Below are 72,089 nucleotides of genomic sequence, written 5' to 3'. Positions count from 1 at the left end.
CTGCAATCTACACAAGCCCTTGGCATTGCTGTGGTGGGAAGGGGGCGGGGAGAGGCAAGAAGGGAAGAATAGGGGCCGGGAGCAGCAGCCTTTGATGTGCCGGACGGCCGGCCATGCAGTGAATAATTAGGGGAGGAGAAATGCCGGCTGGGGGAAGCTTGAGAAGCCTGAGGAGGCTGGTGGCGATGTGCACGCGCTTCGGCGGGCACTTCAACAAATCGCCGAGTTAGGTAAACTCTGTTTAAGCTGCAGTATAGCTCGCCAGCTATGCGCAAGCGCATCAGCAGGCGAGCCCTAAAAATGATTGACTGAATTGATTTTCTATTTTTATAGTATCAACGTGTTACATAGAAAATACAGAATTCCTGAGGAAGGCATACTGCCGAAACGCGTTGAAGGGGAATTCGTTATGTATTCAATTAAATGACTTATTAATTTTATGTAATCTGTTTGTATCTACAACTCATAAATGTGTACATAATCATGTTTAAATGAAAAATGATGCACTGTTTAAAGACAAAAAAGTAATTTATAAAAAAAAAGATATAAAAATGAGAATATTTTTTGACACAATGACTAAAAATAAAACAAAATAGAGAAATATATCATGAAAATATATAGTAGTATTTGATTGATTTGTTCAACGTCTAATTGTGTGGTTTAAATACATGCACGTAACCCGGTGTACATTTCAGGTTTTCTAAAAAGTAAAGTTTCCTTGCCAGGGTTTATTCTTTGAGGCAGGGGCCCCCTTCTTCCACATACATTATACTCACGGCAGGTCTGTGAGGAGTTAGATATAGATAAATCCATTGGATCATTGACTATAGAAATTATTGAATCATAAAGGGACCCTCTGTGTTCACCGGGTGGTTTAGTCTGTTGGACTTGTAGACTTTAGTTGCAAAAACAAAAATTTGTGTTTACATTTTTTAACGATCTCACTTTTTAAATATAAAGTATTTATTTAAGCTCTAGAATTATGACCAAATGACCAACTTTTGGCTTTTCGGATTAATAATATGCCGACATGGTAGGAAGCACTGTGTCCTTTGGTGAATCTGCCACTACGGGACAGGACAAAAATGATGATGTGGTCACTTTATTGGGGTTAAGAAAAAAACTCAAAAGTATCGAACAACATGGACACTTCATGCTTCAATATTTAAAAGTGAGAGTAATTCCACAGGGTCTTAGGGTTCGTAATATCCCAGGCCTTTTTATACACATCAGGGAGTTTCTGGAGCGCTGGGCCTTAATATCCAACCAGTGCTCCAGAGACTACATGATGTTAATTGTGGAAACATCTAAAGGCATATTACAGCAATTAGCCAAAGAAATAGCAGATCTAGAAGAAAAAATCAAGAGTTCAGGGATAGTGGAAGATGTAAAGAAGAAGCTAGATGATATAGAAAAAGACTTAAATTCTTACTATGACTATTTAATAAAAAGAAAAACTGAGAAGTTACAAAAAGATATTAAGTTTTAAAAAAAAGAAACAGTATACCCTTACTTATCGGACAATTTCTTTACCAATACTGAGGGCCCAACTGAAAATTGGGGTAATAGATCAAACCAATATGGAAAAAGAATAAATACTTTTTCCGAATCATCTGGCTCAGACGGTGATGGAGCATATTACGAAGGTAGTTATCAGAATGCTAGACCTAATGCCAGATATCAAAATAGGCCACCTTTTTTAGATCAGCGCCAGATGAGACGGGGCAACTGGAGGCCGCAATATCAACCATGCTTCCAGAATGCCCCACAACAGGATTTCAACCAATTCCCAGCACATCAGCCAATGATGTACAATCAGTATTTGGAAACAAGAAACAACCGATATTGGAGAAATTAGAACTACTACCAATATTTAATCTTAGCAAGAAAAACTTAACATCAGATACAATCTCAGTTTTAACCAAAGTTCTTACATTTGCTCCCCATTCGGGTTTGAATAAGTTTGACTTATTCAGAGACCAACAAACCTTCCTTCGGAAGGTCAGATTAAAGTTCTTCTATCAAGGACAGGAATACCTTACAGAGGAGGTGAATCGATCTGGGTTAAGACCCAAATCACTGTTCATACCTACAGTAGATCAATTGCTCCCCAGGTCGCTATATTCGAACAAGCCATTAGTGAGAAATTCACTAATATAACCAATTTCACTCCCAAAACACCATTCAACCTGACATCCGTTCAATATAAGGCTTTGAATGACATCAAACAAGATAAGAACATCACAGTGAAGGCATGTGATAAGGGAGGTGGTATTGTAGTGTATTATACATTGGGCTACATTGCCAAAATGGAAGAAATGTTGAGCGATACCAGATTTTATGCCCCAATAACAAGAGACTCCACCGCACATAGGTGTTTACAGTTCACCAACGGCCCATTGTTAGTATCATTGTATGCAGACGACACGATTTTGTATGTATGCAACCCCCAGACTAATTTGGATCCCCTTATCCCGGAAATTCTCCGCTTTGGCATACATTCCGGACTGGGAATTGTTAGACCTGGCACCATTAGTGTGGGTCTCCCTTCCATTTTTGCTGATGCCTCATGTGTTTTCCTGGTGTTAGATGCTTTGGGCACTGTGCCACTGCTGTCCAGTGCCACAGTGCGAGTGCTCCCTACTGTAAATTGATGTATTGATTAGTGGTTCCATGATTGGATATTTGGTTTACTTGTCAGACCCTAGTACAGTGCACGGAGTGTGCCCAGGGCGTGTAAATCCAAATGCTGCTAGTTGGCTTGTAGCACTGGTTGTGCCACCCACAGAGGCGGCCTTGGAAAATGTGTCTAAGGTCTGCCATTGCAGAGCCTGCGTGAAGTCTGGTACTGTCATGCTGACTGGGCAAGTGCACCCATCTGCCAGTCCCTAAACCTTCCCTATTCTTCATATTAGTCACCCCTATGGTAGGCCCAAGGGCAGGGTGCATTGTAAGTATAAGGTAGGACAAGCCCTGATGTGCGTGGCATGTCCTAATAGTGAATTACAGCCATTTTCGTTTTTCACTATTGCAAGGCTACCTGCTCTCCATAGGCTAGAATGGGCTGCTAGATTGTTACATGTTTATGATCCCAGCAGACCCAGAGAACATGGTAGAAATTCGAGTTTAGTATGTCTGGACTCAGAATAATAAAATACATCTTTTAGTAAAGTTTATTTTAATATTCTCTGTTTGCAAATACCACTTTTAGAAAGTAGGTATTTGCTTGCCTAACCATTTAAGCCCGCCTCTGCTAGGTTGTGTATTCCTTGTCTGGGTTTGTGTGTGACAGGACTGGGGAATTCCAGGAGACAGGCTGCGGCTGCCCGGTGGAGAATAGGGAGATCTCATCCAAGATTCGAGGGAGGAGTTGCACCTGGGACCTGAATAGGGCTAGGCCTTCCCTCTACAATGCCGGCTCCACCCTATGTGGTGTGTCTGATGTCTCTGCTCTGGACACTGAAAGAAGAGAAGGAAGACTGTCAACAAAGTGCTCCTGGACTGTACTTGCCTTCCACAATGCTGGCTCCACCTCCTGTGGGGCGTCTGATGTGCCTGCCCTGTGCTGTGAAAGGAAAGGAGAAGTCTGGTAAACAGAGTGCTTCAGAACTGGCTCGAACTGGGCACAGGCTCCTCTGTGCGTGGCATGTCCTAATAGTGAATTACAGCCATTTTCGTTTTTCCCTATTGCAAGGCTACCTGTTCTCCAGAGGCTAGAATGAGCTGCTGGATTGTTACATGTTTATGATCACAGCAGACCCAGAGAACATGGTAGAAATTCGAGTTTAGTATGTCTGGGCTCAGAATAATAAAATACATCTTTTAGTAAAGTTCATTTTAATATTCTGAGTTTGCAAATACCACTTTTAGAAAGTAGGTATTTGCTTGCCTGACCATTTGAGCCCGCCTCTGCTAGGTTGTGTATTCCTTGTCTGGGTTTGTTTGTGACAGGACTGGGGAATTCCAGGAGACAGGCTGGGGCTGCCTAGGGGTGAATAGGGAGATCTGCATCTAAGATGGGAGGGAGGAGTTGCACCTGAGACCTGAATAGGGCTGGGCATTCCCTCTACAATGCCGGCTCCACCCTATGTGGTGTGTCTGATATCTCTGCCCTGCACACTGAAAGAAGAGAAGGAAGACTGTCAACAAAGTGCTCATGGACTGTACTTGCCTTCCACAATGCTGGCTCCACCTCCTGTGGGGCGTCTGATGTGCCTGCCCTGTGCTGTGAAAGGAAAGGAGACGTCTGGTAAACAGAGCGCTTCAGAACAGGCTCGAACTGGGCACAGGCTCCTCTCCCTTCAGAGAACAAAGGATTTTGGGGTATAAGTATTGGGTGAGCCCATGAAATTAGATTACTCCTGGAATTGACAAGATGAAACCTCTGCTGAGGAGAAGGAACCTGAAGAAACTGAGGAGAGACTATTCCCAAGCTGAAGTGCTGCTTGGGGGATTGGCCTGCAGTGGTTGCCTGAACTGCCTAGAGAGGAGGAAAGACTTTGTGGACTTTACCTTTATTTTCAAATTGTGCAAAAAGATCTCCAAGTGCTTGGAAGAGAGCTTGCCCCCTGACCGAAGTCCCAGGACCAGTGGACTTCACCAGCCTTTGTGAATTGCTGCTGGAAACAAGTGGCTACATAGGTAGGGAGCTGTGACCGGCTCTCCCGACCGGCCCGGTGTCCTGTTGGCACCACACTGAGCAATGTCCGCCTCGAACAACGCAAGGTCTGCGCTCACCGACGCCGTCAACGAGCCGTAGCCTGCACCACGACTGGAAGGACACCGCAACGTGCAACGCCTCGCTACACCGAATCAAACTGGTCTGACCGACACGGTCACTGCTACTGACTTCGAGTCCTGGGACCGCACCGGAGTTGGGCACCGCCTGCACACTTTGCGACGCACCGCCTGACTTGCACCGCTGCCCGGATTGATCGACGCCAGCTTCCGAACTCCGGCTCCAACGCCGCACCGTAAAGCTGGAATCACCGCAACGAGCAACGTTCGCCCCGAACAATGCAAGCTCTGAGCTCACCGACGCCGCCAACGAGCCGTAGCCTGCACCGTGACGGAAGGGACACCATGACCTGCAACGCTTTCTTTTTGTACACTGAAACGATCCCCGGAACCGGCTCGCAAATCCGTGCCGGCCGCCCCAAGGAAAAGGTACTGTGTTTGAGTCTGTCGACATTTGAGTAGGCCCGGACTTCCGTGGTCCGCTGGATTTGTTAGACTCTGTTCTTTCAGCACGCTGTAGCCGGACGAGGCTACCAACTCGCACAGAACGTTGATTTACACTTTCTTAACCAGAACTCTTGAAATTGAATAGAACTGTGGATTCTTTTCTTCGTTTATTGGTCTTGTGGTAACTCTATATAAAGTATACGTATTTTTGATATAAAACCTTGTGTGGTGTCCATTTGTAGTGTTGTCACTGGGTTACTGTATGTGGTCACAACTGCTTAACTTACATCGCCTTGACAGCTCGCGCCACGCAACCTAGAGGGTGAGCAGGGGTTATTTTGACAGAGTAACTCCCTTTCCCTGACTAGAGGAGACGGTCCCTGCTTGTCACAAGTACCTACCTGTACCAACCAGAGACCCCTGATTCTAACATCGGTAGGCAGCGGAAAGGATCCAAATTTGCATTTGTGACTCATGTACAGTGATTGGTGAACACTACTTAGTGAGTGCAGACCATAACGCAACCACGTACTTTTGATACTTGCTTTTGCCATTTTTTAATCATGGGTGGTTCAGTCAGAGTGGAGGAGACAGCCTCCGTTGCATCTGATGACTGTGATTGGGAGGAAGAGAAATTAGAAAGCTACACCAACAAGCAGCTCAAGAGCTTTTGAAAAAAGTCTAAAATTTCGACATCAGGAATCACCAAAAAGGAGCAATACCACAAGGCGCTGAGGGCCTGGATTGAGGCAAGAAATGCCACTGGTGATTTAGGGGAGTTTGAGGAGGCAGAGCAGCGGCTTGATGGGCCACTGGTTCTTGAGAGGAGGGGCGCGCCCTCCCCAGTGGGTAGCAGTGTTTCTGCCCGAGACCTGTCCCCAGAAGAGTTGGCAGACAGGAAAGAAAACAGGATGCATGAAATGAAGATGGCCAAGCTCAAATTGAATGGGCAACTGGAGCTAGAAAGCAAGACAATGGCTCTAGAGGAAAAGAGATTACAGATGGAGCACGACAAAGTTTTGAGGGAGTTGGATCTGAAAGCCAGGAGCCTAGAGATTACTCCCTCTGGGGGCAGCACGCCATCAGTGCCTGTGGAAGGTAGAGTGTACATCCCCAAAGATGTGGTGAAGGAGTTTTTTAAGAATGATGATATTGGACAGTGGTTCAGAGCCTATGAGGTAGCCATGTCTTCCCACCGGGTCCCTGAGAGAGAATGGGGAGCGGGGTTGTGGGGGAGGTTCCTTAGTGAGGGGCGGAATACACTGTTGGACTTGCCTTCTGAAGTCCATAATTCCTATAGCCACATGGGATGTATGATGTTACTACGCGATCAAAATGATCGCGGTACATCACAACGCAGCTTTTACAACGCAAGTCGTTACCACGACTTGCGCTGTAGGGTGCTGGACTTAGGAATAGTATGATTTATTATTCCAACTCCAGCCTACGTACAGTAGGGAAGGTGTTGGAAAAGTAAATCACACTATTCCTTAGTCTAGAGCGCCCTCCAGTGCAAGTCGTGGTAACGACTTGCGTTGTAAAATCTGCGTTGTGAGGGTATTGCAGTGTTTTGACCGCGTAGTAAAGGTTGTTTCCCAGCCACATGAAAGAGGCACTAATTACTAGGTATGCTTTGACTTCTGAGCTCTATAGGCAGAGGTTCAGGAAGTGCAAGAAAATAGAAGGTAGTACTTGGGTAGAGTATGTCACTTTTTTTTGCAGAGCATTTGATGGTTGGGTAAAGGGCAGCAAAGTTAATGATTTTCAAGGTCTCTTGGATTTAATTGCATGGGAGCACTTGTCTGATAATTGTTTTCGAGAGCTGCACCAGCACCTGATTGATAGCAAGCTGACTAACCCTAGGAAGCTTGCTGAGGAGGCGGACCGCTGGGTCAGTACCAGGGTCCACAAGAGTCATATGGGAGACTCAGCCAAAGGTGGGCAGGGTCCCCAGCAGAAGAGTGGGGGGGGACAAGGGTAAACAGAGGGAGTTCCACAGAGGGCCCCAAAGTAATTCCAAAGGAACCCAGGGAAAGGTTCCCAGCCTCCCCCTGAGAGAAAGCCAGTGGTCCCGACAGGTAATCCTGTTCCACAGGGACCCCTGAAATGTTACCGATGTGGGGACCTGGGTCATAAGGCGAATGATACCAGGTGCCGCCTGTTTGGTAAACCAGCACCCACTGGTGCTCCGCCCCGGCAGGTGGCTAGTGTAGCCTTTGGGGAGGAGGTAGAAGTCCAAGGTGGGTGAGGGCCCGCAGAGATGTCCCAGAGAACCAACTGCCCAACAACATTAAGAAATATGGGCAGTGGGTGAGCGTCAATAGCCAAAAGGTGGAGGCTCTTAGAGACACATGAGTCAGTGTGACAGCTGTCAGGTGTCACCTGGTGTCTTAAGAGCAGGTTATCCCACATGCATTCTGCTGAGTTGTTAAAGCCGACAACACAGAGAGTCATTGTCCAATGGCTCAGGTTCCCTTTGAGTGGGAGGGGGTCTCTGTTACTCTTCAGGTAGCTGTGAGGCCCGCCATGCCTGTTGACTGTTTTTTGGGGAACTCACCTTGGGAGAAGGTGGAGAAGAGTGTAGGAGAGTAGGGTCTGCAATCCTATGATCACCCAGATTTTTTGCTTTTGTTTCACTGGTTTACGACTTTCTCTGGCTGTGGGCCTACCAATCAGACCCACAGCCTGGCTGTTCTCTTTCTAAATTACGATATGTACCCTAGGTGCATTTACCAATTGGTACTGGGCCACCTTATTAGACCCTGTAACCCGGGGCATAGGTGTACCCAGGGCCGCCAGGGGCTGCAGCATGTATTATGCCACCCCTGGCTGGCCTCCTAAATTTGACACAACTGGCTGCATGACAGCTGGGGCGAAGTCGTGTAATCACCCTTTGCTTTAGGTATAGTAGCTCTATATCTAACCCTACAATGGACACCCGAGTTCCTATCAGTCACTCCTATGGCAGGCCTTGACAATCCTGAAGGCAGAGTGCATGGGCTCGCGTGAACTGTGTTCTGGCCCGAGCCGAGCCGGTTGCAGCTTGCGGAGAAAAGACCCAATGGCTGTTCCATGATAACGCGTACCACATCGTTAACTTCGGTGTCGCGTTATCAAGACATGTCGAGTAAGGTGTCATACGAATCGGGGTGCTGCCCTCTCACCAACCCTGGCGACGAGGTTAGCATCCCGCCCTTCTAGAGGGACACGACATGTACGTAACTGTGAACCCCGGTTAAAGTTAACGAAAGCCTCAGCTCCACAAAATGGATGCTGCCACCACAGACACGAGTCTGACCTCCTGCTGCTGGGAGTCCTTCCAGCGAGGAGCGCTTGGACAAAGGGTTTCCTGTCGAGGGCGGTGTTCGCACCGTCCCAGACAGGGTTTGTGTATTCTGGGTAGGTAGGGCTTTTGCGAGAAGGTGACTGCGGAGTGGCACCCCGGTGCTCACTACGCATCTGCCGGTTAGAACCAGTTCCAGGGGCGACAGCCCTGGCCTGGGGAAAGTCCGGCAGGGGAGAGGGGTGTAACTACCCCCCTTCCGGGTCCCACCCTTAGGGCAGGACCTAGTCATGTACCCACCCCTTTCTTTAGGATAAAGGCCGGAGCGGGGACCCTTCCAAATTAGATCATCTTTGAATCAAGAATACTTTCTACGAAAGGACTTCAAGACTCTTCTCAAGATTTCTCCCTTGTGGCTAAGGAGTAGTCACCCTGCATCAGCGGGCACCATCTAAGAACTCTGCGGTTTGCTGTAAGTCCTTCCTCAAGGAATCCGACGGCCCAGCTCGACGAGAACCGGCTTCCCTGGCACCTCTGACCTCTACCCACGTCATCAGCTCAGCTGTGATCGGTGGGTGCGACGAGACCTCGAGGGACCGGCCATCATCAGAACCTGCACGCTCTTAAAAACCAGCACGACCATCGAGGTAACTCTCTGGTGAGTGCTCTGGGGTCCGAGAAGCCCCGACCCTGAGCCGCTCCAGCACCGAAGTGCAGTCTCCCAGCATCTCCACGATCTGCGTGGGGCCCTTCTGCTCGCTGCTCAGCACGTTGTCTGGTCACTAGCCGCTGGCTTGTGTCCTTCTGTGACGACATCCGAGAATCAACACTGCCGGTCTGGTTGCTCCAGACTGGCCCTTGCTTCCATCTTCCCGAGAAGCACCCCGGACCCTCCTGGTCCACTCAAGACGCCGACAGCGACATCCGTCGTGGGACAGCTCGCACCTCCACCGTGGTCGCCGACAACGCCTCCTGGTCCGTGAGACTGCAGAGCCTAGCGTCGCCCACTCACCTGGTCGAGGTGACGGCCAACCGGTGCCTTCCTGGTACCCTCTGACTACTGGCTAGTAGTACGAACTTGGTCCCCTCTGCTTTCAGGTTTCATCAATCTCCGATCCAGGCTTGGATCTCTACGAACTATTCATCACTGGTCGCCGGCCAGCAACTCCTTTTCTTCCGGCTCCTGGCTCGTCAGCGAAGACCCCGACGCCTGTAAGACTTGTGCAGCCGCAGCCCTCGTGGCTAGGTAACTCGGCATTTCGGTGCCTGCATAGCCTCCTTACTCTAGGGTCCCGAGTCCCTCGCTTCCGACTGGCCTTAACCTTTCCGTGTCCTAGGACACTTGTCTTTAAACTGTGCACTTGAAGTATTTGCTAAAGAGATTTGGTTTGTGCTTAGTACCCTGTCCTCATAAAGAGTACAGGGCTGTTGTGATTCTTAATAAATATATTGTTTATTTTCATAACACTTGTGTGGTGTCCTTTCACTGGGTGTTCAAGGGGTACAGGTGTGGTAAACAGCTGGCTTAACACGCCCTCTCGAGTCTTTAGCCTTAGACTGCTCGTATCCACGCTACTAGGATAGCTGGTCTATAGGTTGACTTACAACCAAACACCATAAGGGTCGTTGGAACGATACATAGCGGTCGCTAGAATAGCGAACGTTGCATATCGGGCCAACTTCTCACATTGGTGAGCAGCGGTTGGGATTTGAGCTTGCTGTTGTTTTACCACACGTATCCTAAGAATATCTTGTTGAAAGATCGCACAAGTACTGTTAGTACATATAACTAAAAGCTTAGAATACTCTGAGTTCTACTGAACCAGCTGTTGTAGCTCCTCAAGGCTTAGCACACCTTGGCTACAACTCTTAGCAAGGGAACAGTAGGAAAACACATAGTGTAGGTAGGTGCATCACTTACACCACACTAGAAACAGTATGTCGGGCCAAGGAGGAAACTCTGAGTCTCCCCTTGTGTCAGCTGACCCTCCACAGGTCATCCCTTCAGGATATACTGTGCTGAGCTTCAAGGAGTTAAGACGACTGTGTCACTCCAGGAAGATTCAGCAGGGGTCTAACCCCACAACGTCCTTTCTGATTGGTCTCTTGGAGACTTATGATGCCAGGAGAGCTGAGAAACTTCGTAGCTCTTCTAATCCAGAAGGAGACATGCCTCCCCTCGAGGGAACCCGAGACGATCCTGACCTCATTCACCTCGCAACCGAGAACGAGGATGTGGAGGAGGATGAGGATGAAGATCTCTCTGGGGACGAGGCAGATAAGGGACAGGTAGAAGTCGTCAGACTAACACGGTCCAACTTAAGCAAACACGATAGTGGTACTGGGGGAACCCCGGCGCTACTATCGGGTCCGCTTAACATGGGGAATGGACGAGCCAGATCTCTGTCAAGAGGCTCTGGCAGATCCCTTCATACCAACGGCTCTCACAACTCTTCTCAAAGAGGGATGACGTCCCCTCAGAGGAGAGTGTACGAAGCGAAGGAAAGGGCAGCTAATCTGCGGATCGAAAGGGAAGAACTTGCCCTGGCCAAGGAAAAGCTTGCTTTTGCTAGAGAGCAACAGTTAAGTGGGGCAATCCTCACTGGTGGCAGCAATGTACCTAGTAATAGGGAAAAGAGTTTTGATACGAAACACCTTGGGAAGATAGTGCCCCCCTTTAAACAAGGGGACGACATCCACAAATGGATTACTGCTTTGGAGAGGGCCTGCACTGTGCAAGGTGTTCCCCAGAGTCAGTGGGCGGCTATCTTGTGGCTCTCCTTTGAAGGTAAAGGAAGAGACAAGCTCCTCACCACAAGGGTGGAGGACGCTAACAATTACCAAGTCTTGAAGAATACACTCGTTGAAGGGTTCGGCCTAACCACTGAGCAGTACAGGGTGCTGTTCAGGGATACCCAGAAAACGCAGTCTCAAGATTGGTCTGATTTTGTCGATTGTGCCACTAAGGCTTTTGAGGGCTGGTTGCTGGGCAGTAAGGTTACTGATTACAAAGGATTGTATAATTTGATGATGAGAGAACAAATTTTAAACAATTGTCAGAACCAGTTGTTGCATCAGCATCTTGTCGACTCGGATCTGACCTCTCCCCAAGAATTGGGACAGAAGGCAGACAAATGGGTTCGTACGAGAGTTAAACAGAACCAGGGCCAGAATCAAGGTGGTCAGAAGAAAGCAGACCAGAAGGGTAAAGATTCTAAGGGGGAACAAAATGACCAGAAGTCTTCGACAGGTCCCCAACAACCCAAAGAGGGTGGGGGTCAGGCTCCCCAAAAGAAGAAAGAAGGCCAATCCAAACGATGGTGCCAGTACTGTAAAAGTAAATCTCACTGGTTTAGTGAGTGCACCAAGAAAGGAGGAGGGCAGACTCCTGCCACTGCAGCCCCTAAGGCACCTGTGCCCCCTAGTACAGTCAGCAGTGGTAGTGCGCCTCCCAAGGGTTTAGTAGGGTTAACCCTGGGTTCTGAGGGGCGTGACAACTTAGTTGGCACACTCACTCAGGCTGTCCTTGTCAGTACAGGGGACGCGGACGTGTCCCCTGACGTAAGCCCCAATACGCTGGGCAAATACCGACAGACGCCTTTCATAAATGGAAAGATGGCTCAGGCCTATAGGGACACTTGTGCCAGCGTCACCATGGTGACGCCTAACTTCGTGGACCCTGGACAGATCATGCCAGGTACAGAATTCCTGGTGACCAATGCAAGCAATGTCACTACCAATCACAGTATGGCAATTGTAGCTTTCTCCTGGGGAGGGGTAACTGGCCAAAAGAAGGTTGTAGTTAGTCCAGACCTCCCAGTGGATTGTTTGTTGGGCAATGATTTGGAGTCGTCACAATGGTCAGAAGTGGAGCACCGGACTCACATGGAAATGTTAGGTTTGCCAGCACATGTGTTCGCTGTGACTAGGTCACAGGTCAGGAAATGCCCCACTGAACAGGTGCTGGATCCTGGAACAACGGACCAGACACCTCCCAAGAAAAAGAGCAGTAGGGTTAAGGCTGCGCCTTCCCCCTTGCCCCAGGTCGAGGATCAAGTCTCAGAGGAGGCTGACCTACAGGAATTGAGGGAAACTGAGCCGAGGGAGTTCGAACTTGATCAAGTTGAATTCTTGGGCTCAGGGGGACCCTCAAGGGAAGACCTGGGGAAGGACCAGTTAGACTGCCCTTCTCTTGAACCCCTCAGACAGCAGGCTGCTGCTGAGGCTGCTGGGAACGCCACAGGTACCCACAAGGTATACTGGGAAGATGGGCTCCTGTACACTGAGTCAAGAGACCCCAAGCCTGGCATGACCAGGAGGCTGGTCGTACCCTTGTCTCAGCGTGGTTTCCTACTTACCTTGGCCCACGAGATTCCCTTAGCAGGTCACCTAGGCCAGACGAAAACGTGGGACAGGCTTGTCTCGCACTTTCACTGGCCGCACATGAACGAAGATACCAAAGAGTTTTGCCGCTCCTGTGTCACTTGCCAAGCCAGTGGTAAGTCAGGTGGCACGACAAAGGCCCCCCTTATACCAATGCCTGTGGTGGGGGTGCCCTTTGAACGGGTGGGGATCGACATCGTCGGTCCCATGGAACCACCGACAGCATCAGGGCACAAGTTTATACTGGTGGTAGTGGATCATGCCACCAGGTATCCTGAAGCTATTCCCCTTAGGACCACTACAGCACCTGTTGTGGCAAGAGCCCTAGTTGGAGTATTCTCCAGAGTGGGCTTCCCTAAGGAGGTCGTCTCCGACAGAGGTGCAAACTTTATGTCGAGCTACTTAACTGCTATGTGGAAGGAATGTGGTGTCAACTACAAGTTCACTACACCCTATCATCCACAATGCAATGGGCTTGTTGAGAGATTCAACAGGACCCTAAAAGGGATGATTCATGGACTACCGGAAAAGCTTCGGCGTAGATGGGACGTCCTGATCCCCTGCCTCTTGTTCGCTTACAGAGAAGTCCCACAGAAAGGGGTTGGCTACAGCCCTTTTGAACTTTTGTACGGGCATCCTGTAAGAGGACCCCTGTGTTTGGTGAAGGAAGGATGGGAGAGACCTCTCAAAAAGCCTGCAGCCAACATAGTGGACTATGTGCTTGGCCTCCGCTCGCGGATGGCTGAGTATATGGAAAAGGCATCTGAAAACCTTAAGGCCAGCCAAGAACTCCAAAAAGCTTGGCATGACCAAAAGGCTGTCTTGACTGTTTACCAGCCCGGACAGAAGGTGTGGGTGTTGGAGCCAGTGGCCCCAGCAGCACTCAAGGACAAATGGTCCGGGCCCCACACCATCCTGGAGAAAAAGGGAGAGGTCACTTACCTGGTCGACCTGGGAACTCCCCGGAGCCCCCACAGGGTGCTTCATGTCAACAGGCTAAAAGCATATGTCGACAGGAAGGACATGAGTTTGCTCATGGCCCTAGATGAGGGACAGGAAGAGGAGAGTGACCCTCTCCCCGACCTGCTCTCTCAGAATCCTGACGATGGCTCGGTAGATGGTGTTGTCTTTTGAGGCAGCCTCTCCGAACATCAACAGAGCGACTGTAAACAGGTTCTTCAGTCGTTCCGACATCTGTTTTCTCTGACACCCAGTCAGACCGATTGGTGCACCCATGAGGTCGACACTGGTGACAGCTTGCCCGTAAAGAGTAAAATCTACAGGCAGCCTGATCACGTTAGAGACTGCATCAAAAGTGAAGTGCAGAAAATGTTGGAGCTGGGAGTCATTGAACCCTCGGATAGCCCTTGGGCTAGTCCCGTAGTTCTAGTGCCGAAACCTCACACCCAGGGTGGTAAGAGAGAGATGAGGTTTTGCGTAGACTACAGGGGTCTCAATGCAGTCACTAAGACTGACGCCCACCCAATACCAAGGGCAGACGAGCTTATCGATAGATTGGCTTCGGCCAACTACTTAAGTACGTTTGACCTGACAGCTGGGTATTGGCAAATCAGGTTAGCTGAGGACGCCAAGCCTAAAACCGCATTTTCAACCCCTGGTGGGCATTATCAGTTCGTGGTGATGCCCTTTGGTCTGAAGAATGCACCTGCCACCTTCCAACGGTTGGTGAATCACGTCCTTACTGGGCTGGATGACTTCTGTGCGGCGTATCTTGACGATATTGCTGTCTTTAGCTCCACCTGGGAGGATCACCTGGTCCACCTGCGGAAGACGTTAGAGGCACTGCAAGCAGCAGGTCTCACTATCAAGGCCACCAAGTGCCAGATAGGGCAGACACAGGTTGTATACCTGGGCCACCTTGTCGGTGGAGGCCAGGTTCAGCCACTGGAGAGCAAGATACAGTCAATCAGGGACTGGGCTCCTCCAACCACCCAGACTCAGGTTCGAGCTTTCTTGGGCCTGACTGGTTACTACCGGAAGTTTGTCAGGAACTATGGTTCCATCGTGACACCATTAGATGAACTGACAAGTAAGAAAATGCCAAAAAAGGTTCAGTGGACAGCGAGCTGTCAAAAAGCATTCGATGACCTAAAGCAGGCCATGTGCACGGCGCCTATCCTCAAGAGTCCGGACTACTCCAAACCATTCATTGTCCAAACAGATGCTTCTGAGTTGGGTGTGGGAGCTGTTCTTTCTCAACTGAATTTTGATGGTCAAGACCAGCCCATTGCTTTTATAAGCAGACGGCTGACCCCTAGAGAGAAGAATTGGTCAGCTATTGAGAGGGAGGCCTTTGCTGTGGTTTGGGCCCTGAAGAAGCTGAGGCCATACTTGTTTGGCACTCACTTCAAGATTCAGACCGACCATAAGCCCCTCTTGTGGCTAAATCAGATGAAGGGTGAAAACCCCAAACTGCTTAGGTGGTCCATTTCCCTACAGCGGATGGACTTCGCAGTGGAACATAGACCTGGTACTGATCATGGCAATGCCGATGGGCTCTCCAGATATTTCCACTTAGAACAAGAAGACTCACCTGGTCAAGGTTAGCTAGTTGTTCCGACGTTTGGGGGGGGGTCATGTAGGAGAGTAGGGTCTGCAATCCTATGATCACCCAGATTTTTTGCTTTTGTTTCACTGGTTTACGACTTTCTCTGGCTGTGGGCCTACCAATCAGACCCACAGCCTGGCTGTTCTCTTTCTAAATTACGATATGTACCCTAGGTGCATTTACCAATTGGTACTGGGCCACCTTATTAGACCCTGTAACCCGGGGCATAGGTGTACCCAGGGCCGCCAGGGGCTGCAGCATGTATTATGCCACCCCTGGCTGGCCTCCTAAATTTGACACAACTGGCTGCATGACAGCTGGGGCGAAGTCGTGTAATCACCCTTTGCTTTAGGTATAGTAGCTCTATATCTAACCCTACAATGGACACCCGAGTTCCTATCAGTCACTCCTATGGCAGGCCTTGACAATCCTGAAGGCAGAGTGCATGGGCTCGCGTGAACTGTGTTCTGGCCCGAGCCGAGCCGGTTGCAGCTTGAGGAGAAAAGACCCAATGGCTGTTCCATGATAACGCGTACCACATCGGTAACTTCGGTGTCGCGTTATCAAGACATGTCGAGTAAGGTGTCATACGAATCGGGGTGCTGCCCTCTCACCAACCCTGGCGACGAGGTTAGCATCCCGCCCTTCTAGAGGGACACGACATGTACGTAACTGTGAACCCCGGTTAAAGTTAACGAAAGCCTCAGCTCCACAAAATGGATGCTGCCACCACAGACACGAGTCTGACCTCCTGCTGCTGGGAGTCCTTCCAGCGAGGAGCGCTTGGACAAAGGGTTTCCTGTCGAGGGCGGTGTTCGCACCGTCCCAGACAGGGTTTGTGTATTCTGGGTAGGTAGGGCTTTTGCGAGAAGGTGACTGCGGAGTGGCACCCCGGTGCTCACTACGCATCTGCCGGTTAGAACCAGTTCCAGGGACGACAGCCCTGGCCTGGGGAAAGTCCGGCAGGGGAGAGGGGTGTAACTACCCCCCTTCCGGGTCCCACCCTTAGGGCAGGACCTAGTCATGTACCCACCCCTTTCTTTAGGATAAAGGCCGGAGCGGGGACCCTTCCAAATTAGATCATCTTTGAATCAAGAATACTTTCTACGAAAGGACTTCAAGACTCTTCTCAAGATTTCTCCCTTGTGGCTAAGGAGTAGTCACCCTGCATCAGCGGGCACCATCTAAGAACTCTGCGGTTTGCTGTAAGTCCTTCCTCAAGGAATCCGACGGCCCAGCTCGACGAGAACCGGCTTCCCTGGCACCTCTGACCTCTACCCACGTCATCAGCTCAGCTGTGATCGGTGGGTGCGACGAGACCTCGAGGGACCGGCCATCATCAGAACCTGCACGCTCTTAAAAACCAGCACGACCATCGAGGTAACTCTCTGGTGAGTGCTCTGGGGTCCGAGAAGCCCCGACCCTGAGCCGCTCCAGCACCGAAGTGCAGTCTCCCAGCATCTCCACGATCTGCGTGGGGCCCTTCTGCTCGCTGCTCAGCACGTTGTCTGGTCACTAGCCGCTGGCTTGTGTCCTTCTGTGACGACATCCGAGAATCAACACTGCCGGTCTGGTTGCTCCAGACTGGCCCTTGCTTCCATCTTCCCGAGAAGCACCCCGGACCCTCCTGGTCCACTCAAGACGCCGACAGCGACATCCGTCGTGGGACAGCTCGCACCTCCACCGTGGTCGCCGACAACGCCTCCTGGTCCGTGAGACTGCAGAGCCTAGCGTCGCCAACTCACCTGGTCGAGGTGACGGCCAACCGGTGCCTTCCTGGTACCCTCTGACTACTGGCTAGTAGTACGAACTTGGTCCCCTCTGCTTTCAGGTTTAATCAATCTCCGATCCAGGCTTGGATCTCTACGAACTATTCATCACTGGTCGCCGGCCAGCAACTCCTTTTCTTCCGGCTCCTGGCTCGTCAGCGAAGACCCCGACGCCTGTAAGACTTGTGCAGCCGCAGCCCTCGTGGCTAGGTAACTCGGCATTTCGGTGCCTGCATAGCCTCCTTACTCTAGGGTCCCGAGTCCCTCGCTTCCGACTGGCCTTAACCTTTCCGTGTCCTAGGACACTTGTCTTTAAACTGTGCACTTGAAGTATTTGCTAAAGAGATTTGGTTTGTGCTTAGTACCCTGTCCTCATAAAGAGTACAGGGCTGTTGTGATTCTTAATAAATATATTGTTTATTTTCATAACACTTGTGTGGTGTCCTTTCACTGGGTGTTCAAGGGGTACAGGTGTGGTAAACAGCTGGCTTAACACGCCCTCTCGAGTCTTTAGCCTTAGACTGCTCGTATCCACGCTACTAGGATAGCTGGTCTATAGGTTGACTTACAACCAAACACCATAAGGGTCGTTGGAACGATACATAGCGGTCGCTAGAATAGCGAACGTTGCATATCGGGCCAACTTCTCACAAAGAGTACTTACCTGAGGATGGTGGGTCTGCCTGACTGGGCATGCGTGACCACCCGGTCAATGGCAGCCAGTAGGAGTGCTCAAGAGGACCTGGAGCCTGAGAGGGAGGCCCAGCAACCTGCCTTGGAAAGAAATGGCAGGGGGCGCAGGAAACAGGCCCCTGAAGTTCCCACGGCAAGGGAGGAGGTAGACCCTGAGGGGGATCCCCATGAGCCTACCGGGGAACAGGTACCTGAACTGGGGGACCTGCCTGAGCTGACCCATTGGCAGCAAGAAGGAGACCCCTCCAGGGAGGAATTCTGCAAGGAGAAGAGAGAATGCCCTTCTCTTGAGGGCTTGCGGTAGCAGGCTGCAAGCCAGGCAGCAGGTAAGCAGTCCGGATCACATTGGATATTTTGGGAGAATGGTCGCCTGTATAGCGAGCCTAAGGTTGCTAAACCTGGGTCAGCCCGTGTGCTGGTGGTACCCCAGCGCTTCAGAGCCTTCCTACTGGGGCTGGCTCATGATGTGCCATTTGGGGCAGGACAAGACCTTTGAGAGGCTTGTCACCCACTTTCATTGGCACCAAATGCGCAAGAGTTCAGACACTCATTGCAGGGACCTGTCAGACTTGCCAGGCAAGTGGAAAGAGTGGAAGGAAGCAGAAGGCTCCTCTCCAGCCATTCCCTGGGGTCAGTACCCCCTTTGAGCGGGTGGGGATTGACATTGTGGGGCCACTGGACCCCAAGACAGCCATAGGCAACATGTACATCCTGGTCTTGGTGGACCATGCCACCCGGTACCTGGAAGCCATACCTCTGAGGACAGTGACGGCCCCCGTGGTGAGACAAGCACTGATGGGAATTTTCTCATGAGTAGGATTCCCTCAAGAGGTTGTGTCTGACCGGGGAACCAACTTCATTTCTAAGTACATGAAGTCCCTGTGGCAGGAATGTGGGGTAACCTACAAGTTCACCACTCCTTACCACCCCCAAGGAAACGGGTTGGTTGAAAGGTTCAACCGAACCCTGAAGGGCATGATAATGGGTCTTGAGGAACCCATGAGGCGTAAGTGGGATGTCCTCGTACCATGCCTGTTGTTTGCGTACCGGGAGGTGCCACAGAAATCTCTAGGGTTCAGTCCTTTTGAGACAGAAGTACTGTAACGGGGTTCCTGGGTGCACCTTCCCCAATTAGCAGTTTAGAACCACCGTCCTCCGTATCAGTCTGAGCAACACTCTGGCTATCTGGGATCTGTGGAAAATGTAACTTTGACATTTTTCGTTTAGCAAATCGTCTTATCCTTTTTTGTTTCTTCTTCCTATTTTCCACTTTGCAGTTTGTTGCAAGCCCTCCCCTCTTCCCTGCTTTCGTTCCCAAGTTCGCCAAAGAGTTTGAAGGTTGGGCCTGTGGGGCAGGTGGAGTTGGGGCCTCCCCCTTTGTCCCTCCCCCACCTTTTTGCCCAACGTAACCCTCGATTTTCTCTCCTTTCTCAGTGGCTCCACTGGCCCCCCTTTTCCCCTTCATGAACAAAGGATAAAGTTTTAGTGGGACATGTCCCAAAGGAAGGCCCACTGCAGCTTCCTCAAAGAGTGGGCTTAAACAAAGCTCTTCATTCTCAAGATTACAGGAAGATTCAATTTGGGACATTGAGAAGAGAGGTGTACCTGCTTGAACAGACACATCTCTCTGCTCTACACGGGGAACAAGTAAAAGGGGACTAACATCAGTTCGTTCGTCCAATCGCACGGGTATAATAGAGGGGGGAATAATGGTGCCCAATTTATTTACTTTTTGTACTTCAAACAACATTACGGAAATCATTTCAAGCATATGATCTGAACTAAAAACAGATTTCTCCAATAAAGACAAAATAGAACTTAAAAGTCTTTCAATGCAGACAAAGTATTCCGAAAACATACCATCCCTCTCATTACCCAGCTTTGGTTGTGAGCAAGGCAAAAATACATCATGAACATCATGAGCATCATTGACGGGCTCCACAGAATTACCATTCAGGGGACTTGTACTACAATATAATAGGGGCAAAAATAGGGGGGAGGGGGGAGTTTACAATGCAAGTGTTCTTCTCCTTTGGACTGCTCATTGAATACCCGTTCTTCACAGGGCTCTCCACAGGGTGTACGTTGATGGCTCCCCACTCCCTTGTTTGAGCTTCAATGTCAATGTCTGGGAGTGTAAAGTCTTCCCTTAAATTGGGTTTTTCACAAAATGAAGCCTTTTCCACCATTACAACAATAGCCTTCCCGGCATCCTCCCGAATTCCTCCAACACACCCATGTGCACCCTCTTCACTGAGCACCTTGCCGATGTTACCCTCCATAGGGGCAACATATGCACCCGCGTTCTTACTGGACGATTTTTTCCTGCTCAATGAAGTGGATTGCTGATTCTGCTGGTTAAGAGGATGATCCGAGCTCATGACTACGAGCAAAGCAACGTCCAATGCAACAAGTATACTAACAGCAGGAAACTCCATTTCTGATGGATTCGAAGGGATATAAAGGCTATGTTGTGACTGTTGGGACCGTTGGATTGAATGATTACCACATGGGCCAGGACCCAAATTTGTCCTTGAAGATATGTCCGGTAAGGCAGGCCTAACAGCCACCCCAGCATGTACACGTTGTGGGTTGGGACGTGTCCGCATCGTACCCCACACTGGGAAGCATTGGAATCTGAGCTTACGGGCATCCTGGGTTGGGAGGTGCCACACAAGCCCCTAAATCTACTCCTGGGGGTTATGGACGGCCTAGACGGATCAAGGGCAGACATGCTCCTCCTGGGTACTGCCATCATAGTAGCCAAACGGGATATCGCTACACCTTGACCAACTCATAAGATCTGAACATACATTGTGCAGATGTGACGGTTTGTTATTCGTCCCTGAGGCGAAGCAGCTATCAATAGATCATGAACAAGGGCGGCCTGACTAAGGTCTCGGCTTGGGAACAAGAATGCTTTTTGCTATAAATAAACAAGCATTTCTGGTTTGGGGCAGAGGAGCACTTGTGTCATTGCAAGGTCACTCCATACCAAAACCTTAACCCAGCTGCTTGCCAATCACTCTGCGAGGAGGGATGTCCAACCTGTGAGCAAGACGGGTGTCAGCTAACCCCTGTAGCAAACAATGGGATAGAGGATAAGGAGTACCATGCCATCCCTTCATATATTTCTCCCCTCCTGTATTCACAGTCCCCTTTTACCAGTTGGCCGCTTTGCTGTCAGCAAGAAGTGGAGAGAGGGGAGAGGGGAATCGGATGGCGGCCACTTTAAGCCAGAGCTGAGGACGGATGTCAGAGGATATATGCTTCAAGAAGGTTGGAAGCGCGTCGGGTTAGTCAGTAGTTGGTCCAGCTACACGCAGCACGGGAACGCGAGGCGGAGAAACCACGAGTGTGGGGAGTGAGGCCATATAGCCAGGACCTGTCCCCAAAAGAAGTCGACGGAAGAACCAATGGATGTCGGTTGTATACCCAAAACCATCCTATATACAGAAGAAATGGGTTCTGGCTTCTACGCAAGTCTCACACTCAATGGAAAAAACGTGAAGCCTTATTGGATTCGGGTTGTAGGCAGGCCGTCGTACAGAGCACACTGGTGAAAGACTTTCAGATCTACCCGGAGAAAAAGACACCCATCTGCTGCGTTCATGGAGACATCAGAACATATCCAATAGCCAAAATCCCCATCAAGTTACCCAATGTCAGTACTCTACTGGTTAGAGTGGGATTATTGGACAACCTACACAAACAACTCATTTTGGGCACAGACAATCCAGAATACATCTTGTTGCTCAAAAGCACACCGAGGGAGACTTCTACACCCCCTTGTATGCTGCTCACACAAGCCCCCTGGCTTTCGGACCGGTCATTTCAGTATGCTCAATTCCAAGACCCCACCCTCCAGAATGCCTGACAACAAGAGAATAACCCAGTGATACCGTCCTCATTTCCCTTATTCATCATCAAAAACAATTTACTACCGGATAGGAAAACAAGACGTTCCCCCACAGTTAGTGGTTCCCCAGAGATTTCCCGATCAAATATAATTTTTTGCCCATTCATACCTGCTAGTAGGTCACAGTGGGCCTGCAAAAACAAACCAGACTGTGTTGAGATATTTTTATTGGCCAGGGATATTTGCCAATGTAGATAAATACTGCAGGGAGTGTGAAATATGTCAGAAGAAGAACCCCTATAAACTCCCTCTACCAAGAATCCCTTACAACCTCTACCAATCGTCAATAACGCTTTTGAGAGGATAAGTATGGATTTAGTGGGTCCTCTTCCAAAATCAAAAAAAGGATATATCTATATACTGGTTATTGTTGATTACGCAACTCGATACCCAGAAGTATTTCCCCTATGAACACCAAGCACGAAAATTATCAGTGAAAAGTTACTAGAAAGGTTTTCGAGGGTAGGATTACCTGAGAGATTTTGACAGACCAGGGAACCCCCTTTGTTTCTCGTTTAATGAAACAAGTCTGTAAAACCTTGAATATTACCCAAATAAGAACATCGGCCTATTACCCTCAGACAGATGGTCTGTGCCAGCGATATAATGCCACCTTAAAGCAAACCATGAAGAAAATGCTAACACCGAAGGGAAAGAATGGGACATGTTGTTGCCCCTCGCCCTCTTTGTTTTTAGAAGCCAGGTTTAGAGAAGCTTGGGTTGTTCTCCCTTTGAACATCTTTACGGGAGACAGCCACAAACCTTGCTAGAAATGACAAGAGAAGCGTGGGAACAAGAGAAACAAGAAGACACGCAAAACCTTCTAGAATACACCCAAAGCCTAAGAAACAGCATACAGAAACCGTGAGATTTTGCTCACGACAACCTAGAAAAAACTCAAAGAAGTCAGCAGATGTCTTAGAATAAAGGAAAGTGGTGGCAACAGTTACAGGTCCATGACTGAGTGCTCCTACTCCTACCTTCCTCTATACCCCATAAACGGGCAGAATGGAAGGGACCATTTGAAGTTGTTTAAAGGATAGGCCTTACTACTTCCCCTTTATGCCTTTCCTCAACTAAAACCCAGGTATACTACATAAATCTGCTAAGGAAATGGTTGGGACCCCTCCCCAAAGACACCCATTACGTGTTGTCTGACTCAAAACCCATTCATTCAACAGTGACTCAATTGCCCATAAACAAACATCTAACAGAGGAACAAAGAGTGTCTCTTCAGGCCCTCTTAGAGTCCTTCTCCTCCATTTTTTCCGACCTCCCGGGAAAAACAACAATAGTCGAGCATGCAATTGTTACCCCACCAAACAAAGCAATAAAACAACGCCCCTACAGAATACCAGCCACTAGGAGGGACTTAGTTGCTGCCGAAATAGAGAGCATGTTACAGCTAGGAGTCATAAAACCTTCCAGCAGTAACTGGTCGCCCCCCCTTGTCATAGTTCAGAAACTGGATGGTTCCATCCGTTTTTGTATAGACTTCCGAGCAGTCAATGCCATCTCAGAATTTGACTCATACCCATTACCAAGAGTCTATGAGCTAATCGTGAAATTAGGCGTAGCCCGATATATAACCACACTCGATCTTACAAAAGGCTATTGGCAGGTACCACTTAAACAGGAAGAGCAAGAAAAAAACGCCTTTCGCACCCCTAATGGGTTATACGAGTTTACTGTACTGCCTATTCAGTTACATGGAGCACCGGCAATGTTCTAAAGACTTATGAACAAAGTTCTTTCCCAACAGCAAGAGTACTCCTTAACCTACATAGACGATATCATAATATTTAGCCCTAACTGGGAACAACATCTCGTCCATTGTGGGAAGGTATTCCAAGCACTTAGGACTGCAGGGCCCCACATGAACTTCAAAAAGTCCAGGATAGGATTCACCAAAGTCAAATATTTGAGCTATCTATTGGGGGATGTGGCTATCGCTCCCCAACAAGAGAAAGTTAGAGCAGTCTTAGACACCCCCTTCCCTACCACCAAAAAAGGCATTAGATCCCTTTTGGGCTTACTAGGCTACCACCGCCGGATTATATCCAATTATTCTGAAATAGCAGCACCACTAACCGACCTACTGAAGAAAGAGAAAAGGAACAAAGACCTGGTAAATCCCCCACAAGCCGCCAGAAAGGCATTCCACGAGCTCAAGCGAGCCTTAACGTCCAGTCCTATCCTTATTTTACACAATTTGAGGGAACCCTTTATCCTACAAACAGATGCCTCGGAAGTAGGTCTGGGGGCCGTTCTTTCCCAACACACAAAAGGAGGCCTTGAGCGTCCGGTCCTCTTTATCAGCCATAAATTATTTCCAAGGGAGAAGAAATATTCTACGGTTGAGAAAGAGTGCTTAGCTATAAAATGGAGAAGTTACACTATTATCTGGAGGGATCTCCTCTTGTCCTGTATACTGATCACGCCCCCCTCTTAACAAAGGGAATAATCCCAGTGTCCTCAGGTGGTTAAAAATAAAAATAAAAAAATCTGTATTTGTAAAGCACAAACTACTCACCCTTACGGGTCTCGAGGCGATGGGGGCCGTCGTGGAAATTAAGTGAGCTATTGCCCAGAGTCACATGGTGCTGAGCTGCCACATAACATAACATAACATAACATAGCTGAGCTGCCACCGGAGCCCGGGATGGATCTGTGAACCCTGTGCTCCGAAGTCAGCTGCCCTGGCCGCTGCACCACATCTCTTTACCATGAGATGGCATTGACTACTCATTTGAGGTTCGTCATAGAAAATGGTCTGATAACGGCAATGCTGGCTTTCTTTCACACATCCCTCATTTCCACGAACGGGAAACGCCTGGGGGTGGGGTGTGTCAGGTAGCCCCTGTGGTAGACGATGGGATAGAGGATAAGGAGTTCCATGCCATCCCTTCATATATTTCTCCCCTCCTATATTCACAGTCCCCTTTTACCAGTTGACCGCCTTGCTGTCATCAAGAAGTGGAGAGAGGGGAACCGGCAGGCGGCCCCTTTAAGCCGGAGCTGAGGACGGACATCAGAGGATACACGCTTCAAGAAGGTGGGGGGGAGCGCGTCAGGTTGGTCAGTAGTTGGTCCAGCTACACACAGCACGGGAATGCAAGGCGGAGAAACCAGCGGGGGAAGACCAGAAAGACGGAGATTATCTAACAGCCTTCTTCCGAGAGAGAAAACCTGAGCCCAGGGGAGGTCACAGCTTGTCAGCGAGCGGAACACCCGAACCTGGCAGAGGAGGGAAAGTTGAAACGGAAGGAGACCAGACTTCAGTGAAGGACGCGGAGTCACCACACCACCGCCCCGGAGGGACGTGGCTCTTCCAAGTGCATGGGCGTCTATGGGGCTTTTGGAAAGGGGCTGAGTCAAAGAGGGACGAGAGGGGAGGCTGAGGGGTGAAAGGGACCCAGGGAAAAGGAAATAGGTGAGATGTAAAAGAAAGACAAGAGCAGTAATCATCGGCTACTCTTTTTCTTTTGGTTGCTCCAACCTCTACCCCTTCCCTTCACATTTATGCATAGCTATTATTTATCCCTCACATCCTCCCTTGATTAAACCATACAGCAAAAACACTTACCTGAGTGTTTTCCTTCTGTCCGAGAGACTACAGCGGCCGAGGCTCACCTAAGGGACTGAAGAGGAAGACCCTGTGGGAAAGAAGAATATAACAGAGAATCAATCATTGTGATTTCCTGTAATACTAATACAAAGTGCATACCAAGAAATTATTTAATGCAGTGAGCTCCTTCTTGACCGACTCTTCTACAACGGGGAGCTACATACTTTCCCTACAGGGAATGGGAGACAGACACACAGAGACCAACGGACACACACACGGGAAAGCATAGTAGGAAAATGCTATATACAGTTTTTATATGCTTGCATATGTACATTGTTTTAGAAAGATGGTGGAACTATTGATTTTGTTCAATGTGCTTATTTTGCTAATTAGTTTTATCTGCTTCTATTATCATTGCAGCACATACATTCTATACAAGAATTACAATGGTTCAATAAATAATAAAAATGCTAATATTATATTATTTTAATTTGATATCGCCCAAGAATTACCCCTAAGCAGAAACTACTTTAAGGAGAAATTTAGGATTAGTATGTAGAACCACTCTATCTTTGTGAAGTTGAAAGAAAGGCTCTTGTATAGTTAATACCTGAAGTTCATCAACTCTCCTTAGTGAGGTTATCATTATGGGGAAAGCAACTTTCCATGATAGGAATTGTAACTGACATTTGTGCATTGATTCAAAAGGCGGGCCCATTAGCCTTGGAAGAACTATGTTTAAGTTCCACTCTGGAGCAGGGGGAACACTTGGCGGTATAGCCCTTTTTAATCCTTCCATGAAGGCTTTAATCACTGGTACTCTGAAGAGAGATAGGTGTTGTCTATTTTGCAAGTATGCAGCTACGACTCCCAGGTGTAAACAAATGGATGTGTAAGTTAATCTACATTGCTGTAAATGCAACAGATAACAAATGATGTTCTGCACAAACGCATCAAGATAATTGATATTGTTGTTGTTACAATAGGAAACAAAACGTTTCCATTTGCTGCATAACATGCTCTAGTAGTAGGCTTTCTAGCTTCCTTGAGAATATTCATACAGTCTGGTTGTAGTTGTAAATAACCAAACTCTATGACTTCAGGAGCCAAATCGCCAGGTTGAGTTCTCTGGGAATTGGATGTCTGCTTTCTCCATGGCTCTGAGTAAGGAGACTAGATGTGAGATGTAGCTTTTGATGTGGAACCACTGAGAGTTCTAAGGTTGAGAGTACCAACGTTGACGAGAACATGTGGGGGCTATCAAGATCAGTGAGGGACATTTGTCTGAGCTTCCGAACTAAAAATGGAATTAGCAGGGGAGGCGGAAAAGCGTAAGCAAATGTCCCTGACCAAATCGTCAAGCGGGGGCTGAGAAAAAAGGGGGGGTCCCAAAACGCGTTTTCTCCATGTTAATTTCCATAGGAAATTTTACGACAAGCTACAGACCGAACTGCTGAACGGAATTACCCGAAATTTGGCAAAAATGTAGAGCTTGGTTCAGAACGCAAACTTTTTTTAAATGGTGTAAATCCGTTCAGTAGTTATTGAGAAAATCAAAAAATAAGAGTAAAAAAATCAATTTCCCATAGGAAAATTTGTGCAAGGCTACAGCCGAAACTACTGAATGGAATTACCCCAAATTTGGCAAAAAGGTAGTGCTTAGGTCAGAAAGCAACCTTTTTAGGTCTCACCTGAGCCAGCGCATGCCCTGCACTGGTGAAACTTTTAGTAAGTGGGCTTCAGAAAATTCTACCACTGTTGCCTAGAGCTTGCGGTTAAGCGCTCGGGCGCGCGCTCACGAGCAGAGGAGCGACCTGGCTTTTCTCTCTCCTCATGGGTCATCAGCTACGAGAGCATTCTTTCCCATTCCTGAAGATGATAGCTTCCTTTTCATTTGCCTATATATCCCTACCTCTCTTCTACCCATCTACCTCTACTTCTACTCTACCTCTCTTCTACCCCTCTACCTCTCTTCTATCTGTCTACTTCTACACTACCTCTCCACCTCTCTTCATCCCTCTACCTCTCTTCGATCCCGCTACCTCTCCTCTATCCCTCTACCTCTCTTCTACCCCTCTACCTCTACTCTACCTCTCTTCTACCCCTCTACCTCTCTTCTATCCCTCTATCTCTCTTCTATCCCTCTACCCCTCTACCTCTCTTCTACTCTTCTATCCCTCTACCTCTCTTCTAGCCCTCTACCTTTCCTCTACTCCTCTATCTCTCCTCTACACTTCTACCTCTACTCTACCTCTCTTCTACCCCTCTACCTCTCTTCTACCCCTCTAACCCACTTCTACCTCTCTAACACTCTTCTACCCCTCTACACCTCTACTACCCCTCTACCCATCTAATACCCCTCTTCTTCCCCTCTACACCTCTTGTACCCCTGTACTACCCCTCTACCCTACTATCCCTCTAACATGCTATCCCTCTATTACCCCTCTACCTCTCTTCTACCCCTCTTCCTCTACTCTACCTCTTTTCTACCCCTCTACCTCTCTTCTACCCTCTACATGTACTCTACCTATATTCTACCCCTCTACCTCTTTTCTACCCTTCTACCTCTCTTCTACCCCTCTACATGTACTCTACCTCTCTTCTACCTCTCTACCTCTCTTCTACCCCTCTACTCCTACTCTACCTCTCTTCTACCCCTCTTCTACCCCTCTACCCCTCTTCTATCCTTCTACCCATCTACCCCTCTACCTCTCTTCTACCCCTCTACCTCTACTCTACCTCTCTATCCCTCGACCTCTCTTCTACCCTTCTACCCCTCTACCCCTCTTATACCCCTCTACACCGCTACCCTTTTTCTACCCCTCTAATACCCTTCTTCTACCCCCTTCTACTCCTCTACCCCCCTTCTACAGCTCTACCCCTCTTCTACCCCGCTAACCCTCCAATAACCCTCCACCCCTTTTCTACTCTTCTACCTCTCCTATACCCCTCTACTACCCCTCTTCTACCTCTACACTACCTCTCTTCTACCCCTCAACCTCTACTCTACCTCTCTTGTACCATTCTACCTCTCTTCTACCCCTCTACCTCTCTTCTATCCCTCTACCTCTACTCTATCTCTCTTCTAACCCTCTACCCCTCTTCTAACCCTCTACCCCTCTTCTACCCCTCTACCCCTCTTCTACCCCTCTACCTCTCTTCTACCCCTCTACCCTTCTCCTACCCCTCTACTATACCTCAACCCCTTAACTACCCCTTTACTACCGCTCTCCTACCACTCTACCGCTCCACTACCCCTCTTCTACCACTCTACCCCTTTTCTACCCCTCTACCCCTCCTCTACCACTCTACTAGCCCTCTACCCCACTACTACCCCTCATCTACCCCTCTAGTACCCCCCACTACCCCTCTACTATCCCGCAACCCCTCTACTACTGCTCTACAATGCTCTACTACCCCTCTACCTCTCTTCTACCCCTCTACCCTCTACTACCCCTCTTCTATCCCTCTACTCCTCTTATACCCCTCTACTACACCTCAACCCCTTACCACCCATCTACCACTGCTCGCCTACCCCTCTACTACCTCTCTTCTACCGCTCTACCCCTTTTCTACCCTTGCACCCCTCTTCTACCCCTGTACCCCTCTTCTACCCCTCTACTACCCCTCTTTTACCCCTCTTCTACCCCACTACCTCTCTTCTACCACACTACCTCTCTTCTACCCCTCTACCTCTACTCTACCTCTCTTCTACCCCTCTACCTCTCTTCTACACCTCTACCTCTCTTCTACCCCTCTACCTCTCTTCTACCTCTCTACCCCTCTTCTACCCCCTACACCGCTACACCTCTACCCTTCTACCACCGCTCAAACCTACTACCCCTGTAACCTACTACCCCTCTACCTCTCTTCTACCCCTCTTATCTCTTTTACCCCTCTACCTCTATTCTACCTCTCTTCTACCACTCTACCTATCTTCTACCCCTCTACCTCTCTTCTATCCCTCTACCTGTCTTCTATCCCTCAACATCTCTTCTACTCTTCTACCACTCTACCTTTTTTCTACCCCTCTACCACCCCTCTTCCCATCTACTACCCCTCTTCTAACCTTCTACCCCTCTACTACCCCTCTACTACCCTTCTACCTCTCTACCATCCCTCTTCTACCCCTCTACCCCTCCTCTACACCTACCCTTCTTTTACCCCTCTACTTCTCTTGTACCCCTCTACTTCTCTCCTACCCCTCTTCTACCCCACTACCTCTCTTCTACCACACTACCTCTCTTCTACCCCTCTACGTCTACTCTACCTCTCTTCTACCCCTCTACCTCTTTTCTACGCCTCTACCTCTCTTCTACCCTTCTACCTCTCTTCTGCCCCTCTACCTCTCTTCTACCCCTCTTCTATACCTCTACCCCTCTTCTACACCTCTACACCTCTTCTACCCCTCTACAACCGCTCTATCCCTCTACTATCCCTCTACTACCCCTCTACCCCTCTTCTAACCCTCTACACCTCTTACCTTTCTTCTACCCTTCTATTACCCCTCTACTACCCCTCTACCTCTCTACTACCCTTCAACTCCTCTTCTACCTGATTCTATTAGGGCCCAGAACCATTTTATTTAGTGATGTCCATCTGCACACTTTCCTGCATCTTGTAGTAAATTGAATATTGACAAACAGAAGTGTTATTTCCAGAAACAGTGAGTTCTGCAGCTTGTCTGTGTATCTTTGATCTGCACCTCACTGACTCCTCACATTCCTCTCGAGAGAAGATCCTGCCTCTTACTCATTAGTGAGGTTTCAGTAACTGTTTCTATCATGTGTTCATGTTTCATTGACTTGTATTAAGAGAAAAGTGTGTAAAAATACATTGTGTAGCATTAGCATTATATACTCAAATTGCTTTAGGGTGGATGCTCTCGTCCATTGCAAAGATAATTGTCACTTGTTAGTTTGCTGGGCCTTTTTCTATTTTTGCATTAAATGTATTCAATGTAATCTGCCTGTTACTAAATGACTGACTTGAATTGCATCTTGCTGATGTGAGCTGCGGAATTGCTCGGTGTATTGTGTCTGCCATGATTTTGTTCCTCAATAAAGGTTTTTGAAAACTTAAAAAAAAAAGAAAAAAATATTTTTTTCCATTAAATGTATGATAGATTTGTTGGCCTCCCAGTGTGCTGTGTTTTATTTTACATATCACAAGAGATGACGAGGAAAATGACAGTCCAATATACACATTCTTCATATAAATCAACTCACAGTATACTGTTCTGGAGGTTAAGCCCCACAGACATTATCTCTAACTGAACGCAGGCACTCTAGGAAGCATGTGCTTTTCAAACCAGTTGCCCTCTGATGCGGCACTATTGGATAAGTCAAAATGTCCTGAATTTTAGGAGGGTTACCGTATCTAGTGCACTCTGTTAGACAGTGCTCACCTGTGGTAGTAAGATGGTAATAGGCACCTTATCACCTATGCACGGTGCAGGGCTTTGAGTTACAGAGCTCCTCACGCTGTGGAGAAGATTAGGTCCTATTTACCCATTTTCCCATATTTGGTCATGATGAAATGCCAACAGATTGCTACATGACTACACAGGGCATGAACAAAGTTGACCTGAAGTATATACCCCAGCTTACCAGCAGGTCCATAGGTTATTGACACTTTCACACAGTGATAGGGGCCATTAGTTCCTCATTTTCTCTGCCACTGTTTTTAATCTCAACATGGACCAGGAAGATCACATGAACTATATTGCAGCAACTGGCCGATAGTTGATCTTATATTCATACTTTCACCAATCTCACATCTTATGACACAACATCCTCTGTCCTACTATGCTCATCCCGAGTACTTAATAAAAGATCTCCGACAAAGTGTCCTCTTGTGGTGCCCGCCAGGCATTGTAGCGCCGGCCTGGTGAGGAGTATAGCCCATTGATGAAGCATGTCACCTTCAGGTGAGTGAACGCAATTGTCTTAAAAACACATGCTTCCTAGGGTGTCTGCGTTCAGTTACAGATAATGTCTCTGGGACTGAACCTCTGGAACAGTATACTGTGATTTGATTGCCCCTCTGACCTACCGGTCATTTCCGCCTGCCCAGTGACCTGCTTGTTGCTGCCTTCTTTGACGGACTTCGCCCCATCCACATTGCGGAGCGCTGGACTGTCGGGACTCCAGTTCCCAGGAGGCAGCGCGCTCTCACGACATTTCCATCGGGCCAACGAGGATAAATTAGCGTCGGGGCTCCTGCGGCGCAGGACAAGGGCGGGCCCGTCAAAGGCCGGAGGAGGCCGGGTAGCGCCACCCCCCTTGAGTCTGAAACAGGACACCTCCCATAGGGACGGACGCTAGACCCAGAGTGGCAGTAAGTAAACGGCCGGATACACATTGTGGACACGTCCTCCAGTGAATGAGTGGAAGTAATAGCTGATTACATCAGTTTTAGCAGTTAGGGAGGCAGCGCCTTGTGCTTTGTGGACTCCATTTAATTTTTAGTGCCTTTCGTACTGTATGTAACGTAGGACATGACCATAGTTCTATAGCACATCTGTGCTGTAACCGGTGGGAGTATCGAACACCGCTCAGTAAGCGGAAGGTGATTCCTGGGGTAGGGGCGGGGTTAAGGGGACCCTTGATGCATTTCTTCAAAGGGCAGAATCACTATTAGTCCACGAAATTCAGCTTACAGAAAAAAGATTGTCGCTAGATACACTGCTCGAACATAAGCGATCATCAATGGGCCCCATAGCAAGGTCTAAAACACCAAGTAAAAGTATCCTCCAAGGTCCATCAAAGCAGGATAGTGGCAGCATCACTAGTGCTATGGCTCATGTTCCCCATATGACACAGGAGGGTAGCTCACTTATGTACCCTGATGACCCACTTATAACGGATTCTGACCCTGACCGGTCTCACATTAGTATTGAAGAGGTGGAGAAGAATTCCAGCACGTCCACTCCAGTGATTGACAGGCCAGAACAAGGGCCATCAGAGTTGGTAGCCTCTAGGGCCAACTCAGGTATTGGAACCATAGTAAGGGGGGTGGAGAAGTGATCACAAGATTAAAAGGTGCAATAAAAGACACATCTACTACGCAGTTGGTATCACCTCTAGCTGACACAAAGACCCGGGGCACACGATCGGGGGGAGGGGGCCGATTGTTTCAAAGCCAAAATCAAAACAGAAGGGTGCCGTAAAGATCAGCAGAGTGAACACTGCCGTGGGACCCATTTATAGCACGCAATGTTCAAACTGTGGGAAGATGGGGAGCGTACAAGGAATGGAAGATCTATTAAGGTCAAACTTAGAGCTCCTTTTTTCCACCCATTTGGGACCGGTGCGCGAGAGAATTAAGGTTATTGAGGAAAAACTATCTCGGCTATGCGATCAGGGGAATAGTGTGCCAGGTAGAATTAGGGGACCGGAGATGGGGGGAGCAGAAGCCACATCATACTCAAAGCCCACAACTAGTTATGAGGGTCAAGGAGGGGGGCACCGCGAAGGCGGGCAGTTGGGCAAAGACAGTGAGGGCACCAACAAGGGTGCCTTGGTGGGTAAAACGAACGGGACTACCCTGAGCATAAACAGAATGGGGTCATCTAATACGGTTTGTCCTGACACAGCCCAGAGGGGCTCGGAGGGAAGAAGGGCAATAGTTAGTGATGAGGAGTTAACAATAGCGGACGCTGTGCAGAGCACTAGGGGTTTACCGACATTGGATCTCCCCCCACCCTCAAGCCCCTACACAGTGGCCCTTGTAGGGGTTCCTACTAACGGGGTGAGAGGGAGGAATCCCCGCGCACTCTAATTAACAAGACAGCACGTTGGCAAGTCAAAAACACGGCTTTCAATATCACACAACACAGACATATTCTGATGGCAAGGAGGGTAGCTTGAATCGGAAGTAGCAGAAAGAGCTTTGCAGGAGATTGTGTGATTTTGAATTTCAGATATTCAGAGTTAGTCAATGAGCTCCTCCATAGTCAATCCAGGGGTCAATACCAAGGGGATGGAGGGTCCAGTATCAGACGGCTCCCCTTGGCTTCTTTCTATAGGGATATGGCCCGTAGGAATATGCAAGGTGACCATAGGAGGAATAGGATTGCATCAGACGGCGGGGACCAGCTAGTTTCACTCATTAACCGATTTGCACCTCTTGACTGTGCTTCAGCCCTAAATGAAATAGATTGACTGGTGGGGGGGTTGAAAGACGAGAATAGCGCGAGTGGGGAGGGGTCACCCATAATAGGAGACAATGAAGGTCCAGGGAGCACACAGTCAGATGATTCCAATGTCAATGTGAGAGTTATAGAGCCCGGTGGGAGAAATGTGGAGAAAGATGCAGGGAATTTGGGTGAAGTTCCTGTAATGCCCACTAACCCTACAACTGTCACGGCAGGCAGTCAAATAGTGGGAGAGATTAAGATCATATCCTGGAATGTAGCGGGCTTAGCCTCAAAAATCAAAACTGGCTAACGTATATTAAGAAACATCAAATAATCCTCCTGCAAGAAACATGGGAGGTACATAGTAACACCCAGGCAATAAAAGGCTACAAAATGTTTTTCGTCCCAGCACGTAAGTCAGCGCCGGGGAGGGCAAAGGGGGGGTCTGACTATTTATGTCGATCTCAGACTCTCAGCAAGGTGGAGTGAACTTAGACGGGCTTCGGACTGCACACGGGGACTCACATATCGTAAAAAGGGTTTTAATGTAACTGTTGTAAATTTCTATAATGCCATTACTCCAGGACAAACTCTCCAAAGCCTAAATGAATTAGGGGCTTGGCTGGCAGGCATGGAGGAGCAAGGGGCACTGTGCTCCCAGCTAGTATTAGCAGGGGATTTCAATTGTCACCCATGCCCCTTCCTAAGAATAAATGAGGGGAACTGGTCGGCTTGCCCGACTGTAGAGGGGTGGCACCTGAATCACACACGGGAAGGAGGAGCGCTGAATAAGATCCTGGGCAGGCATGCCCTAACATATACCATGGATTTGATTGGTGGGGAGGGCAATAGCACGGTCACCCCTACTTTCAAAGGCAGGGTGAAGGGCACTATAATTGATTTTATTTTCGTTACACCCATGTTAAAGTGTCAGGTTACAAAGTTTGAGATAGAGGTTAGCATTTTCAGCGACCATAACCCGCTTCTCCTGTGCATCAGAGATCCAAATGCGGAACTTCTATCACAACGTAGGGGGGTCAGAGGTTTGGTTAAAGCCACTGACCATGGTAGGGGACTAAGGTGGGTCAACAAGGACAGTGAGGCATTTTACAGAATCTTACTGACACAGGCCGAGTCCAATGTTTGGAAGTGTTTGGACTTGGAGGTTGAGGGGGCAGACCTGATCAAGGCATTTGAGGGAGCGGCCAAACAAATAGATGGCTTACTTAGGGGCAGGAAGATCAACATGGAACACAGTGCACCAAGGTGGTTAGATCATGACTGCACCCTCGCCTTGAGGGATCTGAAATCGGCTCTGAAATGCGTACCTAGGGACAGAGGGAAGGTATCAAGCTGCAGGGCTAGATACAATAAAACACTAAGATGCCGCAGACCCGTATTGCAGAACCAGGCATGGGAAAACTTGAGAGAAGCGGCCAAGACAAAGGACTCGGCTGCTTTTTGGAGAGTTGTTAAAGAACCATGCTTTCAGGATTCAAATTAACCCAAGCTGGCCTGCCACATCCTCCCAGAAACCTGGCTTGAGCATTACAAGGGCCTGTATAACCATGGTAGCATTGAGAACTGGAAAGTGTGAACCCACCCCAGATTACCTTTTCCTTGGGAGAAATAAAGGCGGGGATTGAGGGGCTAACCCGTAATAAGGCGCCAGGACCTGATGGGATTCCACCAGATCTCCTCTTAAGCCAGAAAGAACTCTGGGTGCCCATACTCACCAGAGTAATAAATACCGCAGTGCAAACAATGATGCCAATATCCTGGTCTACGGCCACAATAGTCCCCATATTTAATAAAGGGGACAGAAATAGCCCTCAATGCTATCGGCCTATTTCATTAATTGATGTTACCGTGAAAGTGCTATGTAGGGCCATTCTTAACCGATTGATTGATTGGGCGGAGTAACATAAGATCATTACGGATACCCAGTATGGGTTTAGGTACGGCCACTCCACCACAGATCAATGGCTTAATTTATATCTCCTGGCAGCCAAGTACACCGTAGCCAGTGAGGGGACGGTGTACATGGCTTTCATGGACCTCAGCGCGGCATTTAATCGAGTAAATCGGAAGAAATTGTGGGGACTATTGGGGGCCTTGGGAGTTGACCCTGGTCTGGTAAATATATTACGGACACTGCATCAGAATACTTCTGCCCAGGTCAGATATGATAAGGAGGGAAAAGTCACAGACCACGTCCCATGCTCAAGGGGAGTGAGGCGGGGATGTATTTTGGCCCCCTTCCTCTTTACTTTATATATAAATGGTTTGACCCAGGCGCTGGTAGCTCTAGGGGTGGACTGCCCGCAGATAGGTAGGAGAGGGATACCGTTGTTACTGTATGCAGATGACGCGGTACTCTTGGCCCGCACTGCGCGTGGACTGCAGCGCCTCATAGATGGCTTTGTCCATTTTATGGATAGCTTAGATTTGTCTCCGAACCTCACCAAATCAAATGTTATGGAGGTAGGGAAAGGACCATCCAGCAAAACTAAGTATACAATAGGCACACAGGGACTGGAAAAGGTCAAGTCATTTTCATATCTGGGGATTGTGTTCGACAGTCGCCTTAGTTTTAAAACCCTTGTGGAGGAGCAATGCAATAAACTAATTAACTCAACAGGGGCAACTATGAATTTTGCAAAGAGGCGAGGCCAATGGGCTCCGGAACAAATCCTGAACCTCTACAGTTATGTAAGCTGTGCCAAAGTTTTATATGGGAGTGAGGCCTGGGGCTTTATAGACCCGCTTAAGTTACAAATAGAAGGAAACAAATATTGGAGGCGGGTACTGAAAGTCCCACAAAGCATTTCCTCCTACATGGTTCATGAGGAATTGGGTATAACCCATCTGTGCGATAGGCTGCAATGGAAGCCCCTCGCATGCTGGATTGAGGTATAGACAAACCCAGAGGAGGCGTTAAGTCAACAAATAATATCAGACTGCATTGCGCGGGCACGAGGTTACAATATTCCTTGGATTAGACACATCAAGGAAAACCTGTTACCCATGGGTTTTGTTGAATATTTTACCCACCCGACCAAATTTCTATCTAAGGATAAGGGCCGTATTAAGTCCGAATTTTTAAACAGAGCCAAGTCAAATAGGGAAGCAAGAGAGCTGACTAAGCCATCAGTAAGAACTCATCAGTTAACAAAGTTGTGCCTGGTCATGGAACCTTATTTGTGTCTTATTTACAATCCTCAAAACAGATTTCTCATGACTCGTTTCAGGCTAGATTTGTTACACCATACTTTGGCGGTTCCAGCAGGGTATACAAAGCATTTGGAGAGTAAGGGCTCCTGTGGCTGCGACCAACGGTCTCCACAGGATACGCTCCATTTGGTCCTAGCATGCCCATTTTACGCTTACCCTAGGCGACTATTTTTAAAAGGTATTTTAAGGAAGGCCAAGTTCAAACAAGTTAAGGTGGTCCTACTGTTTCTGAAATTGTCAGTAGAACCTTTAACGCTTTTCTGTGTAGTAAATTTTCTAAGATTAGCGATGAAACTCAGAACCAGTAGAGGGGAGGAATAATGGTCCTGTGTGTTCAATATTTGCTCTGATTTGCACTATACTATGGATGAAACATTTTTAACCGGGTACCTCCTTGTCATTTCTATAAGATGATCCCCGTGCCAAATCATTTATATTTTATGTATTGTTGTTAAACAGGTTTTTAGTATGGTTTTTATAATGTATGAGATATTGTTTTTTAACACTGTACTTTTATGGTATTGCTTTATGCCGAATAAAGTATATTTTGAATTGAATTGATTGTGTTTTATTTTAACGAATGTACATAGCAGATATTGGTGCTTGCTTGTTTCACAAAAATGATCGGATACCTGCCTCGGAGCGCACTTCTTACAGACGAGTATGGGGTTATCATGTTGCTGATACAAGCTCCTTACCTGTGTGAGTTATCGGGAATGATGCAGGGGGCAGACCCAAACCAGCCACACATGGAGATCAATGACAAATACTGAAGAATTAACTGAGCTTCCAAGCTGGTGACCATTACTTAATTGACCCTGAAAATAAAAGACACATTTTTAGTATCCTGGTGACTCATGACCATAAAAAACAAAGATTATAAATTCAATGTTGTGTCAAATACTTAAAAAATGGAACTGGATGTGCTGAATCCGATGTTGTCCTAGGTCATGCGTGACACCTTACACCAATATTGCTTATTGGACTTGTAGTTTTGTTTTCCTCATTAAAAGGATGGGCTCTAAAGTCCCAGTGTTCTAAGCGATGTTGGTTAAAATCAGAGGCCTGAAGGAGGGTGAAGCATGACATGGCTCTGCTTAGCAGTGAGATGAATGACAGTTCCCCAGCCTTTCCATTCTTTGGCAGATAGAGGTTCGTTGGCTGTTCATATTTTTTTGCAACGACAAAGAAACTTTTATTGTAGCTTCTGTCAACTGAAGAGATAAAACCCCTGGGCATGTTTAATTAACTACTGACAAACATGAACAATCAAGAACATGAGTTTCTGGAAAACTATCAAGCACCCAATCAGAATCAGCTGCCCTTCACACCCAGGAATTCTTGAGGTTTGGCTTTGGAGAGGATGAATTGCACGTGGTATAAGCAGTGGCGGTTGGTGCATAGGAGCGAATGGGGCATTGCCCCACTAGCCCCGGGAGTCGGGACGGGGAGGAAGACAAGAGAGACACGTACCACATGCATGCAATGCAGCAGCGTCAAATCAATGAACTGCTCACTGCCCCGTGTGTCGCAAATTAAATTCAGTCGTCAGTCTGACTCTGACTGTTTTGTATTTTTTCGTCAAGGGATGGACGATGACGAGGGCACAGCAGGTCAGAGACCTCCTGCGCATGTGCTGGCCGGGGCGAGGAATATTGCTCGCCCCGGAAGCACATGCGGAAAGAGTGATGTCACTATGAAGGGAGTGGCGTAATAAAGGGGAACAAAAGGGGGTGGTGATGGACGGAGCATCTGAACCAATCAAACACTCAAACCCAGTCAACAGATCTGGGTTTAATCCATCACCGTTCTTTAGCCCACTCTGCCACCCCAGTTCAGACATAGCCATATGCAAATCAGTCTGACCCTGTGCCTCATGGGAACAGTCCAGCCCGAACTGCCAAGCCATGCCTTCCCTGGACCAGAAACAAGCTTCCTAGGACCGGTTTCTGGCATTTCAGCTGAACAAAGCGGTCCATCGCCACCCTCTTTTGTACCGCTTTGTTCGCCATAAGTTGTCAGGTTTGCTCGCAGGTGAATCCCTTGCTCACTTTGCCACTGGATTCCAGCAAACCTGGCTGAAGACGGCTGAAATGCCTGATACCGGTCCTAGGAAGCTTGTATCTGGAGCGGAGACACCCGCGAGCAGCAGGTTAACAGCAGCAGCATGTGCGCACTTCTCTTCTGCTGCATTGTTTTCCTGCCCCGAGGAAAGGGATGGCTTACTTAATTAAACTACAGTAGATGAAGCTTCATTTTGCATACGTTATGCCACTTGATTAGTAAAAGAAAGAAATGAAATACCGCTATTCCAAATGTTGGCAGGTGTAGCTGTGACGTTAAATAGGAGCTGTGTTGATGTGTATGACTGTTTTTGTATCAATACATCTGTCTCCCATTCCATGTTTGCATTGAGTAAAAGACAGCCTGTTTCTGCTTACCAATCTATGTACAAGCATTTGTAATGCAATAGGTCTCGCAATTACACGAGTTTAAGCTATTGGTATTGTAAATGACAATGCCTTTTATTTATGTTTTAAAAACGAGTGAAAAATAAAAGGCATTGTTATTTGTAATGTCAATAGCTCAAACTTGTGTAAATGCGAGACCTATTGCATTGCAAATGATTGTTTTGTAAAAGCGCCCCATACTGCTCTTTCACTTTAATGCCGACCCACCCCTTTCTTTGGAGACGGCTCGTCTGAGAAAAGGGGCCCGGCCAACATTAAAGTTACTGCGCTGCATGGGCGTTTTTACAAACAGGCATTTGCAATGCAATAGGTGTCGCATTTACAAAACTCTGGTAAATGCGAGACCTATTGCATTGCAAATGCTAGTTTCAATTTACCATGAGCAATATCGACCTTTTTAAAACAAACTCTTTTCCATGTGCACCTTTTGCATTTTCGTGCTAAAGCAATACATATATTTTTGATAAAACAAAGAGGGTGGCACATAACTCAGCAGGCCACAGGTTGGTCATCTAGACTCAAATGTGCAAATGGCAGGTCAATACACATGTCCAGCGCTTACAAATCCAAGGGCGTGAACACACATCTTTCTCTGGGTTGGGGCAATGCACCAGTGAGAAAAGACCAGGTAGAATGTACTACTTTTCACAGTTCTCCCATTAGAATCTAAATAATGTTGATAACTATGCAGTGTAAGCATCTTGTAGAGTTAAGCACTTAAAGGAAATAGGCCCCAGAGCTGTGAACACTTCACAACTAATGTGCTTGCACCATTTGCTTTGTGGAAACATCGAGCTGTAAGAAATAACACTAGAATCAGTTCCTATTGTAAACATTGTGTTACATTGAGCAGAAAATGAGAAGACCGAATGCACTCAACTATACCTCGAACAAGAAGCCAGGGGCTTTGAAATTCCGTTTAACTGTATCCACTCTTCAAACACCCGCCATGGGGCCCCCTGAGCAACCAGAAACTTAGACACCTTCCTTGTCCCAGACCCACCTGGACACCCAGGGAGCTGTCAATAGCGCCTGTGACAAACAACCTATCAGCGCGGGTTAGAGGCTTGGCATGAACTGCGCATGCGCTGGACACAGACACATCCGAAGATTGCCTTTTGATTAACAACTGCGCATGCGCGGGGAACTTACACTACGTTCTAACTGCGCCGCACCCGAGCGAGGGTTACTGGGGAGGGGGGGTCTTAAACAACTGCGCATGCGCGGCGGTCAGATACTGCTCGTGGGCCTAGTATTAACAGCTGCGCATGCGCGGAGAATTGACACTGCTTTCAGGCCTTATATTAACAGTTGCGCATGCGCGGAGATTTGACAGCGCTTTCAGGCCTTATATTAACAGCTGCGCATGCGCGGAGGACAGATAACGTCCCCTGCATCGGAGCACGAGAAGTCATCGAATGAAGTGCATTGGAAGAAATAAATATCAGACATTCCTATATTTTGAACAACGAGAAGCTCTAAACATATTTTGAAATAATGGGAAACTACTGAAAGGAAAGGTCACTAACCTACAACCTCTTTCTAATATAACTACATTTTTAAACTAATGGCGGCAAAGAGGACACCTGAGAAGGAAGTTTGATGGGGCTGAGAGACACTTGCTTAGCTTGACAAGACCTCACTCGTGGATCAACACTGTGCAGCAGAGGCCAGTGCGTCAAGAAATATAGACGGGCCAGTTACTCTGAATCACTTTTGCAAATGTGGGCTCTGTACAATTATACAAATCTCAATCTCAGCTGCACAGAGAGTGTTATTATTGGGGCAGAAAAGAATGATGCTTCATTTCAACCGCGCTATTCTAAAACACAGACTCTTATTTCCTCTGCAAACTGCGTAATAATTAATTGCCCGTCAATTGTCAAGGTACGAAATTGTGGCTAACATGAGGCTTTACCAACAAGCATTTACAATGCAATAGGTCTCGGGTGAATTAAGTTTGAGCTATTGGCATTGCTAAATATTGCAACTGCAACAAAAGTCTATAAATTGTAGGCCAAATAAAATGTGTATTTATTTTTGTAGCAATGGTGGCATGCTGCGCTTTAGATGAATATGTTTAAAAGTAAAATGCGCCATACTGCGATTGCTACAATAGTTAATTGTGGATGCGTTAACAATTGATGTGTGCACTGATGACTGGTGGTGTATGTGCCTGGTGGAAGCGTGCACTGCCGGCTGGTGTTGTGTGTGCCTGGTGGAAGCGTGCACTGACGGCTGGTGGTGTGTGTGCCTGATAAAAGCGTGCACTGACGGCCGGTGGTGTGTGTCCGATGAATGCATTCACTGGCGAATGGTGGTGTGTGTGTGCTTGATGAAAGCGTGCACTGATGGCTGGTGGTGTTTGTGCCTAGTGAAAGTGTGCACTGACGGCTGGTGGTGTGTGTCTGATGAATGCATTCACTGACGAACGGCTGGTGGTGTTTGTGTCCCGTGAAAGCGTGCACTGATGACTGATGGTGTCTGTGCTTGGTGAAAGTGTGCACTGACGGTGTGGTTCTGTTTGTGGTTGTGTGTGTGTGGTTGTATGTGTGGTTGTATGTGTGGTTGTGTGTGTGGTTTTGTGTGTGGTTGTGTGTGTGGTTGTGCGTGTATGTGTGGTTGTGTGTGTGTGGTGGTGTGTGGCTGTGTGTGTGGTTGTGTGTGTGTGTGGTTGTGTGTGCGTGGCTGTGTGTGTGGGGCGGGTGAGGGGGCAGATAAGCGTAATGTTGTCAGCTCTGAGGAGCACACAGTTTATGCTCATATTCTGAAGCATGTGCTTCCAGACTCCCTGCTCCCCCTTCACGGTCGGTCCAAGTTATACCTTGCACTGCTGTTAAGCCTCAATAAATCCCAGGCACACTTCCGCTTTGCATCTATCGCCACAGGGAAGAAGCAGTGTACCAGTACATTGATTAATTGGCTGGCTGATGAGACCCTCCTGTGAAATCTAAAGCATTTAATAAAATAACCCTCTTGTTAGCTCTTAAAGTGACCCTCACATTATATCCTCAAATTACCTTCACGTGAGATAATAAAGTGACCCTCCGGTGAGACCCGAGAGTTAGCCTTTGAGATCCAAGGGTGATTATACCTGAGACGCCTTATACCTGAGACGCCAAAAGAAACTGCTGTGACATGTCCAGGAACCAAATAAATTACCCAACTGTATTTACAACAAGCCATGTAAGGAACATCGTGAACAGATGTTTGTGACGGACCCTCGCGAAGTTTGCTTACTGTGCCCGGTGGCGGAGCACAGTTCTATGGCTGCATCGACTGCGCTCAGTTGAATCTGAAGGTCATGCAGTTTGATTACTGTGCCTGGCGGCGGAGCACAGTTCTAGGGCTGCATCGACTGCGCTCAGTTGAATCTGAAGGTCATGCAGTTTGCTTACTGTGCCTGGCGGCGGAGCACAGTTCTAGGGCTGCATCGACTGCGCTCAGTTGAATCTGAAGGTCATGCAGTTTGCTTACTGTGCCTGGCGGCGGAGCACAGTTCTAGGGCCTGCATCGACTGTGCTCAGTTGAATCTGAAGGTCATGCAGTTTGCTTAGTGTTCCTGGAGGCGGAGCACAACTCTAGGGCCTGCATCGACTGCGCTCAGTTAAATCTGAAGGTCATGCAGGACTGTGAGGTGAAGTTCCATCTTGGGATACAGACTGGCAGAGAGTAGAGACACTCAGAATAGAGACACACCAGGGGTGGGACACAGGGAATACAATCAGGGACATCTTGACAGAAGCAGAGATTAGCACACACAGTGACAACATACTCAGGAAATAGAGAAATGAACAAACTAATCGGCAGGCCGGTGCCTCCAAGGCCAGTCGAATCTTCGCTCATCCCCTGGCCCAGGGAGGTCATATGCACCTGTGCACTTCAGTGCGGCTCATAAAGGGCACTGGATGGCTCGGCGCCTATACAGGGCACTGCAGAACACGGACCCAGGCAGATCTATGCACCTTTACGCAGCACATAAAGGACACAGGGCAATCACCCAGGCCCTGGCCCAGGGAGGGGATATGCACCTTTGCACTTCAGTGCGGCTCATAAAGGGCACTGGATGGCTCAGCGCCTATACAGGGCACTGCAGAACACAGACCCAGGCAGATCTATGCACCTGTACGCAGCACATAAAGGACACAGGGCAATCACCCAGGCCCTGGCCCAGGGAGGGGATATGCACCTGTGCACTTCAGGGTGGGTAAAATGGCAATTGAGGTCTCAGAGCTCATACAGGGCACTGCAGAACAGAACACTACAAAATGTAGTTTGAAAACAGTAATTTGTAAGCACTAACATGCATAATGTACAGCAAGATGTACTGCGTACCAATTCGTTGGTTAACTGTAACATCTTTTGTTGCAGTGCTTTCAAGTCCTAAGTGTAGTTTGCCGTGCATAAAACAAATTATTTCTCTCTCACACACACTTTTCATATATTTTGGATTCTGGAACTGTTGCCACATTCCTTTAACCATCTGCTGATATTTCGAATCAGTTTTCTCGGATTTTCTCACTGTTCACTGTGCTGCTACTTTTATGTATGTGTGTTGCAAACACTCATGTCAGCGTCTGCTCCACCACTAACGTAGCTTCCTGCTGCTGCTGCGGTGTCTGTTCATACTTTCGTTTTAGTGTTTTCTGGCACTTACCCTCAGGAGCCTGCAGCTGATTGTCATTTTAATTTCTGCTACATCATTTCTGTGTCTGCAGTGCTGATACTTTCCACTCTGTATTTATCCAACTTCAATGAAATTGATTATAATTAATTTCGATTCTGTGTATGTGGATAGCCTCCTTTCAGCATTTAATAAACTTTTATTTCCTTGTTTACTCCTGTTTAGGTCGAGCCTAGACGAAAGCAAAGCGAAGCTTTGCTGTCTAGGGCTCGACAACTTATGTGATCACTTTTGGGGGAATGTGGACAGCAGACTGTCATGAGCTTCTCCTGCCGGAGATTTGACCTCGTGAACGCGCACGCTTTCGCGTTGGTGAACAGGCACGCACGCAGGCACACACACGCGTGCACATGCACGCAGGCACACACACTCACACACGCGCGCAGGCAGGCATGCACACACACACACAGGCACACACATACAGGCATACTCACCCGTTCCCCGCCCTCCCCTTACCAGGCTCGCACCACTGTGGCCAGCGTGTCCAGGTCTTCCAGCCGGTACTGCGGCTGCTCCTCTGGAAGCGGCGGAGGCGGCTCCTGCAGTGAGGTAGGTGGGTACCAGGCTGCCTCCTCTCCTTGCTGTTTGCCAGTGCTGCTCGCCGGGCCGCCCGGCGCTCTAGCCGCCCCAGCCTCCATCGGTGGGGATCCCCCCTTACAGCCGCTGTCCTGGCCACGGAGTCCCCCGTCGGACGCTGCCCCGCAGGCCGGAACACAGCACTAGGAGCCCGGGGCTTCTGCACCACATTACCTCGGCTCACAGGGAAGGCATGTGGATCTCGCCGGGGGACAGAAGCTCCAAACGGAGACAGCGCACCTACAGCCGGCAGCGGCGCCCAGCTACACACAGAGCGGCGCGGAACACACTCCCCTGCCCACTCAATAACTAGTAGTCAATACCAAACGCCCTAGGTCTCAGTACAGGCTCTATTGGCTGCGGCACGTTCCCACTCCTCCCAGCCCGGATACCACACTCGCTTTTTTTTTTTTTCATTCACGTCCGCCAATGCTTTTTATTTTTTTTTCCGTGCATGGATTACTCTTTAATAATGCTGTGCTGGACAGGCTGCCCTCTGGTGCGTGGGTATTGTCAGGGCGGGCTTTGGAACGTAACTATTGCGTGTTTTGTTCATCTGGCTTTGGCAATGGTGGCCGCGAAGTGCGATGCAAATATAAACAATCGGCTTTGCGCAATGGGGATAGTTTGTTTACTTTTGAGTGACAGTAGGGGGGAGGAAGTGAAGTTCCAATGCCTAAATACAGAACACCAGGCATTGATGGGTGCGACGTGATGGATTTGTAGAAGGAAAAACCACAACAGCTGCTTCTCTGAGGGAAGGAGGGGTCTGATCCAGCAACTCACACTGCAACAGGTGATCTATCACTCAGTGTTGTGGAGTAGAAGTGTAGTAAGGGAAAACACACAGAGGAGACTGTTTGAAATATTGCAGTATGCACAACATATTTGAGTGCTGGTGGAAAAAAATGCCTTTCTGTAAAAAAGGTAATTCCAGAAACCTATTCACAATGCCATTGAACCCCTGTGACGCCTCAAGGACAGCAAAGCTTAAGTCGTAGTTTTTTCTTACGAATAACATCAGAGATGTGAAACCTCACTCTAAAACTCCCTGCTGAGAGAGGACGGGTCAATTTGTCTCTGCATGTGACGTGTTCGATTAGAAACTCGCACATCAGAGATGCAGAGTTTGCAGCCTCATAACGTAGCGCCCATTCAGCGATGTTTTTGAAAGAGCGAACCCGGGTCTGGAAATCTGTTCAGGATGGGCACCTGCGATAAAACTCCCAAACTTCAGGAGTTCCGGTTTGATAGTTGAACGGAAAGACTTCCGGCTTGACTGTACATATGTTCTGCAGGCGCAGTTGTAGCTAACTTTTATGGAGCAATTCTTCATTTAAAAAATAATTTCCTTTAATGTAACCAGGGGCGGGCAGGGGCAGAAAATAGTCCCGGGCAGCAAAAAAAAAAATGTCTCACTTCGTGAATTAGATTACTAAACAAGCATTTGCAGTGCAATCAGTCTCATTTGCGAGAGTTTGAGCTATTGGCATTGTAAATGACAATGCCTTTTATTTATATGTTTTGAAAAGCTGCAGAGGGTGCGTAAACATGCACTTTTTACTTCTAGTCCTTGCTTATGAGAAGCAAGGCTGGCAGTAAAAGAGGTGCAGTTATTGCCAGCCTTGCATCTTGTAAGTAAGGACTATAGGTACAAAGTTAGCCCTCGCAAGTTTTCAAAACACCACAAATAAAATGCATTGTCATTTACAAATCCAATAGCTCAAACTCTCGCAAATGCGAGACCTATTGCATTGCAAATGCTTGTTTTATTTCAGTGTCTGCTGACACGGGTTATTCTACTTAATACCACAACGTTTACTTCAGTGTGCACTGACAACTTGCCGCCAGTGTCTGCAATCACTAAATATATATTTTTTTATATGTTGGATTGCTCGGTGTGCAATTTCTTAAAAGCGCTTCTTAAAACTCCACACAAACCCCGAGAAAAGGACTCTGGCTGAGGGTGTCCTATGTTAGCATTTAGGGGAAAGCAGTCGATTATGTTAAGGGGCAAAGCTTAATTTGTAGTTCGGTGAACAGTTATTGTATGTTTTTATTCTGATTATTATATTTCTATTCTGATTCTTCGTATATGGGAAGAGGTGTGGCGCCGTGGCCAGGGCGACTGACTTTGGGCGCTGGGGATCACGGTTTGATCCCTGGCTCCGGCGGCAGGTGTCTGTCCAGCACCATGACTCTAGGCAATAGCTCGCTTAATCTTCCCAACGGGCCCCAGCTCCAAGATACCCCTTTGGGGGTGATTTGTGCTCTATACAAGTACTGGATTTATTTTATTTTATGTGACTTGAGTTTGTGAAAAAAACTATTTGTATGTCACACTGCCTCTCAGCTAATGGATAGGCCCGATTCTGTTGCATTCATTAAAAGTTGTTTTTGCGTGCACTACGGAGCAAAATGTGAATGATAAATATTTGCTTCTGCGCGTGAGAGCACGCCTTGAAGAAGCAGCTGTTTTGTTTCGAGGCGCCCACGGCCGCCCCGAAGGGGTGGGCCACGAGCTACTCACAGGAAGTCGTTTGGACAGCCTATCCTTGGCCCTAGTGAGTGTGTGATCATAGTGTGGTCTATAGGGCATGAGTGAGGCAGGGCCCTTCACAAGAGAGTGAGTGTGTGATCATAGTGTGGTCTGTAGGGCATGAGTGAGGCGGGGGCCCTTCACGAGAGAGTGAGTGTGTGATCATAGTGTGGTCTGTAGGGCATGAGTGAGGCGGGGGCCCTCCACGAGAGGGTGAGTGTGTGATCATAGTGTGGTCTGTAGGGCATGAGTGAGGCGGGGCCCTTCACGAGAGGGTGAGTGTGTGATCATAGTGTGTTTTGTAGGGCATGAGTGAGGCAGGGGCCCTTCACGAGAGGGTGAGTGTGTGATCATAGTATGGTCTGTGGGGCATGAGTGAGGCAGGGGCCCTTTACGAGAGGGTGAGTGTGTGATCATAGTGTGGTCTGTGGGGCATGAGTGAGGCGGGGGCCCTTCACGAGAGGGTGAGTGTGTGATCATAGTGTGGTCTGTAGGGCATGAATGAGGCAGGGGCCCTTCAAGAGAGGGTGAGAGGGTGAGTGTGTGACCACCTCGGGTTCATGACTGTTGCACATTGCGGTGACTCTGACTAAACATTTGTGAGGGCATGTGAATGAGCTAGGACGAGACATGTGGACGTAGGAATAATGTGGCGCAGGGTCTTACAAAGTGACGCATCTACCTAGATGCGTCACTTTGTAAATATGACTGAGTAAGGTGCATTTTTTACAGCACTGGTGCGTCACAAAAAGTGACGCTCCGGTTGCGTTAAAGTGACGCATGGCCACATAAATGAGGCCTTCAGTCTTCTACTCATGCGTCATATTAAATTTATGACGTATTATGTTGGAAGTTCTTACAGATACGTCAGTATTTCAGACGTATCTGTAAGCGCAAAAGTGATGCATTGCTGGAGTGTGCCTCAAAAATGAAGCAACTCCAGCAATGCATCCTTTCACATGGGGCCAGGCATGCGCGGCGGTCAGATACTGCTCGTGGGCCTAGTATTAACAGCTGCGCATGCGCGGAGAATTGACAGAGCTTTCAGGCCTTATATTAACAGCTGCGCATGCGCGGAGGACAGATAACGTCCCCTGCATCGGAGCACGAGAAGTCATCGAATGAAGTGCATTGGAAGAAATAAATATCAGACATTCCTATATTTTGAACAACGAGAAGCTCTAAACATATTTTGAAATAATGGGAAACTACTGAAATGAAAGGTCACTAACCTACAACCTCTTTCTAATATAACTACATTTTTAAACTAATGGCGGCAAAGAGGACACCTGAGAAGGAAGTTTGATGGGGCTGAGAGACACTTGCTTAGCTTGACAAGACCTCACTCGTGGATCAACACTGTGCAGCAGACAAAAAGGAAGTTTTAGAGGCCAGTGCGTCAAGAAATATAGACGCGCCAGTTACTCTGAATCACTTTTGCAAATGTGGGCTCTGTACAATTATACAAATCTCAATCTCAGCTGCACAGAGAGTGTTATTATTGGTGCAGAAAAGAATGATGCTTCATTTCAACCGCGCTATTCTAAAACACAGACTCTTATTTCCTCTGCAAACTGCGTAATAATTCATTGCCCGTCAATTGTCAAGGTAAGAAATTGTGGCCAACATGAGGCTTTACTAACAAGCATTTACAATGCAATAGGTCTCGGGTGAATTAAGTTTGAGCTATTGGCATTGCTAAATATTGCAACTGCAACAAAAGTCTATAAATTGTAGGCCAAATAAAATGTGTATTTATTTTTGTAGCAATGGTGGCATGCTGCGCTTTAGATGAATATGTTTAAAAGTAAAATGCGCCATACTGCGATTGCTACAATAGTTAATTGTGGATGCGTTAACAATTGATGTGTGCACTGATGACTGGTGGTGTATGTGCCTGGTGGAAGCGTGCACTGCCGGCTGGTGTTGTGTGTGCCTGGTGGAAGCGTGCACTGACAGCTGGTGGTGTGTGTGCCTGATAAAAGCGTGCACTGACGGCCGGTGGTGTGTGTCCGATGAATGCATTCACTGGCGAATGGTGGTGTGTGTGTGTGCTTGATGAAAGCGTGCACTGACGGCTGGTGGTGTTTGTGCCTAGTGAAAGCGTGCACTGACGGCTGGTGGTGTGTGTCTGATGAATGCATTCACTGACGAACTGTGGTGTGTGTGTGTTTGGTGAAAGCGTGCACTGACGGCTGGTGGTGTTTGTGTCCCGTGAAAGCGTGCACTGATGACTGATGGTGTCTGTGCTTGGTGAAAGTGTGCACTGACGGTGTGGTTCTGTTTGTGGTTGTGTGTGTGTGGTTGTGTGTGGTTGTATGTGTGGTTGTGTGTGTGGTTTTGTGTGTGGTTGTGTGTGTGGTTGTGCGTGTATGTGTGGTTGTGTGTGTGTGGTGGTGTGTGGCTGTGTGTGTGGTTGTGTGTGTGTGTGGTTGTGTGTGCGTGGCTGTGTGTGTGGGGCGGGTGAGGGGGCATATAAGCGTAATGTTGTCAGCTCTGAGGAGCACACAGTTTATGCTCATATTCTGAAGCATGTGCTTCCAGACTCCCTGCTCCCCCTTCACGGTCGGTCCAAGTTATACCTTGCACTGCTGTTAAGCCTCAATAAATCCCAGGCACACTTCCGCTTTGCATCTATCGCCACAGGGAAGAAGCAGTGTACCAGTACATTGATTAATTGGCTGGCTGATGAGACCCTCCTGTGAAATCTAAAGCATTTAATAAAATAACCCTCTTGTTAGCTCTTAAAGTGACCCTCACATTATATCCTCAAATTACCTTCACGTGAGATAATAAAGTGACCCTCCGGTGAGACCCGAGAGTTAGCCTTTGAGATCCAAGGGTGATTATACCTGAGACGCCTTATACCTGAGACGCCAAAAGAAACTGCTGTGACGTGTCCAGGAACCAAATAAATTACCCAACTGTATTTACAACAAGCCATGTAAGAAACATCGTGAACAGATGTTTGTGACGGACCCTCGCGAAGTTTGCTTACTGTGCCCGGTGGCGGAGCACAGTTCTATGGCTGCATCGACTGCGCTCAGTTGAATCTGAAGGTCATGCAGTTTGCTTACTGTGCCTGGCGGCGGAGCACAGTTCTAGGGCTGCATCGACTGCGCTCAGTTGAATCTGAAGGTCATGCAGTTTGCTTACTGTGCCTGGCGGCGGAGCCCAGTTCTAGGGCTGCATCGACTGCGCTCAGTTGAATCTGAAGGTCATGCAGTTTGCTTACTGTGCCTGGCGGCGGAGCACAGTTCTAGGGCCTGCATCGACTGTGCTCAGTTGAATCTGAAGTGAAAATTGCAAAAAACACAGTTGATGGACAGAATGTAGAACAATGTCATACATTCACCCCAGTACAAGGATCTGGGCCTCAATCCATCATTTTTTTGCACTCCACACCACCCTGGGTAGACACTGGCTATATGCAAATCAGCTCTGACCCTGTGCCTCATGGGCACAGTCCAGTCTGAACTACCAAGCCATGTCTTTCCCAGACCGGAATCAAGCATCCAAGGACCGGTTTCTGGCTATCAGCCTTCATCAGCCTGGATAGCTTGACTCCAGTGGTGTGGAGAGCCTGGGACTCACGTCTGAGTATACCCAGCACACTCGGGGTGAAAATTGCAAAAAACACAGTTGATGGACAGAATGTAGAACAATGTCATACATTCACCCCAGTACAAGGATCTGGGCCTAAATCCATCATTTTCTTGCACTCCACACCACCCTGGGTTAGACACTGGCTATATGCAAATCAGCTCTGACCCTGTGCCTCATGGGAAAAGTCCAGTCTGAACTACCAAGCCATGTCTTTCCCAGACCGGAATCAAGCATCCAAGGACCGGTTTCTGGCTATCAGCCTTCATCAGCCTGGATAGCTTGACTCCAGTGGAGTGGAGAGTCTGGGACTCACGTCTGAGTATACCCAGCACACTCGGGGTGAAAATTGCAAAAAACACAGTTGATGGACAGAATGTAGAACAATGTCATACATTCACCCCAGTACAAGGATCTGGGCCTAAATCCATCATTTCTTTGCACTCCACACCACCCTGGGTTAGACACTGGCTATATGCAAATCAGCTCTGACCCTGTGCCTCATGGGAACAGTCCAGTCTGAACTACCAAGCCATGTCTTTCCCAGACCGGAATCAAGCATCCAAGGACCAGTTTCTGGCTATCAGCCTTCATCAGCCTGGATAGCTTGACTCCAGTGGTGTGGAGAGCCTGGGACTCACGTCTGAGTATACCCAGCAGACTCGGGGTGAAAATTGCAAAAAACACAGTTGATGGACAGAATGTAGAACAATGTCATACATTCACCCCAGTACAAGGATCTGGGCCTAAATCCATCATTATTTTGCACTCCACACCACCCTGGGTTAGACACTGGCTATATGCAAATCAGCTCTGACCCTGTGCCTCATGGGAACAGTCCAGTCTGAACTACCAAGCCATGTCTTTCCCAGACCGGAATCAAGCATCCAAGGACCGGTTTCTGGCTATCAGCCTTCATCAGCCTGGATAGCTTGACTCCAGTGGTGTGGAGAGCCTGGGACTCACGTCTGAGTATACCCAGCACACTCGGGGTGAAAATTGCAAAAAACATAGTTGATGGACAGAATGTAGAACAATGTCATACATTCACCCCAGACATTGATCTACATTCTGTCCATCAAATTGTTTTTTGTAATTTTCTCCCTGAGTGTACTGGGGTAGCTCAGACGTGGGTCCCAGAGCCTCCACACCACTGGAGTCAAGCTAGCCGGGCTGATGAGAGGTGTTACCTCGAAACCGGTCCGGTCCTCGGATGCTTGATTCCGATCTGGGAAAGATATGGCTGTTGTAGTTCGGACTGGACTGTTCCCATGGGGCACAGGGTCAGAGCTGATTTGCATAAAGCCATTATCTGACCCAGGGTGGTGTGGAGTGCAAAAAACGATGGATTTAGGCCCAGATCCTTGTACTGGGGTGAATGTAAGACATTGATCTACATTCTGTCCATCAAATTGTTTTTTGTAATTTTCTCCCTGAGTGTACTGGGGTAGCTCAGACGTGGGTCCCAGAGCCTCCACACCACTGGAGTCAAGCTAGCCGGGCTGATGAGAGGTGTTACCTCGAAACCGGTCCGGTCCTCGGATGCTTGATTCCGATCTGGGAAAGATATGGCTGCTGTAGTTCGGACTGGACTGTTCCCATGGGGCACAGGGTCAGAGCTGATTTGCATAAAGCCATTATCTGACCCAGGGTGGTGTGGAGTGCAAAAAACGATGGATTTAGGCCCAGATCCTTGTACTGGGGTGAATGTAAGACATGGATCTACATTCTGTCCATCAAATTGTTTTTTGTAATTTTCTCCCTGAGTGTACTGGGGTAGCTCAGACGTGGGTCCCAGAGCCTCCACACCACTGGAGTCAAGCTAGCCGGGCTGATGAGAGGTGTTACCTCGAAACCGGTCCGGTCCTTGGATGCTTGATTCCGATCTGGGAAAGATATGGCTGTTGTAGTTCGGACTGGACTGTTCCCATGGGGCACAGGGTCAGAGCTGATTTGCATAAAGCCATTATCTGACCCAGGGTGGTGTGGAGTGCAAAAAACGATGGATTTAGGCCCAGATCCTTGTACTGGGGTGAATGTAAGACATTGATCTACATTCTGTCCATCAAATTGTTTTTTGTAATTTTCTCCCTGAGTGTACTGGGGTAGCTCAGACGTGGGTCCCAGAGCCTCCACACCACTGGAGTCAAGCTAGCCGGGCTGATGAGAGGTGTTACCTCGAAACCGGTCTGGTCCTCGGATGCTTGGTTCCGATCTGGGAAAGATATGGCTGTTGCAGTTCGGACTGGACTGTTCCCATGGGGCACAGGGTCAGAGCTGATTTGCATAAAGCCATTATCTGACCCAGGGTGGTGTGGAGTGCAAAAAACGATGGATTTAGGCCCAGATCCTTGTACTGGGGTGAATGTAAGACATTGATCTACATTCTGTCCATCAAATAGTTTTTTGTAATTTTCTCCCTGAGTGTACTGGGGTAGCTCAGACGTGGGTCCCAGAGCCTCCACACCACTGGAGTCAAGCTAGCCGGGCTGATGAGAGGTGTTACCTCGAAACCGGTCCGGTCCTCGGATGCTTGATTCCGATCTGGGAAAGATGTGGCTGTTGTAGTTCGGACTGGACTGTTCCCATGGGGCCCAGGGTCAGAGCTGATTTGCATAAAGCCATTATCTGACCCAGGGTGGTGTGGAGTGCAAAAAACGATGGATTTAGGCCCAGATCCTTGTACTGGGGTGAATGTAAGACATTGATCTACATTCTGTCCATCAAATTGTTTTTTGTAATTTTCTCCCTGAGTGTACTGGGGTAGCTCAGACGTGGGTCCCAGAGCCTCCACACCACTGGAGTCAAGCTAGCCGGGCTGATGAGAGGTGTTACCTCGAAACCGGTCCGGTCCTCGGATGCTTGATTCCGATCTGGGAAAGATATGGCTGTTGTAGTTCAGACTGGACTGTTCCCATGGGGCACAGGGTCAGAGCTGATTTGCATAAAGCCATTATCTGACCCAGGGTGGTGTAGAGTGCAAAAAACGATGGATTTAGGCCCAGATCCTTGTACTGGGGTGAATGTAAGACATTGATCTACATTCTGTCCATCAAATTGTTTTTTGTAATTTTCTCCCTGAGTGTACTGGGGTAGCTCAGACGTGGGTCCCAGAGCCTCCACACCACTGGAGTCAAGCTAGCCGGGCTGATGAGAGGTGTTACCTCGAAACTGGTCCGGTCCTCGGATGCTTGATTCCGATCTGGGAAAGATATGGCTGTTGTAGTTCGGACTGGACTGTTCCCATGGGGCACAGGGTCAGAGCTGATTTGCATAAAGCCATTATCTGACCCAGGGTGGTGTGGAGTGCAAAAAATGATGGATTTAGGCCCAGATCCTTGTACTGGGGTGAATGTAAGACATTGATCTACATTCTGTCCATCAAATTGTTTTTTGTAATTTTCTCCCTGAGTGTACTGGGGTAGCTCAGACGTGGGTCCCAGAGCTTCCACACCACTGGAGTCAAGCTAGCCGGGCTGATGAGAGGTGTTACCTCGAAACCGGTCCGGTCCTCGGATGCTTGATTCCGATCTGGGAAAGATACGGCTGTTGTAGTTCGGACTGGACTGTTCCCATGGGGCACAGGGTCAGAGCTGATTTGCATAAAGCCATTATCTGCCCCAGGGTGGTGTGGAGTGCAAAAAACGATGGATTTAGGCCCAGATCCTTGTACTGGGGTGAATGTAAGACATTGATCTACATTCTGTCCATCAAATTGTGTTTTTGTAATTTTCTCCCTGAGTGTACTGGGGTAGCTCAGACGTGGGTCCCAGAGCCTCCACACCACTGGAGTCAAGCTAGCCGGGCTGATGAGAGGTGTTACCTCAAAACCGGTCCGGTCCTCGGATGCTTGATTCCGATCTGGGAAAGATATGGCTGTTGTAGTTCGGACTGGACTGTTCCCATGGGGCACAGGGTCAGAGCTGATTTGCATAAAGCCATTATCTGACCCAGGGTGGTGTGGAGTGCAAAAAACGATGGATTTAGGCCCAGATCCTTGTACTGGGGTGAATGTAAGACATTGATCTACATTCTGTCCATCAAATTGTTTTTTGTAATTTTCTCCCTGAGTGTACTGGGGTAGCTCAGACGTGGGTCCCAGAGCCTCCACACCACTGGAGTCAAGCTAGCCGGGCTGATGAGAGGTGTTACCTCGAAACCGGTCCGGTCCTCGGATGCTTGATTCCGATCTGGGAAAGATATGGCTGTTGTAGTTCAGACTGGACTGTTCCCATGGGGCACAGGGTCAGAGCTGATTTGCATAAAGCCATTATCTGACCCAGGGTGGTGTAGAGTGCAAAAAACGATGGATTTAGGCCCAGATCCTTGTACTGGGGTGAATGTAAGACATTGATCTACATTCTGTCCATCAAATTGTTTTTTGTAATTTTCTCCCTGAGTGTACTGGGGTAGCTCAGACGTGGGTCCCAGAGCCTCCACACCACTGGAGTCAAGCTAGCCGGGCTGATGAGAGGTGTTACCTCGAAACCGGTCCGGTCCTCGGATGCTTGATTCCGATCTGGGAAAGATATGGCTGTTGTAGTTCGGACTGGACTGTTCCCATGGGGCACAGGGTCAGAGCTGATTTGCATAAAGCCATTATCTGACCCAGGGTGGTGTGGAGTGCAAAAAATGATGGATTTAGGCCCAGATCCTTGTACTGGGGTGAATGTAAGACATTGATCTACATTCTGTCCATCAAATTGTTTTTTGTAATTTTCTCCCTGAGTGTACTGGGGTAGCTCAGACGTGGGTCCCAGAGCTTCCACACCACTGGAGTCAAGCTAGCCGGGCTGATGAGAGGTGTTACCTCGAAACCGGTCCGGTCCTCGGATGCTTGATTCCGATCTGGGAAAGATATGGCTGTTGTAGTTCGGACTGGACTGTTCCCATGGGGCACAGGGTCAGAGCTGATTTGCATAAAGCCATTATCTGACCCAGGGTGGTGTGGAGTGCAAAAAACGATGGATTTAGGCCCAGATCCTTGTACTGGGGTGAATGTAAGACATTGATCTACATTCTGTCCATCAAATTGTGTTTTTGTAATTTTCTCCCTGAGTGTACTGGGGTAGCTCAGACGTGGGTCCCAGAGCCTCCACACCACTGGAGTCAAGCTAGCCGGGCTGATGAGAGGTGTTACCTCAAAACCGGTCCGGTCCTCGGATGCTTGATTCCGATCTGGGAAAGATATGGCTGTTGTAGTTCAGACTGGACTGTTCCCATGGGGCACAGGGTCAGAGCTGATTTGCATAAAGCCATTATCTGACCCAGGGTGGTGTGGAGTGCAAAAAACGATGGATTTAGGCCCAGATCCTTGTACTGGGGTGAATGTAAGACATTGATCTACATTCTGTCCATCAAATTGTTTTTTGTAATTTTCTCCCTGAGTGTACTGGGGTAGCTCAGACGTGGGTCCCAGAGCCTCCACACCACTGGAGTCAAGCTAGCCGGGCTGATGAGAGGTGTTACCTCGAAACCGGTCCGGTCCTCGGATGCTTGATTCCGATCTGGGAAAGATATGGCTGTTGTAGTTCGGACTGGACTGTTCCCATGGGGCACAGGGTCAGAGCTGATTTGCATAAAGCCATTATCTGACCCAGGGTGGTGTGGAGTGCAAAAAACGATGGATTTAGGCCCAGATCCTTGTACTGGGGTGAATGTAAGACATTGATCTACATTCTGTCCATCAAATTGTTTTTTGTAATTTTCTCCCTGAGTGTACTGGGGTAGCTCAGACGTGGGTCCCAGAGCCTCCACACCACTGGAGTCAAGCTAGCCGGGCTGATGAGAGGTGTTACCTCGAAACCGGTCCGGTCCTCGGATGCTTGATTCCGATCTGGGAAAGATATGGCTGTTGTAGTTCGGACTGGACTGTTCCCATGGGGCACAGGGTCAGAGCTGATTTGCATAAAGCCATTATCTGACCCAGGGTGGTGTGGAGTGCAAAAAACGATGGATTTAGGCCCAGATCCTTGTACTGGGGTGAATGTAAGACATTGATCTACATTCTGTCCATCAAATTGTTTTTTGTAATTTTCTCCCTGAGTGTACTGGGGTAGCTCAGACGTGGGTCCCAGAGCCTCCACACCACTGGAGTCAAGCTAGCCGGGCTGATGAGAGGTGTTACCTCGAAACTGGTCCGGTCCTCGGATGCTTGATTACGATCTGGGAAAGATATGGCTGTTGTAGTTCGGACTGGACTGTTCCCATGGGGCACAGGGTCAGAGCTGATTTGCATAAAGCCATTATCTGACCCAGGGTGGTGTGGAGTGCAAAAAACGATGGATTTAGGCCCAGATCCTTGTACTGGGGTGAATTTAAGACATTGATCTACATTCTGTCCATCAAATTGTTTTTTGTAATTTTCTCCCTGAGTGTACTGGGGTAGCTCAGACGTGGGTCCCAGAGCCTCCACACCACTGGAGTCAAGCTAGCCGGGCTGATGAGAGGTGTTACCTCGAAACCGGTCCGGTCCTCGGATGCTTGATTCCGATCTGGGAAAGATATGGCTGTTGTAGTTCGGACTGGACTGTTCCCATGGGGCACAGGGTCAGAGCTGATTTGCATAAAGCCATTATCTGACCCAGGGTGGTGTGGAGTGCAAACAACGATGTATTTAGGCCCTGATCCTTGTACTGGGGTGAATGTAAGACATTGATCTACATTCTGTCCATCAAATTGTTTTTTGTAATTTTCTCCCTGAGTGTACTGGGGTAGCTCAGACGTGGGTCCCAGAGCCTCCACACCACTGGAGTCGAGCTAGCCGGGCTGATGAGAGGTGTTACCTCGAAACCGGTCCGGTCCTCGGATGCTTGATTCCGATCTGGGAAAGATATGGCTGTTGTAGTTCGGACTGGACTGTTCCCATGGGGCACAGGGTCAGAGCTGATTTGCATAAAGCCATTATCTGACCCAGGGTGGTGTGGAGTGCAAACAACGATGGATTTAGGCCCTGATCCTTGTACTGGGGTGAATGTAAGACATTGATCTACATTCTGTCCATCAAATTGTTTTTTGTAACTTCTCCCTGAGTGTACTGGGGTAGCTCAGACGTGGGTCCCAGAGCCTCCACACCACTGGAGTCAAGCTAGCCGGGCTGATGAGAGGTGTTACCTCGAAACCGGTCCGGTCCTCGGATGCTTGATTCCGATCTGGGAAAGATATGGCTGTTGCAGTTCGGACTGGACTGTTCCCATGGGGCACAGGGTCAGAGCTGATTTGCATAAAGCCATTATCTGACCCAGGGTGGTGTGGAGTGCAAAATACGATGGATTTAGGCCCAGATCCTTGTACTGGGGTGAATGTAAGACATTGATCTACATTCTGTCCATCAAATTGTTTTTTGTAATTTTCTCCCTGAGTGTACTGGGGTAGCTCAGACGTGGGTCCCAGAGCCTCCACACCACTGGAGTCAAGCTAGCCGGGCTGATGAGAGGTGTTACCTCGAAACCGGTCCGGTCCTCGGATGCTTGATTCCGATCTGGGAAAGATGTGGCTGTTGTAGTTCGGACTGGACTGTTCCCATGGGGCCCAGGGTCAGAGCTGATTTGCATAAAGCCATTATCTGACCCAGGGTGGTGTGGAGTGCAAAAAACGATGGATTTAGGCCCAGATCCTTGTACTGGGGTGAATGTAAGACATTGATCTACATTCTGTCCATCAAATTGTTTTTTGTAATTTTCTCCCTGAGTGTACTGGGGTAGCTCAGACGTGGGTCCCAGAGCCTCCACACCACTGGAGTCAAGCTAGCCGGGCTGATGAGAGGTGTTACCTCGAAACCGGTCCGGTCCTCGGATGCTTGATTCCGATCTGGGAAAGATATGGCTGTTGTAGTTTGGACTGGACTGTTCCCATGGGGCACAGGGTCAGAGCTGATTTGCATAAAGCCATTATCTGACCCAGGGTGGTGTGGAGTGCAAAAAACGATGGATTTAGGCCCAGATCCTTGTACTGGGGTGAATGTAAGACATTGATCTACATTCTGTCCATCAAATTGTTTTTTGTAATTTTCTCCCTGAGTGTACTGGGGTAGCTCAGACGTGGGTCCCAGAGCCTCCACACCACTGGAGTCAAGCTAGCCGGGCTGATGAGAGGTGTTACCTCGAAACCGGTCCGGTCCTCGGATGCTTGATTCCGATCTGGGAAAGATATGGCTGTTGTAGTTCGGACTGGACTGTTCCCATGGGGCACAGGGTCAGAGCTGATTTGCATAAAGCCATTATCTGACCCAGGGTGGTGTGGAGTGCAAAAAACGATGGATTTAGGCCCAGATCCTTGTACTGGGGTGAATGTAAGACATTGATCTACATTCTGTCCATCAAATTGTGTTTTTGTAATTTTCTCCCTGAGTGTACTGGGGTAGCTCAGACGTGGGTCCCAGAGCCTCCACACCACTGGAGTCAAGCTAGCCGGGCTGATGAGAGGTGTTACCTCGAAACCGGTCCGGTCCTCGGATGCTTGATTCCGATCTGGGAAAGATATGGCTGTTGTAGTTCAGACTGGACTGTTCCCATGGGGCACAGGGTCAGAGCTGATTTGCATAAAGCCATTATCTGACCCAGGGTGGTGTGGAGTGCAAAAAACGATGGATTTAGGCCCAGATCCTTGTACTGGGGTGAATGTAAGACATTGATCTACATTCTGTCCATCAAATTGTTTTTTGTAATTTTCTCCCTGAGTGTACTGGGGTAGCTCAGACGTGGGTCCCAGAGCCTCCACACCACTGGAGTCAAGCTAGCCGGGCTGATGAGAGGTGTTACCTCGAAACCGGTCCTCGGATGCTTGATTCCGATCTGGGAAAGATATGGCTGTTGTAGTTCGGACTGGACTGTTCCCATGGGGCACAGGGTCAGAGCTGATTTGCATAAAGCCATTATCTGACCCAGGGTGGTGTGGAGTGCAAAAAACGATGGATTTAGGCCCAGATCCTTGTACTGGGGTGAATGTAAGACATTGATCTACATTCTGTCTATCAAATTGTTTTTTGTAATTTTCTCCCTGAGTGTACTGGGGTAGCTCAGACGTGGGTCCCAGAGCCTCCACACCACTGGAGTCAAGCTAGCCGGGCTGATGAGAGGTGTTACCTCGAAACCGGTCCGGTCCTTGGATGCTTGATTCCGATCTGGGAAAGATATGGCTGTTGTAGTTCGGACTGGACTGTTCCCATGGGGCACAGGGTCAGAGCTGATTTGCATAAAGCCATTATCTGACCCAGGGTGGTGTGGAGTGCAAAAAACGATGGATTTAGGCCCAGATCCTTGTACTGGGGTGAATGTAAGACATTGATCTACATTCTGTCCATCAAATTGTTTTTTGTAATTTTCTCCCTGAGTGTACTGGGGTAGCTCAAACGTGGGTCCCAGAGCCTCCACACCACTGGAGTCAAGCTAGCCGGGCTCATGAGAGGTGTTACCTCGAAACCGGTCCGGTCCTCGGATGCTTGATTCCGATCTGGGAAAGATATGGCTGTTGTAGTTCGGACTGGACTGTTCCCATGGGGCACAGGGTCAGAGCTGATTTGCATAAAGCCATTATCTGACCCAGGGGGGTGTGGAGTGCAAAAAACGATGGATTTAGGCCCAGATCCTTGTACTGGGGTGAATTTAAGACATTGATCTACATTCTGTCCATCAAATTGTTTTTTGTAATTTTCTCCCTGAGTGTACTGGGGTAGCTCAGACGTGGGTCCCAGAGCCTCCACACCACTGGAGTCAAGCTAGCCGGGCTGATGAGAGGTGTTACCTCGAAACCGGTCCGGTCCTCGGATGCTTGCTTCCGATCTGGGAAAGATATGGCTGTTGTAGTTCGGACTGGACTGTTCCCATGGGGCACAGGGTCAGAGCTGATTTGCATAAAGCCATTATCTGACCCAGGGGTGTGTGGAGTGCAAACAACGATGGATTTAGGCCCTGATCCTTGTACTGGGGTGAATGTAAGACATTGATCTACATTCTGTCCATCAAATTGTTTTTTGTAATTTTCTCCCTGAGTGTACTGGGGTAGCTCAGACGTGGGTCCCAGAGCCTCCACACCACTGGAGTCAAGCTAGCCGGGCTGATGAGAGGTGTTACCTCGAAACCGGTCCGGTCCTCGGATGCTTGATTCCGATCTGGGAAAGATATGGCTGTTGTAGTTCGGACTGGACTGTTCCCATGGGGCACAGGGTCAGAGCTGATTTGCATAAAGCCATTATCTGACCCAGGGTGGTGTGGAGTGCAAAAAACGATGGATTTAGGCCCAGATCCTTGTACTGGGGTGAATGTAAGACATTGATCTACATTCTGTCCATCAAATTGTTTTTTGTAATTTTCTCCCTGAGTGTACTGGGGTAGCTCAGACGTGGGTCCCAGAGCCTCCACACCACTGGAGTCAAGCTAGCCGGGCTGATGAGAGGTGTTACCTCAAAACCGGTCCGGTCCTCGGATGCTTGATTCCGATCTGGGAAAGATGTGGCTGTTGTAGTTCGGACTGGACTGTTCCCATGGGGCACAGGGTCAGAGCTGATTTGCATAAAGCCATTATCTGACCCAGGGTGGTGTGGAGTGCAAAAAACGATGGATTTAGGCCCAGATCCTTGTACTGGAGTGAATGTAAGACATTGATCTACATTCTGTCCATCAAATTGTTTTTTGTAATTTTCTCCCTGAGTGTACTGGGGTAATTCAGACGTGGGTCCCAGAGCCTCCACACCACTGGAGTCAAGCTAGCCGGGCTGATGAGAGGTGTTACCTCGAAACCGGTCCGGTCCTCGGATGCTTGATTCCGATCTGGGAAAGATATGGCTGTTGTAGTTCGGACTGGACTGTTCCCATGGGGCACAGGGTCAGAGCTGATTTGCATAAAGCCATTATCTGACCCAGGGTGTTGTGGAGTGCAAAAAACGATGGATTTAGGCCCAGATCCTTGTACTGGGGTGAATGTAAGACATTGATCTACATTCTGTCCATCAAATTGTTTTTTGTAATTTTCTCCCTGAGTGTACTGGGGTAGCTCAGACGTGGGTCCCAGAGCCTCCACACCACTGGAGTCAAGCTAGCCGGGCTGATGAGAGGTGTTACCTCGAAACCGGTCCGGTCCTCGGATGCTTGATTCCGATCTGGGAAAGATATGGCTGTTGTAGTTTGGACTGGACTGTTCCCATGGGGCACAGGGTCAGAGCTGATTTGCATAAAGCCATTATCGGACCCAGGGTGGTGTGGAGTGCAAAAAACGATGGATTTAGGCCCAGATCCTTGTACTGGGGTGAATGTAAGACATTGATCTACATTCTGTCCATCAAATTGTTTTTTGTAATTTTCTCCCTGAGTGTACTGGGGTAGCTCAGACGTGGGTCCCAGAGCTTCCAGACCACTGGAGTCAAGCTAGCCGGGCTGATGAGAGTTGTTACCTCGAAACCGGTCCGGTCCTCGGATGCTTGATTCCGATCTGGGAAAGATATGGCTGTTGTAGTTCAGACTGGACTGTTCCCATGGGGCACAGGGTCAGAGCTGATTTGCATAAAGCCATTATCTGACCCAGGGTGGTGTGGAGTGCAAAAAACGATGGATTTAGGCCCAGATCCTTGTACTGGGGTGAATGTAAGACATTGATCTACATTCTGTCCATCAAATTGTTTTTTGTAATTTTCTCCCTGAGTGTACTGGGGTAGCTCAGACGTGGGTCCCAGAGCCTCCACACCACTGGAGTCAAGCTAGCCGGGCTGATGAGAGGTGTTACCTCGAAACCGGTCCTCGGATGCTTGATTCCGATCTGGGAAAGATATGGCTGTTGTAGTTCGGACTGGACTGTTCCCATGGGGCACAGGGTCAGAGCTGATTTGCATAAAGCCATTATCTGACCCAGGGTGGTGTGGAGTGCAAAAAACGATGGATTTAGGCCCAGATCCTTGTACTGGGGTGAATGTAAGACATTGATCTACATTCTGTCCATCAAATTGTTTTTTGTAATTTTCTCCCTGAGTGTACTGGGGTAGCTCAGACGTGGGTCCCAGAGCCTCCACACCACTGGAGTCAAGCTAGCCGGGCTGATGAGAGGTGTTACCTCGAAACCGGTCCGGTCCTCGGATGCTTGATTCCGATCTGGGAAAGATATGGCTGTTGTAGTTCGGACTGGACTGTTCCCATGGGGCACAGGGTCAGAGCTGATTTGCATAAAGCCATTATCTGACCCAGGGTGGTGTGGAGTGCAAAAAACGATGGATTTAGGCCCAGATCCTTGTACTGGGGTGAATGTAAGACATTGATCTACATTCTGTCCATCAAATTGTTTTTTGTAATTTTCTCCCTGAGTGTACTGGGGTAGCTCAAACGTGGGTCCCAGAGCCTCCACACCACTGGAGTCAAGCTAGCCGGGCTGATGAGAGGTGTTACCTCGAAACCGGTCCGGTCCTCGGATGCTTGATTCCGATCTGGGAAAGATATGGCTGTTGTAGTTCGGACTGGACTGTTCCCATGGGGCACAGGGTCAGAGCTGATTTGCATAAAGCCATTATCTGACCCAGGGGGGTGTGGAGTGCAAAAAACAATGGATTTAGGCCCAGATCCTTGTACTGGGGTGAATTTAAGACATTGATCTACATTCTGTCCATCAAATTGTTTTTTGTAATTTTCTCCCTGAGTGTACTGGGGTAGCTCAGACGTGGGTCCCAGAGCCTCCACACCACTGGAGTCAAGCTAGCCGGGCTGATGAGGGGTGTTACCTCGAAACCGGTCCGGTCCTCGGATGCTTGATTCCGATCTGGGAAAGATATGGCTGTTGTAGTTCGGACTGGACTGTTCCCATGGGGCACAGGGTCAGAGCTGATTTGCATAAAGCCATTATCTGACCCAGGGGTGTGTGGAGTGCAAACAACGATGGATTTAGGCCCTGATCCTTGTACTGGGGTGAATGTAAGACATTGATCTACATTCTGTCCATCAAATTGTTTTTTGTAATTTTCTCCCTGAGTGTACTGGGGTAGCTCAGACGTGGGTCCCAGAGCCTCCACACCACTGGAGTCAAGCTAGCCGGGCTGATGAGAGGTGTTACCTCGAAACCGGTCCGGTCCTCGGATGCTTGATTCCGATCTGGGAAAGATATGGCTGTTGTAGTTCGGACTGGACTGTTCCCATGGGGCACAGGGTCAGAGCTGATTTGCATGAAGCCATTATCTGACCCAGGGTGGTGTGGAGTGCAAAAAACGATGGATTTAGGCCCAGATCCTTGTACTGGGGTGAATGTAAGACATTGATCTACATTCTGTCCATCAAATTGTTTTTTGTAATTTTCTCCCTGAGTGTACTGGGGTAGCTCAGGTCCCAGAGCCTCCACACCACTGGAGTCAAGCTAGCCGGGCTGATGAGAGGTGTTACCTCAAAACCGGTCCGGTCCTCGGATGCTTGATTCCGATCTGGGAAAGATGTGGCTGTTGTAGTTCGGACTGGACTGTTCCCATGGGGCACAGGGTCAGAGCTGATTTGCATAAAGCCATTATCTGACCCAGGGTGGTGTGGAGTGCAAAAAACGATGGATTTAGGCCCAGATCCTTGTACTGGAGTGAATGTAAGACATTGATCTACATTCTGTCCATCAAATTGTTTTTTGTAATTTTCTCCCTGAGTGTACTGGGGTAGCTCAGACGTGGGTCCCAGAGCCTCCACACCACTGGAGTCAAGCTAGCCGGGCTAATGAGAGGTGTTACCTCGAAACCGGTCCGGTCCTCGGATGCTTGATTCCGATCTGGGAAAGATATGGCTGTTGTAGTTCGGACTGGACTGTTCCCATGGGGCACAGGGTCAGAGCTGATTTGCATAAAGCCATTATCTGACCCAGGGTGGTGTGGAGTGCAAAAAACGATGGATTTAGGCCCAGATCCTTGTACTGGGGTGAATGTAAGACATTGATCTACATTCTGTCCATCAAATTGTTTTTTGTAATTTTCTCCCTGAGTGTACTGGGGTAGCTCAGACGTGGGTCCCAGAGCCTCCACACCACTGGAGTCAAGCTAGCCGGGCTGATGAGAGGTGTTACCTCGAAACCGGTCCGGTCCTCGGATGCTTGATTCCGATCTGGGAAAGATATGGCTGTTGTAGTTCGGACTGGACTGTTCCCATGGGGCACAGGGTCAGAGCTGATTTGCATAAAGCCATTATCTGACCCAGGGTGGTGTGGAGTGCAAAAAACGATGGATTTAGGCCCAGATCCTTGTACTGGGGTGAATGTAAGACATTGATCTACATTCTGTCCATCAAATTGTTTTTTGTAATTTTCTCCCTGAGTGTACTGGGGTAGCTCAGACGTGGGTCCCAGAGCTTCCAGACCACTGGAGTCAAGCTAGCCGGGCTGATGAGAGGTGTTACCTCGAAACCGGTCCGGTCCTCGGATGCTTGATTCCGATCTGGGAAAGATATGGCTGTTGTAGTTCAGACTGGACTGTTCCCATGGGGCACAGGGTCAGAGCTGATTTGCATAAAGCCATTATCTGACCCAGGGTGGTGTGGAGTGCAAAAAACGATGGATTTAGGCCCAGATCCTTGTACTGGGGTGAATGTAAGACATTGATCTACATTCTGTCCATCAAATTGTTTTTTGTAATTTTCTCCCTGAGTGTACTGGGGTAGCTCAGACGTGGGTCCCAGAGCCTCCACACCACTGGAGTCAAGCTAGCCGGGCTGATGAGAGGTGTTACCTCGAAACCGGTCCTCGGATGCTTGATTCCGATCTGGGAAAGATATGGCTGTTGTAGTTCGGACTGGACTGTTCCCATGGGGCACAGGGTCAGAGCTGATTTGCATAAAGCCATTATCTGACCCAGGGTGGTGTGGAGTGCAAAAAACGATGGATTTAGGCCCAGATCCTTGTACTGGGGTGAATGTAAGACATTGATCTACATTCTGTCCATCAAATTGTTTTTTGTAATTTTCTCCCTGAGTGTACTGGGGTAGCTCAGACGTGGGTCCCAGAGCCTCCACACCACTGGAGTCAAGCTAGCCGGGCTGATGAGAGGTGTTACCTCGAAACCGGTCCGGTCCTCGGATGCTTGATTCCGATCTGGGAAAGATATGGCTGTTGTAGTTCGGACTGGACTGTTCCCATGGGGCACAGGGTCAGAGCTGATTTGCATAAAGCCATTATCTGACCCAGGGTGGTGTGGAGTGCAAAAAACGATGGATTTAGGCCCAGATCCTTGTACTGGGGTGAATGTAAGACATTGATCTACATTCTGTCCATCAAATTGTTTTTTGTAATTTTCTCCCTGAGTGTACTGGGGTAGCTCAAACTTGGGTCCCAGAGCCTCCACACCACTGGAGTCAAGCTAGCCGGGCTGATGAGAGGTGTTACCTCGAAACCGGTCCGGTCCTCGGATGCTTGATTCCGATCTGGGAAAGATATGGCTGTTGTAGTTCGGACTGGACTGTTCCCATGGGGCACAGGGTCAGAGCTGATTTGCATAAAGCCATTATCTGACCCAGGGGTGTGTGGAGTGCAAACAACGATGGATTTAGGCCCTGATCCTTGTACTGGGGTGAATGTAAGACATTGATCTACATTCTGTCCATCAAATTGTTTTTTGTAATTTTCTCCCTGAGTGTACTGGGGTAGCTCAGACGTGGGTCCCAGAGCCTCCACACCACTGGAGTCAAGCTAGCCGGGCTGATGAGAGGTGTTACCTCGAAACCGGTCCTCGGATGCTTGATTCCGATCTGGGAAAGATATGGCTGTTGTAGTTCGGACTGGACTGTTCCCATGGGGCACAGGGTCAGAGCTGATTTGCATAAAGCCATTATCTGACCCAGGGTGGTGTGGAGTGCAAAAAACGATGGATTTAGGCCCAGATCCTTGTACTGGGGTGAATGTAAGACATTGATCTACATTCTGTCCATCAAATTGTTTTTTGTAATTTTCTCCCTGAGTGTACTGGGGTAGCTCAGACGTGGGTCCCAGAGCCTCCACACCACTGGAGTCAAGCTAGCCGGGCTGATGAGAGGTGTTACCTCGAAACCGGTCCGGTCCTCGGATGCTTGATTCCGATCTGGGAAAGATATGGCTGTTGTAGTTCGGACTGGACTGTTCCCATGGGGCACAGGGTCAGAGCTGATTTGCATAAAGCCATTATCTGACCCAGGGTGGTGTGGAGTGCAAAAAACGATGGATTTAGGCCCAGATCCTTGTACTGGGGTGAATGTAAGACATTGATCTACATTCTGTCCATCAAATTGTTTTTTGTAATTTTCTCCCTGAGTGTACTGGGGTAGCTCAAACTTGGGTCCCAGAGCCTCCACACCACTGGAGTCAAGCTAGCCGGGCTGATGAGAGGTGTTACCTCGAAACCGGTCCGGTCCTCGGATGCTTGATTCCGATCTGGGAAAGATATGGCTGTTGTAGTTCGGACTGGACTGTTCCCATGGGGCACAGGGTCAGAGCTGATTTGCATAAAGCCATTATCTGACCCAGGGGTGTGTGGAGTGCAAACAACGATGGATTTAGGCCCTGATCCTTGTACTGGGGTGAATGTAAGACATTGATCTACATTCTGTCCATCAAATTGTTTTTTGTAATTTTCTCCCTGAGTGTACTGGGGTAGCTCAGACGTGGGTCCCAGAGCCTCCACACCACTGGAGTCAAGCTAGCCGGGCTGATGAGAGGTGTTACCTCGAAACCGGTCCGGTCCTCGGATGCTTGATTCCGATCTGGGAAAGATATGGCTGTTGTAGTTCGGACTGGACTGTTCCCATGGGGCACAGGGTCAGAGCTGATTTGCATAAAGCCATTATCTGACCCAGGGTGGTGTGGAGTGCAAAAAACGATGGATTTAGGCCCAGATCCTTGTACTGGGGTGAATGTAAGACATTGATCTACATTCTGTCCATCAAATTGTTTTTTGTAATTTTCTCCCTGAGTGTACTGGGGTAGCTCAGACGTGGGTCCCAGAGCCTCCACACCACTGGAGTCAAGCTAGCCGGGCTGATGAGAGGTGTTACCTCAAAACCGGTCCGGTCCTCGGATGCTTGATTCCGATCTGGGAAAGATGTGGCTGTTGTAGTTCGGACTGGACTGTTCCCATGGGGCACAGGGTCAGAGCTGATTTGCATAAAGCCATTATCTGACCCAGGGTGGTGTGGAGTGCAAAAAACGATGGATTTAGGCCCAGATCCTTGTACTGGAGTGAATGTAAGACATTGATCTACATTCTGTCCATCAAATTGTTTTTTGTAATTTTCTCCCTGAGTGTACTGGGGTAGCTCAGACGTGGGTCCCAGAGCCTCCACACCACTGGAGTCAAGCTAGCCGGGCTGATGAGAGGTGTTACCTCGAAACCGGTCCGGTCCTCGGATGCTTGATTCCGATCTGGGAAAGATATGGCTGTTGTAGTTCGGACTGGACTGTTCCCATGGGGCACAGGGTCAGAGCTGATTTGCATAAAGCCATTATCTGACCCAGGGTGGTGTGGAGTGCAGAAAACGATGGATTTAGGCCCAGATCCTTGTACTGGGGTGAATGTAAGACATTGATCTACATTCTGTCCATCAAATTGTGTTTTTGTAATTTTCTCCCTGAGTGTACTGGGGTAGCTCAGACGTGGGTCCCAGAGCCTCCACACCACTGGAGTCAAGCTAGCCGGGCTGATGAGAGGTGTTACCTCGAAACCGGTCCGGTCCTCGGATGCTTGATTCCGATCTGGGAAAGATATGGCTGTTGTAGTTCAGACTGGACTGTTCCCATGGGGCACAGGGTCAGAGCTGATTTGCATAAAGCCATTATCTGACCCAGGGTGGTGTGGAGTGCAAAAAACGATGGATTTAGGCCCAGATCCTTGTACTGGGGTGAATGTAAGACATTGATCTACATTCTGTCCATCAAATTGTTTTTTGTAATTTTCTCCCTGAGTGTACTGGGGTAGCTCAGACGTGGGTCCCAGAGCCTCCACACCACTGGAGTCAAAGTAGCCGGGCTGATGAGAGGTGTTACCTCGAAACCGGTCCGGTCCTCGGATGCTTGATTCCGATCTGGGAAAGATATGGCTGTTGTAGTTCGGACTGGACTGTTCCCATGGGGCACAGGGTCAGAGCTGATTTGCATAAAGCCATTATCTGACCCAGGGTGGTGTGGAGTGCAAAAAACGATGGATTTAGGCCCAGATCCTTGTACTGGGGTGAATGTAAGACATTGATCTACATTCTGTCCATCAAATTGTTTTTTGTAATTTTCTCCCTGAGTGTACTGGGGTAGCTCAGACGTGGGTCCCAGAGCCTCCACACCACTGGAGTCAAGCTAGCCGGGCTGATGAGAGGTGTTACCTCGAAACCGGCCCGGTCCTCGGATGCTTGATTCCGATCTGGGAAAGATATGGCTGTTGTAGTTCGGACTGGACTGTTCCCATGGGGCACAGGGTCAGAGCTGATTTGCACAAAGCCATTATCTGACCCAGGGTGGTGTGGAGTGCAAAAAATGATGGATTTAGGCCCAGATCCTTGTACTGGGGTGAATGTAAGACATTGATCTACATTCTGTCCATCAAATTGTTTTTTGTAATTTTCTCCCTGAGTGTACTGGGGTAGCTCAGACGTGGGTCCCAGAGCCTCCACACCACTGGAGTCAAGCTAGCCGGGCTGATGAGAGGTGTTACCTCGAAACCGGTCCGGTCCTCGGATGCTTGATTCCGATCTGGGAAAGATATGGCTGTTGTAGTTCGGACTGGACTGTTCCCATGGGGCACAGGGTCAGAGCTGATTTGCATAAAGCCATTATCTGACCCAGGGTGGTGTGGAGTGCAAAAAACGATGGATTTAGGCCCAGATCCTTGTACTGGGGTGAATGTAAGACATTGATCTACATTCTGTCCATCAAATAGTTTTTTGTAATTTTCTCCCTGAGTGTACTGGGGTAGCTCAGACGTGGGTCCCAGAGCCTCCACACCACTGGAGTCAAGCTAGCCGGGCTGATGAGAGGTGTTACCTCGAAACCGGTCCGGTCCTCGGATGCTTGATTCCGATCTGGGAAAGATATGGCTGTTGTAGTTCGGACTGGGCTGTTCCCATGGGGCACAGGGTCAGAGCTGATTTGCATAAAGCCATTATCTGACCCAGGGTGGTGTGGAGTGCAAAAAACGATGGATTTAGGCCCAGATCCTTGTACTGGGGTGAATGTAAGACATTGATCTACATTCTGTCCATCAAATTGTTTTTTGTAATTTTCTCCCTGAGTGTACTGGGGTAGCTCAGACGTGGGTCCCAGAGCCTCCACACCACTGGAGTCAAGCTAGCCGGGCTGATGAGAGGTGTTACCTCGAAACCGGTCCGGTCCTCGGATGCTTGATTCCGATCTGGGAAAAATATGGCTGTTGTAGTTCGGACTGGACTGTTCCCATGGGGCACAGGGTCAGAGCTGATTTGCATAAAGCCATTATCTGACCCAGGGTGGTGTGGAGTGCAAAAAATGATGGATTTAGGCCCAGATCCTTGTACTGGGGTGAATGTAAGACATTGATCTACATTCTGTCCATCAAATTGTTTTTTGTAATTTTCTCCCTGAGTGTACTGGGGTAGCTCAGACGTGGGTCCCAGAGCCTCCACACCACTGGAGTCAAGCTAGCCGGGCTGATGAGAGGTGTTACCTCGAAACCGGTCCGGTCCTCGGATGCTTGATTCCGATCTGGGAAAGATATGGCTGTTGTAGTTCGGACTGGACTGTTCCCATGGGGCACAGGGTCAGAGCTGATTTGCATAAAGCCATTATCTGACCCAGGGTGGTGTGGAGTGCAAAAAAAGATGGATTTAGGCCCAGATCCTTGTACTGGGGTGAATGTAAGACATTGATCTACATTCTGTCCATCAAATTGTTTTTTGTAATTTTCTCCCTGAGTGTACTGGGGTAGCTCAGACGTGGGTCCCAGAGCCTCCACACCACTGGAGTCAAGCTAGCCGGGCTGATGAGAGGTGTTACCTCGAAACCGGTCCGGTCCTCGGATGCTTGATTCCGATATGGGAAAGATATGGCTGTTGTAGTTCGGACTGGACTGTTCCCATGGGGCACAGGGTCAGAGCTGATTTGCATAAAGCCAATATCTGACCCAGGGTGGTGTGGAGTGCAAAAAACGATGGATTTAGGCCCAGATCCTTGTACTGGGGTGAATGTAAGACATTGATCTACATTCTGTCCATCAAATTGTTTTTTGTAATTTTCTCCCTGAGTGTACTGGGGTAGCTCAGACGTGGGTCCCAGAGCTTCCACACCACTGGAGTCAAGCTAGCCGGGCTGATGAGAGGTGTTACCTCGAAACCGGTCCGGTCCTCGGATGCTTGATTCCGATCTGGGAAAGATATGGCTGTTGTAGTTCGGACTGGACTGTTCCCATGGGGCACAGGGTCAGAGCTGATTTGCATAAAGCCATTATCTGACCCAGGGTGGTGTGGAGTGCAAAAAACGATGGATTTAGGCCCAGATCCTTGTACTGGGGTGAATGTAAGACATTGATCTACATTCTGTCCATCAAATTGTGTTTTTGTAATTTTCTCCCTGAGTGTACTGGGGTAGCTCAGACGTGGGTCCCAGAGCCTCCACACCACTGGAGTCAAGCTAGCCGGGCTGATGAGAGGTGTTACCTCGAAACCGGTCCGGTCCTCGGATGCTTGATTCCAATCTGGGAAAGATATGGCTGTTGTAGTTCAGACTGGACTGTTCCCATGGGGCACAGGGTCAGAGCTGATTTGCATAAAGCCATTATCTGACCCAGGGTGGTGTGGAGTGCAAAAAACGATGGATTTAGGCCCAGATCCTTGTACTGGGGTGAATGTAAGACATTGATCTACATTCTGTCCATCAAATTGTTTTTTGTAATTTTCTCCCTGAGTGTACTGGGGTAGCTCAGACGTGGGTCCCAGAGCCTCCACACCACTGGAGTCAAGCTAGCCGGGCTGATGAGAGGTGTTACCTCGAAACCGGTCCGGTCCTCGGATGCTTGATTCCGATCTGGGAAAGATATGGCTGTTGTAGTTCGGACTGGACTGTTCCCATGGGGCACAGGGTCAGAGCTGATTTGCATAAAGCCATTATCTGACCCAGGGTGGTGTGGAGTGCAAAAAACGATGGATTTAGGCCCAGATCCTTGTACTGGGGTGAATGTAAGACATTGATCTACATTCTGTCCATCAAATTGTTTTTTGTAATTTTCTCCCTGAGTGTACTGGGGTAGCTCAGACGTGGGTCCCAGAGCCTCCACACCACTGGAGTCAAGCTAGCCGGGCTGATGAGAGGTGTTACCTCGAAACCGGTCCGGTCCTCGGATGCTTGATTCCGATCTGGGAAAGATATGGCTGTTGTAGTTCGGACTGGACTGTTCCCATGGGGCACAGGGTCAGAGCTGATTTGCATAAAGCCATTATCTGACCCAGGGTGGTGTGGAGTGCAAAAAACGATGGATTTAGGCCCAGATCCTTGTACTGGGGTGAATGTAAGACATTGATCTACATTCTGTCCATCAAATTGTTTTTTGTAATT

At 48.7% G+C, this 72,089-nt stretch overlaps 1 long non-coding RNA gene across 1 annotated transcript; it reads right to left on the bottom strand.

Moving 5' to 3' along the window:
- Positions 1-25,370: 25,370 nt before the first annotated feature.
- Positions 25,371-40,233, bottom strand: LOC147737414 (uncharacterized). The gene is made up of 3 exons (XR_015299322.1): positions 40,099-40,233; positions 37,441-37,560; positions 25,371-25,456 (listed from the first exon to the last, which is right to left on the bottom strand). It is a non-coding gene; the product is annotated as an uncharacterized LOC147737414 (long non-coding RNA).
- Between the last annotated feature and the right edge of the window lie 31,856 nt (positions 40,234-72,089).

This window comes from Lissotriton vulgaris, chromosome 1_1 (genome assembly GCF_964263255.1).
Source record: "Lissotriton vulgaris chromosome 1_1, aLisVul1.2, whole genome shotgun sequence".
Lineage (NCBI taxonomy): Eukaryota > Metazoa > Chordata > Amphibia > Caudata > Salamandridae > Lissotriton > Lissotriton vulgaris.
Note: the sequence above shows the minus strand (reverse complement) of the source record. Positions and strands in the feature narration are given on the sequence as shown.